Here is a 72,089-nt window from a genome sequence, read left to right on the forward strand (position 1 = left end):
CGGTTAGATGTCTCGCTGCTTGAAGATGAGGTATCTGTTTGTTGGCTGTATGGTTTGTTGCGGCGTAGTTGGGCGTATATGTCCGCCCAGGTGTAAACCTCACCTAGCTTATAATCTAAAGTGTCCCTGCGGAACTTGCAGATTTTTCCTCTCATTGATATCTTTAGTGTGTTTGTCAAGTTGCAACTTGATTTCATCCAATGTTTTAGCTAAGTCCTCTGGGGAAATAGATTGTTCTAACTCTTTTTCAAGTTCATTGATTTCTTTGAACAGGTCAGTGAGTATGCTTGATAACTCTTCCACAATCAACAGGATTAAATCTAGGCTGTATTTGTTCAAGATAGCATTCCATCTTTCTTGAAAGTTCTTGGAATTTTTGCATAAAGAGGGCTTAAGAGAAATCCTGAGTCCACGTGGTATGCGCGACGCGTGGTGGTACTTGATGGGAGTGTTAGCATGGAGTTTCTGGTTTATCTCTCTTTTTGAAAGGTAAAGTAGTTGTTTAACACACTGCTCCTTTGTGCGGTTTGAGGTAGCTTGTGTGAGATCCTCATTGATTAGAGCATAGATCCGTGCGGTTTCATCCTCGCCAAAGGCCAGGGTGCTGGCTCTTTGTTCTGTAGTTTTGGAAATTTCATCATATTGCATGGTGTACCAACAGTGCAAGCCATTAACCGCCTTGAATCCAGTCACTAGAAAACACCCGGTATGTTTTCACTTCTGCACACGTAGTTATTTAATTTGCCACTTTGTTACCCTGACATCATGTACCCGCACGGATTTTCACGACACCCGTTGAGCACGCATCTATTTATTAGCCACATTTAACACCGTTTTGCACGTTGCTGCATGTTCTCGCAAACCGTTTTTTTGTGTGATGATAATTATATATTATGGTGTATATCAACTATGATATTTTTTCCAACAGAGCTCCCCGATAAAGTGCCTCGCCCGAAATGCATCGGAGCGTGTGTTTTTTGTTCCAAATGTGAATTGGATATTATGAAATATTCATCCAACGAATGTCGTATGTAAATGAACTTGTTGAACTCACAAACAACGATTAAACAGTCAAACAAAACCCAACGGAGTCTGTCCGTTGTGACGAACCAAAAGGTGTGCCCAATCCTAGGGACGCACTTACGACGTTTGTGCGCAAATAAGCATTATTCATTGAGCGTATTTGGACGGTTACGCTACCTGGTGGAGCACCCAACCCTAACAAACTTTATCAATCACCCCTATGGAAGGCCCAAGGTACCCCCCTGGGCAGGGCACAGTGTATGTGAAAGGTAGAGCATGTACTGGTGCAGGTGACATGCTCTGGTAGTGAATTACAGCCATTTTCGTTTTTCACTATTGTAACGCTATCTTGCTCCATAGGTTAACATTGGGGATGCTGGCCACAGTGGCTACCAGCATTTCTTCCCATAGGAACAAGATAGGATATAAAAGTCTAGTATCCCTGAACTCAGAATTTAATAACACATCTATTAGGAAATGTTATTTTTAACTCCTGTGCTTGAGAACAGCGCTTTTACAAATTTGCTGTTCTCTTGTCTGACCCTTCTGTGTGCCTTGGCCTGTTTGTGTATTGACTGTCTGGTTTGAGAGTGACAGGGGCTGGGGATTTCCCAGGAGGCTGGCTGAGTCAGCCCTAGGCTGAATGACTGCATTTGCAACTGGAGTGGCGGGAGGAGATAGCACCTGGGCCTGAATAGGGTTGTGCCTGCCTTCCACAATCCTGGCTCCACCTCCTGCTGGGGGGATGACGACCCTGCCCCTCACTCTGAAATGAAAGGAGAAGCCAGGAAAACAAAGTGCTCAAGAAACACCCAGAACTGGTTCAGACCGGGCTCAGGGCCCACTTGCACAAAGAGAACAAAGACTTTTAGGGGTATAAGTACAGGACCCCTGACAACAGAAAATTAGTACATCCTCGATTCTAGAAGAAACCTCTGCCAAGGAGAAATCTGAAACTGAAGAAGGAATATTGTCCAGCTTTTGCTCTGCTGGATTGCCCTGCTGTTGCTTTTCTGCCAAGGAGAGGGGAAGGACTTTGCTTTGTGCTGTGTCCCCTTCCTTGAAGGAATCTCCAAGGGCCTGAGAAGAGCTGGCTCCCTGTTCTGAAGTCCCAGGAACAAAAGGACTTCACCCCCAGCTTCCCCTGAGCTCTACTGAGGGAGTTCTGTCCTTCCTGGAGTGAGTGGCCCATGTTTGGTGCCTCTGGAAGTTGCACCTGTGCTGGGAAGCTGGAAACTAAGATTTGAAAGACTTTGCTACAGAAAAATGATCGCATCGCTCGCTGCAGAACGCATCCCCGACAGAGCGAGTAAATCCCTGCCACTACGAAGGCCGAGATCGTCGCAGCGCCTGAAGCCGCTGTCAGAGCCGTTGCATCCTTTGTTTGCGGGACGCACCCGATCGATGCGGGAAGTCTAACATCGCTGCGAGTGTCGTCGTAGAGCCTGTCATCGCTGGGTAAGATCGCCGCACTGCCTGCTTGTGGACCGCATCACCTCGCTGCGAGAGTCATCGCCGAAGCCATCGCATCAAGGAGCTGCGAGAGAGAAGATCACCGCTGGTCTGTGCATCTTCGCCCCGGAGATCATCGCAACTCAAAAGATCGTCGCATCATGCCTTTGCGAGAACAAACTTCCTACGGAACCTTCGCACCGGAATTCATACAACTGGCCTTCCTCCCCATACAGACCGGATTCGTCGCAACACACCCGCTGCTGCAGCGGGGCTGTCCAAACGCCTCTCCAGGGTCTCAGGGGAAACGCATTGCTTGTTTTTCACCGCACCAGCTTCTGCTTTTGGAACCTTGTCGCAACTAAAGGTACTGTGAGCTAACGTGACGCAACTGTGAACTTTTCACGCAACTGTGGATTATTTTATCGCATCCTAAAGAACTTTATCGCAACCTTAAGAACTCTTTTGAAACCATATTCTTGAACTGTGTATGTTGGATTTTTGTCGTTTTGGTCTTGTGTAGTTTAGATTAAATACCTTTATTTTTCTAGACTGTTGGGAAGTCAGTTTGTGGTGTTTTCACTGTGTTACTGTGAGTGTTGGTACAAATACTTTACACATTGCCTTCTGATTAGCCTTGACTGCTCGTGCCAAGCAACCTAGAGGGTGAGCAGGGGTTATCTCAGAGGGTTTCCCCCTTACCCTGACTAGAAGCAAGGGTCCCTATTTGGACAGTGGTACCTACCTCTGCCAACTAGAGACCCCCAGTTCTAACATTGTTGGTCTGCGGTGGGGATTTGAACTTGTATTTGTACTAGACCCACAGTGTTTGGTGTACATCACTAGTGAGTGCAGACTACTACGCCACTGCATACTACTGTTTTTAATTTTTTGATTCTATTTTTGAGTAACTCTTCAAAGCATTAACCCTGCGAAAGGAAAGGCCCTCAGTGAGGGGGCAGAAGTAGAATTAGAGTTTGTCATTGGAGACTTGTATTCCTACAAAGTTGAGGAACTTAGGAAATTCTGCCACGAGTTTGAGAGCCCCATAAAGACCACCTACAGGAGGGATGAGCTGTGAGAAATCTTGAAGGCCCATTGGGAAGCACAAGAGGGGAAATGATGATGTGGATACAGGGAATGGTTTTCAAGTCACAGATCTGCCTGTGGGCAGGGTGGGCTCAGGAGCTGGAAGTAACCATTCCGGTTGGGGGTCAACCCAAGAAGGGTTAGAGGAGAATCAAAGAGTGAGGGAATATGACTTGGAAGTCATGAAGATAAAAATGAATCAATTGGAAATGGATAAAGAGAGAGAAAAGGCAGCGGAGGAGAGCAAAAATGTGCGCCTTGGTGGAGAAGAAATTTCTTTTGGCTCATGAGTTGAGGATGAGAGAACTGGATCTTAAAGCCAAGGAGGTGGATGCCAGTTCAAATGGTGGCAGTGCGCAGCCAGTGCATGGGGGTAAAGTATACATTCCCAAGGATCTGGTACAGAATTACAATAGGAGTGAGGATATTTATGCCTGGTTTACTTCCAATGAGATTGCATTGAGAATGAATGGTGTGCCTGAACAGCATTGGGGGGCGGGCCTGTGGAAACATTTTGAGGCTTCTGGGAGGAGTGCTCTAAAGCCCTCAGAATTAGCAGGTGCCATGACCTACCCCAATATGAATGAGGCCCTATGTCTCAGGTGTGGACTTACTCCAGAGCAGTACAGACTGCCGTTTAGAAATTCTAAGAAGAAGGATTCTGAGACTTGGATGGAGTGTGTGAATTTGTACTCGTATGCACAGGAAGGTTGGATGAAGGGCAGCAAAGTAACTGATTATAAGGGGTTGTTGCATTTGATTAGTTGGGGGCACTTGAGTAGTCTTTGTGTTCCAGTGCTGCGCCAGCATCTTTTAGACAGCAAGCTGACAGACCCCATTGAGCTTGCTTAGGAGGCGGACTGCTGGATCAGTACCAGAGTCCACAGAGGAATTGTGGGTACCACAGCCAAAGTTGGGCAGGGTCCCCATCAGAACAGTGGGGGGGACAAGGGTAACCAAAAAGAGTCCCCAAAAGGGCCACAAAATAATTCCCAGGAGAAGGAATCCCAACCCCCCAGACCTAGACAGCCATGTCCCCCTAGGGGCAGGCGGGACTACAGAGATCCCAAGGACAACAGAGGTCTACCTACCTGCTTTCACTGCAATGAGGTGGGACATGTTATAAGCCGGTGCCCCAAGAGCCCCCCAGCACCCATTGGTGCTCCAGCCCCAGGGTTAGCAAGTGTAGCTCTGGGAGGGGATTTGGTTTCTAGTGGGGAGGTGGGGCTAGCAGTTATGTCCGTTGTCTCTTTAGGAGACCAAGAGATGGTCCAGGAAACCTTACTGCTCCCTGAACACTAAGAAATATGAGCAGAAGGTGACCGTCATTGGGAGTGAGATAGAGGCTCTGAGAGACACAGGTGCCACCGTGACATCCATGAGGTGTCAGTGGGTGTCTGAAGAACAGTGTATCCCTAATGTACTCCGCCCTGTAGTAGCAGCATACAGTTCAGTACACCTCTGCAAAGTGGCACGTGTTCGCTTTGAGTGGTGGGGAGTCTCTGGTTTTTGGAAGTTGTTGTCAGTGTTGCCTTGGCTGTAGACTGCCTGCTAGGTAATGACCTGGAGAGTTCTCAATGGAAGGATGTGGAACATCGAACTCATTTGGAGATTTTGGGGTTGCCTGCGTGGATCTGTTTGACCACGCGTGCTATGGCAGCCAGTAGGGGTGATTAAGCAGAACTGGAGCCTGACACAGTGGCCCAGAGACCTGCCAGGAGAGGACAGGGAAGAGGGCATGGGAAACGAGCCCCAGCCATTCCCACTGTCCAGGAGGAAGCAGACCCTGAGGTGGATGCCCTGGAACCTACAGGGGAGCAGGTAGCGGAACTGGGTGGCCTACCTGAGCTGACCCATTGGCAGCAAGAAGGTGGGCCCTCCAGGGAGTAATTCTGCCAGGAGCAGAAAGAGTGCCCATCTCTCGTGGGTCTGCGGCAACAGGCTGCAGACCAGGCAGCAGGTGGAGCGGCCAGGGATCACTTCATCTACTGGGAAGATGACTTATTATATAGCGAGCCTAGGTTTGCTGAGCCCGGTGCAGCCTGTGTGCTGGTGGTACCCGCGCGCTTCAGGAACTTCCTACTGGGTATGGCTCATGACGTGCCTCTCGCAGGACATCTGGGGCAAGACAAGACCCTAAACAGGCCTGTCACCCACTTCCACTGGCCCCAGATGAGGAAGCACGTTGGTTCCTTTTGTAGGTCTTGCCAAACATGTCAGACCAGTGGCAAGACTGGAGTGAAGTGCAAGGTACCCCTTTCGAGCGGGTGGGCATCAACATCGTGGGGCCCCTGGACCCCAAGACAGCCTTAGGCAACAGGTTCATCCTGGTCTTGGTGGACCATGCCACCCGGTACCCAGAAGCAGTCCCTCTCAGGACAGTCGCAGCATCCGTGGTGGGCCGTGCATTGATGGGGATCTTTTCCCATGTGGGGTTCCCCCGAGAGGTGGTCTCTTCATCTCTAGGTACATGAAGTCTCTGTGGGAGGAGTGTGGGGTAACTTATAAGTTCACCACTCCTTACCACCTTCAAGGAAATGGGTTGGTTGAAAGGTTCAACCGCACCCTGAAGGGTATGATTATGGGCCTTGAAGAGCCCATGAGACGGAAGTGGGACGTCTTGTTACCATGCCTGTTATTTGCCTACAGGGAGGTGCCTCAGAAGTCCTTAGGGTTCAGTCCCTTGGAACTCCTGTATGGCCACCCTGTTAGAGGACCTCTCGCGCTGGTGAAGGAGGAGTGGGAGAAATCCAGTGGGAAAACACCCCAGGATGTGTTCAGCTATGTGCTGGCCATCCGCAACCAGACACAACGCTTCAGGAAGCTCACTCAAGAGAACCTGGAATCTAACCAGGAAGAAATGAAAAGATGGTACAACCAGAATACCACTCTGGTCTAATTTCAACCTGGGCAGAAAGTGTGGGTGAAGGCCCCAGTGGAGCCTTGTGCCCTCCAAGACAAGTGGACTGGGCCATATGAGGCGGTGGAAAGGAAAAGTGAAGTAACCTACAGCTGGTTAACCTGAGGACCCCCAGGCAGCCCCTGAGGGCCCTGCACGTGAACCGCCTCAAGACACACTTTGAGAGGTCTGAAGTGACAATGCTCATGGCTACAGATGCAGAAGGGGAAGAGGAGAGTGATCCTCTCCCTGACCTCTGGGCAACTAAGGAGCAAGACGGGTCAGTGGATGGTGTGGTCTTCTCGCCCACCCTGACCCCAGAACAGCAGAGGGACTGTCACTAAGTGCTGGGTCAGTTTTCCCCCTGTTCTCCCTGACCCCAGGTATCACCAATTGGTGCGTCCATGATGTGGACACTGGAGATAGTTTTCCTGTGAAACAAACATTTTACAGAGTAGCTGACAAGGTCAGGGCCAGCATCAAGGAAGAGGTTTCCAAGATGTTGGCGCTAGGGGTGATTGAGCCCTCAAGCAGCCCCTGGGCTAGCCCAGTGGTCTTAGTGCCAAAAGCACTGCTGAGCCTGGGGCTACTCCAGAACTCAGGTTTTGCGTGGACTACCGTGGGCTCAATGCGGTCACGAAGACTGACGCACACCCCATCCCCAGAGCTGATGAGCTTGTGGATCAGTTGGGAGCTGCTCAGTACCTCAGTACATTTGATTTGACTTCTGGGTACTGGCAGATTTCCTTAACTGAATGTGGCCAAAGAGAGGTCTGCATTCTAAATGCCAGAGGGGCACTTCCAGTTCTGAGTCATGTCCTTTGGGTTGAAGAATGCCCCAGCCACCTTCCAGCTACCAGTTAACCAGGTACTGACCGGGCTGGAGGAATTCAGTGCTGCATACCTGGATGACATTGCGGTGTTCAGCTCCACGTGGGAGAAACACCTGCAACACATCTGTGAAGTGTTGAAGGCTCTGCAAAGGGCAGGCCTTACTATCAAGGCGAGCAAGTGCCAGATAGGGCAGAGATCGGTGGTGTACTTGGGACACCAGGTGGGGAGCGGCCAGGTGGTGCCCCTACAGGCTAAGATTGATACCATTCTGGCATGGGAGCCCCCAAGACCAAGACAGAGGTGAGAGCCTTTTTAGGTCTCACCAGGTATTACAGACAGTTTGTCAAGGGATATCGCACCATCGTTGCCCCCCTGACAGAATTGACTTCTAAGAAGTTGCCCAAAAGAGTGAACTGGACCGAAGCCTGCCAGACTGCTTTTGATTCCCTGAAGACTGCAATGTGCACAGCACCGGTGCTCAAGACACCTGATTTCTCCAGTGAGTTCATAGTACAGACAGACGCTTCAGAACATGGTGTGGGAGCAGTACTCTCACAAATCACTGAGGAGGGCGGGGACCAGCCTGTGGCTTTCATTAGTAGGAGACTACTCCCCAGGGAACAGAGGTGGAGTGCGATTGAGAGGGAAGCTTTGGCTGTGTTCTGGGCCCTGAAGAAGCTGAGGCCCTACCTGTTTGGGACTCACTTTCGTGTTCAGACCGACCACAGGCCCCTCAGGTGGTTGATGCAGATGAGGGGGAGAACCCAAAACTGTTGAGGTGTTCCATCTCCCTAAAGGGAATGGACTTTACGGTGGAACACCGTCCTGGTACAGAACATGCCAATGCTGATGGTCTGTCCAGATTTTTTCGCCTTAGTGAAGAGAACTCCCAAGAGGGTAGGCAGTTCCCCCCACTTTCAGCTGGAGGGGACACGTGTTAGACCTGGCATCTTTGGCGTGGTTTCCCCTGTCTTTTTGGCCTCTACCAACTGAATTTTTGATGCTGTGCTGGATTTCGTTTTTGCTGGTTTATATGCTTTGGACACTCTGCCACTGCTGATCAGTGCCAGAGTGTAAGTGCTCCCTGTGTAAATTGTTATTATGATTAGATGTACATGATTGGCATATTTGTATCACCATGAAGTCCCTAGTAAAGTGCTCTGGGTGTGCCAGGGCTGGTGATGACAAATGCTACTAGTGGGCCTGCATCACTGATTGTGCCACCCACATGAGTAGCCCTAAAATGGTGTCTCAGGCCTGCCACCGCAGTGCCTGTGTGCAGTCTGTGAACTGTCATGTCCTCCTGGTCAGTGTCTCCACTGACCAGGCCTAACCCTTCCCATTTTTTGCACATTGGTCACCCCTATGGAAGGCCCAAGGTACCCCCTGGGCAGGGTGCAGTGTATGTGAAAGGTAGAGCATGTACTGGTGCAGGTGACATGCTCTGGTAGTGAATTACAGCTATTTTCGTTTTTCACTATTGTAAGGCTATCTTGATCCATAGGTTAACATGGAGGATGCTGGCTACCAGCATTTCTTCCCATAGGAAAAATATAGGATATAAGAGTCTAGTATCCCTGAACTCAGAATTTAATAACACATCTTTTAGGAAAGGTTGTTTTTAAATCCTGTGTTTGAGAACAGCACTTTTAGAAAGTTGCTGTTCTCTTGTCTGACCCTTCTGTGTGCCTTGGACTGTTTGTGTATTGACTGTCTGGTTTGAGAGTGACAGGGGCTGGGATTCCCCAGGAGGCTAGCTGAGTCAGCCCTAGGCTGAATGACTGCATTTGCAACTTGAGTGGTGGGAGGAGATAGCACCTGGGCCTGAATAGGGCTGTGCCTGCCTTCCACAATGCTGGCTCCACCTCCTGCTGGGCGGCTGACGACCGTGCCCCTCACTCTGAAAGGAAAGGAGAAGCCAGGAAAACAAAGTGCTCAAGAAACACCCAGAACTGGTTCAGACTGGGCTCAGGGCCCACTTGCACAAAGAGAACAAAGACTTTTAAGGGTATAAGTACAGGACCCCTGACAACAGAAAATTAGATCATCCTGAATCAAGAAGGAACCTCTGCGAAGGAGAAAGCTGAAACTGAAGAAGGAATATTGTCCAGCTGTAGCTCTGCTGGATGGCCCTGCTGCGCTTTGCTGCCAAGGAGAGGGGAAGGACTTTGCTTTGTGCTGTGTCCCCTTGCTTGAAGCAATCTCCAAGGGCCTGAGAAGAGCTGGCTCCATGTTCTGAAGTCCCAGGATTAAAAGGACTTCACCCCCAGCTTCCACTGAGCTCTACTTAGAGAGTTCTTTCCTTCCTGGAGTGTTTGGCCCATGTGTGGTGCCTCTGGAAGTTGTACCTGTGCTGGGAAGCTGGATACTAAGATTTGAGAGACTTTGCTACAGAAAAGTTATCGCATCGCTCGCTGTGGAGCGCATCCCCGACAGTGCGAGGAAATTCCCGCCGCTACGAAGGCAGAGATCATCGCAGCACCTGTGGCCGCTGTCAGAGCCGTCGCATCCTTCGTTTGCGGGATGCACCTGATCGGTGCGGGAAGTCTAACATCGCTGCGAGTGTCGTCGCAGAGCCTGTCGTCGCTGGGTGAGATCGCCGCACCGCCTACTTGCGGACCGCATCACGTCGCTGCGAGAGTCAGCGCCGAAACCATTGCATCGAGGAGCTGCGAGAGAGAAGATCACGCTGGTCTGTGCATCATCGCCCCGGAGATCGTCGCAACTCCAAAGATCGTGCCTTTGCGAGAACAAACTTCCTACTGAATCTAAGCACCGGAATCCACACAAGTGGCCTTTCTCCCCATACAGACCGGATTTGTGGCAACACGCCCGCTGCTGCAGCGGGGCTGTCGCAAACGCCTCCCCAGGGTCTCAGGAGCAACGCATTGCTTGTTTTCCACAGCACCAGCTTCTGCTTTTGGAACCTTGTTGCAACAAAAGGTACTGTGAGCTAACGTGACGCAACTGTGAACTTTTCACGCAACTGTGGATTGTTTTATCGCAACCTAAAGAACTTTATCGCAACCTTAAGAACTCTTTTGAAACCATATTCTTGAACTGTGTATGTAGGATTTTTGTTGTTTTGGTCTTGTGTAGTTTAGATTAAATACCTTTATTTTGCGAAACTGTTGTGGAGTCAGTTTGTGGTGTTTTCACTGTGTTACTGTGAGTGTTGTTACAAATACTTTTCACATTGCCTTCTGATTAGCCTTGACTGCTCGTGCCAAGTTACCTAGAGGGTGAGCAGGGGTTATCTCAGAGGGTTTCCTCCTTACCCTGACTAGAAGCAAGGGTCCCTATTTGGACAGTGGTACCTACCTCTGCCAACTAGAGACCCCCAGTTCTAACATCTAGCATTTCTCAAAGATGCTCCTGAATTTATGAGGAAAGGAATGATTCACACTCAGTTTATATTGGAAAACTTTCAGAGCATATGTATAAGAACACTGCCCTAAAAGGACACTTGAATCTTTAAGGTAGAGGATGTGGCCTAGCGGACAAAACTGCCGACTTTGGAGCTGGGGACCCAGGTCCTAGTCTGGGCGTCGGCTCAACATCCTGTGGTTTGGGGCAAATCACTTAATGTTTATGTGCCTATCCAAAAAAAGAATGTGTCCTTGTGTAATGTAACTGGTGCTCATATAAAGGGCTTCAATACCTACGGGTTGAGTTCACACTATATGAAAATGAACACAAAAGAGTCAGATCATAGAGATATTATGTATCAGTAGAACACAGACTTCTTTTCTAACTTTAAATATTCTATTTAATAAATGTCCTGTTAAAGAAAGGCAGTCAACTAAAAAAATATGTGTTTACCCTGGGTTCCAGCATGGAGCTTCTTGTTTATGCAGCTGTTCATAATATCCTTGCAAAACTGTATTGAATTTAGTTTGCTGGGGATCAAATGAACACTAATGTTTCTGGTGGATAATATAGATTTGCCTAAATACTCACTTTTCAATACACATTCCCTTGGCCTGCCTTTTTGTCCTTCCCTATAAATGAGGATGAATTTCAGCAATGGCCCGTGGAGGGAGTTTCGGTGGGGGAGGGTCAGGGTGGGGGTGCTAAAAACCGGAGTATGGATAATTCAAGGTAAGTAAACAATTTAATAAATAAAACGAATTTCGTAGCGCACCCTGCATCGCAAAATGTGATGCAGGGTGCACTACGAAATTCGTTTTATTTATTAAATCGCAAATTCGCAAATCTGCAGATCGCGAATTCGCAAAATTTGCCCATGCTTACACATGATACACCTGCCCTTGACTCAATCCTTATCAAGGTATTACATAAAGGCCCTCTAGCCCCAATTCAGATAATAACTGAGATTATCAGCCTTTCCTTAAACACTGGTATGCTCCCAGTAGAACAGCAGAAAAGCAAGTTAGGCTGCTTCTATTTAAATCTAACCAAGATCCTAATGCCCTATCCAAATGTATGCCTATCACACTTCTTCAGCCACGCTTAAGCTTTTTGTTGGCCTTATGACTCTGGGCACTTCACCACTGCTAATCAGTGCTTAAGTTCAGGTGCTTCTTCCCTAAACATGTGCATAGATGGTGAATACCTGATTGACCTATTTAATTTACTTGTACGCCCCTAGTAAGGTGGTATACCATATACCCAGGGCCTGTAAACTAAATGCTTGAAGTGGAATGCATCACTGATTGTGCCACCCACAGAAGTTGCCTTTCAAACCTAGCTAATTTGCCTCTGCAGTGCCTGTGTGTACAGTTTCCTGCCACTTCAACTTGGCATTTAAAATTACTTACGCAAACAATGTGGACGTACCCACTGAATAGTAAAAAGGTTTGGACTCAATGTAATAGTAAACAGTGCAGAGGAACCATTAGGTTTATTTAAAAGACCCCTCACACACCAACCTGGTTGGTGTCATGCTTCAACATTGGGGTCACTGAATGCCCCCCATTGTGCAACAACGCCTGATTACAGCAGAGCTGGTGTTGTGTATTTGTGTGAAGTGATAATGAGCAAATTAAAAATATCTCTAGGGATCCTTGCCAAATGTGTTTATTTGTGGCGGCCAAAGATATGGTTAAATTCCAAAAGCGCAACTAGTATAGTGATTTACTCATAGTTGTCTCTAGTGGGTCTACATGTTTCAGCCCGGAAAAAATATATAGATAGAGTGGCTTTTTGTCAGGACTGTGTAAAAAAGTGAGTGAGTGGCTAAATCAGGCTATGTGAATTGTGAATGTTCAACACACGCGCTAAGGAGTGCTGGAAAAATGAGTGGTGTTGATACTTACGATCCCACTGTTGGAAACCTGTAAGGCAAAAGACAAAATAAGACACATAAAGAAGAGAGAAACAACATAAAATGTAATCTTTTGCGTGATCAAGTGCCTGTAAATGCATCTCAGGTAGGCACAGCAGTGAGTCTATATGGTCTAGCAGCCTGGTGAAAAAAAGTGCTATGGCAATGTATGGCATATGTCAATTACTCGGCTGTGACTGTAAAAGACATTCTCAAAACTACTTGCCAAGCCTTCAAATCACCTTTTATTATATATAGGTTACTCCTAAAGTAGACCCCAGGTAGCCTTAAGGACAGAGTGCTATGTAAGTATGAGGTAGGACAAGTACTTTTATGATTTGCAAGTCCTGTTTGTGATGAACAGCCTATTTCATTTTTTCACTAATGTGAGGCCTACGACTCTCATGAGATAGAATTAGTATTAGAATTTCCTAAATATACTTTTAAGCTGATCAGAGAGTAGTAGCTTTTTCATGTTTCATATGTTTGGAATGGTATTGATGAATCCTACTTACTGGTGAACTTTTATTTAACATTATTGTTTTAGAAATGCCACTTTTAGAAAGTGCATCTAGTATAATGGAGTAACCCAGTGCCCCTCAGAGCCTGTGTGTGGAGAATGTGGAGTAATGTTGGTTCTGTCGGGTAAAAAATGGTGTTCTTACTTAATGAATAATAAACAATAGAGAAAGAAACAATTACTCCAACATTGTGCCATAACAGTCAATGGAGAAGAGAAGAACAAAAGAACACACCGATCATGAATAAATCAAAAGAATGAATTGAAAGATTAGTCACTTTTCTTTCTATTTTACATTTAGTGGTGTAGAAATGACACTGAAAGGCTGTCACGAGCAGTAAACAAAACAATTATTCAGTAAGGAGCAAGTGATGAAGTGACAAGGTGCAAAAAACTGCTAGTTGTGAACAAGATGTATACAGTGTTGTATAAATAGTTAAAACTGTCATTCAAAGGACATCCGTCCCTAGATACATAAATCTCTGGTCCGCTTAGGACTAAATTTGCCTTCCACGTGGAGAGGAGAGAATAGGGTCAGGATTCTGACAAGCATGTCGTTGTTTCGATCCAAATGACACTGAAAGGCTGTCACAAGCAATAGACTAAACAATTATTCAGAACGGCGCAAGTGATGAAGTGACAAGGTGCAAAAAAGTGCTAGTTATGAGCAAGATATATACAGTGTTGTATAAATGGTTAAAAATGGTCATTCAAAGGTCATCCGTCCCTAGATACATAAATCTCTGGTCCGCTTGGGACTTACATTGGCCTTCATCACAATCATAAATTATCCTTGCTATTTACTCATCACCATCAGGAGCCCATGCTTCAGTCAATTCTTTTTAGAATCCAACTGAGAGTGGAGCATTCCTTGAAGACCTTTGCGTTTTTTATTACCTTTATTGGGGCTGTCCTTGTGTTTCTTTTGTCTCCAATACATGTCTGGGGTGGGTGATAGCCACGCTTTGTTCATTACCTCTATCAGCCACAACACAAGAATGATAGCTGTGTCTGAGTACTCATCCACATATATCTGCATTCCGATGGCCTGCTTGGGAGGGATGGAAGGGAGGGGCTAACACTTCACTTGAATAGATAGTGTTCTGTCCCCAAACAAAAGGCTGAAATATCGCTGATTAATATCCTGCAGACAGGACAGGGCTGAAAAGGAAACCTGTGTGCTTCAGATAGCTGCGTTGAAGTCACCCTCACATCTAAGACACTTTTGGGTATAAGTACTGCGTCTCTGACACCCTAAAGTCAGACACTTCTGCATCTAGAACTGAACCCCTGTCAAAAGGGCTGCTGTGCTGCTTAAAGGACTGCAGACTTGACATGCCTGCTTTTCTCTTGTGATACCCTGCTGCCTGCTGCTGTCTGACTCAGCTGAAGAAGGGCTTGACTCCACCTTCGCTAGTAAGTGATCTCCAATGGCTTGTTGGCTTGGCTCCTATTGCTTGAGACTCAGGGGAATCGAAGTCTCTACCCCTGTTCCTGTGCCTGACTCATTGGAAATAGCCAAGATACTTGCAACATGGAGTTTGACACATCTCCTGTCTGTGTATAACATAACCAGGTTGCAAGAGTAAAATTGGTGCATCACATCGAAACCCGTCCTTTAGCTCGAGAGGCCAACGCAACGGACAGTGTATTGCTGTGGTGGCAGCATAGTGAGATCAACTCATCCTCTCGACTCCAGCACCCGTCTTCTGAACTGAGCCATCACCTTCACTGCGTGGAGAAGATCAACACATCTTGCTGCTTGTGACAAGGAAAGGTACTTGTTCAGTAGGCCCTGCATGGGTCTTGTAACCAGCCTACACTTTCATGAGGTCGGCCTGAACTTTGACTTTTCCCATGTCCAGCACAATCCAAAGTAACCTTTTTAGCACTACTTGCTTTACTGCATTTATTCTTTTCAAATTCAATATCTCAACTTCTATAACTTGGATTTTTGGTATTTTGTTTATAATGTAATAGCCTATTTTCATAAACATGTGTGAAGTATTGTTGTGGTGTTTTAATTGTTTTACTGTGTGTGTGTTGCACAAATACATTAAACATTGCCTGTTTAGATAAGCTTGACTACTCTGTGTCAAGCTATAAGACAGTGATCCTAGGTTATCTTTCACTTTGTATATAGCTTATCCTGAATAGAACAGCTTCTCTTTGGACAGGGAGCACCGATATCAATATCTGACAATATCTTAGTAGAAGCAACAAATCAGCTATGGCCACTACTATTTAATGATCTCCACATGCAAGTACAGGAGCCAGACACCTTTTTGTTAAATAAAGGTTGCCCGCTGTTCTCCCGGGGCATTTCACAACATACACCACATAGGGGACTATCCGGGGAAGGCCCAGGTCTCCTCAGCCCCATCGGCACCCTTGCCAGCACCCTTACTGGATGTGGCGGGTGCACTGTTTTCTCCTGAAAACAACAGCTGATAATGGGCCTGTCTACCAGGTGCCATTCATCATCAGGCCTGATTTAAACTCAAACCAATTTATCAGTCTGGGTAATAACTGCTTGTGGAACACCAGGGCTATAACAATCTAATCTCCTCACCAGACTGTTTGCAACATGTTCACACTTTCAAAATAGTTTGCCTTCAAGACATCTGGCAAATAACCTTTAATCCTTGGCTGAATTACACCCAGTTTTAGTCACCACCTTGGAGATCAGACAAGGGGGGCTGCCCTTCCAGAGTCGTTTCAATCTATGTGCAAAATCATCCGGGGCCAACTGCGACTACTCTAGCAAAAATCAACGGTGCGATTATCATATTAAAACTGGAGCGCTATACTAAGTCATGCACTGGCCCAAATTTCTTTCTCAATTTGGTGGTGCTGGCTAATATATACCTAAATCCTATATCTAGCAAAGTAACGTGCTACAATGTGGCATTTAACTGTTATACTCTGCCAATTAAGGCCTGCCATTTAAAATCAATACTTATACTAGCGGGAGATTTCAATGCCAAAATGTTAAACCCAATGGCTGGATACTGAGAATCATTTATGGGAAGTCACTCAGATAACCACAACTCTTCCAAGTTGAAGCAAAAAAAGCTACTATTACATGGGTTTCCATTTTGAAAGCCCTGGGTTTAGGATCACTGAATGGCAGAATGTTATGTGGCCAAGCTACGATTAATAAACACACTTCTCATCAGAGGCTAGCCATGCTTGATTATCTGTGTTCAACTATCCTGCACTTTCAATGATTCAGAAATTTTAAAATTGAACACCAAGTCATCGGCTATCATGCCATTTTGTTGTGTTCTTTCCCTCTGATTGCTGTTCCCCTGCAAAACTAAACTGCATGTGGCCTTCAATCAGAAATGAAAATGGTCAGAAGTCTTCGATGGGATGAAGGGCTTACCGACAGCAAGATGGAAAAATGTACAGTTCTGTTACAATCCTCATTCAAGGTAAATCAACATTTAATTAAAGGCTGATCTACTTCCCTAGTGATCTATTAAAATATCCTGCCTTTCCTTCGTCGGGCGATTGGGAACACCATGTTCATTCTTTCTCTTTTACAAAAAGAAAATTAAATTGAACTATAAGAGCAGTGAACAAGGACAAAGCCAATGTTGCCTAGAAAAAGAAACTTGAGATTGTCCGAAAAAGATGACATTGCTGTCTGTATGAAGTTAAACAGCTGCCTCAAAATGAGTAATTGATTGCTGTGTTTGAAGCAGCAAAATCTAAAAACCCTATGAGATTTTGGCAAATGTTCCATAGATGCTTTCACAGCCACCCATTCTACAAGGGAATTATTTAACATTTTGGTGTGTGGGCGGGGGTCTGTTTAATTGGAATGCTATATTCCTACCCTTATGTACCGCTGTTCGACCCAGTGTCTGCCCAAGATACTCATAGGTCGTGTGTCCCTGAGCCAGATCATAATAATCACAGATGAAAGGGTTGCTGACGCATTGGTCAAGATTTGCCCTCGCAGGCACTCCAGGTCCAAATGGCTTCCTGTCAATTTCTTTATGGCAGCAAATGGAGAATGGGCAAGTCACCTCACTCTTCTTTTCAATGAATGCTTGAGTGGGAACCAAGTCCCAGAAACCTGGATGACATTCTATTATAGTCCCAGTAAATATAAAGGGCTCTTCTGACAGACCAGAAACGTTCATCTCATTACCATACTTGACCTAAAGGGAAGATTTTTTCAATAAATCTTGAATAATGATATTGAGGATTGGACGATCAATATAAAAATGATTCTCCTAATGGTACGGAGGTTAACTTATTCTGTCTAATGGCACAAATAGACCGTTGTATAAAAAAGGGTGCTTGCTCTCTATTTTGTGCATTCATAGACTTTGCTAAAGATTTTGATAAGGTGGACAGAGGGCTGCTTTGGTCTAAATTAGATGAATTGGGCATACCTCGCTGCCTACTGACTGCCATCATACCCCTCTATTCTGACACGTAGGTAAAGGTGAAAGTTTCAAGCAAATTATCAACCTGTCTGAAGATATACATTATTAGCGGACTGAAGGAGGGTTCCATATTGGCTCCCTTACTCTTTAATTTGTACTTAGCAGATATGAATGATCATCTAAGCACAGGTAAAGCTTGCCCTTCTAAAATCGGTGGTACTCGCCTGCACCTCTAGCAGAATGCCAATGAAAGCATTTTGATGGATCAAACTGCAATAGATGAACAAAGATCGCAGCTCAGCCTGGCAGAATAATGTAAAGTCAACAAGTTTATCATCAACACATCAAAAAAGAAGGTCATAGTCTTTGGTAAAGGAAGATTAAATGTGGGGCATGGTTTATAAATCGGCAGATAATTGAAAGAGTTACCTCAATCAAATGTTTAAGGGTATGGCTAAATGGTTGAGGTCATCCGTCCAAATAAATTGAGGAATTAACAATAATGGAAAAAGCTCTAATATTTGCCTTTCATTCTGCAATCTGCAAAGTGATTGATAGTAAATTGATGCTCATCTTGGCATATGGCGCCTTTATTTTTAAAACACGTTTAACATCTTGGCTAGACCTTGCTCAGTGCCATTTCTATAGACATCTTCTTTTCCAACTTCTGCCATGCCGGGGTCAGCTCTAATTCTTCGTGAGTCCATGTTGATTCTCCAGAACTTCTCTTGTTATGCCCAATTTCTCACCATTTGTATTAAAGGGAAATCTGTGAAACTTGGGTCTTTCAGGTATCTTTTTTGGACCATCAAGGAATCAGAAATGCATACTTTTTATCAGGCTACAATTGATTGGCTCACAACTAAAGACCTGATGCAAACCTCAGCTTCACTAAAAAAGTTAGCAAAACAATTCTCAATATAGGCAATGGTATTTTCAGCCCATGATGATTTGGAATCTATTTGTTCCAAACCTTATGCAACATTATTTATTGATCTTTATCAGCCATTAACTTTGTCATCGTAGTTATCTCACCTGTCCAAACTGTTTGTTAGAACTCAACTACTTCACTTTCAACTTGACATGAGCCCATGAAAGCATAACAATATGGATGTTTAGCTAATGATCATGATGTCTTATGCTGGGGCTGTCATTCCTCAATGTAAACTCTCAGCATGTAATTTGTGTGTGCACATATCTCAGTGACACTAATTGTTTTTGGCTAGCACCAATCTTCAGATGGTTGAACATCAGATCTTGCAAAGCAGCGACAGATGAATGCTTAGAGCGGGATTAATGGCAATTATATGCAAGAATTTTCAAATTCATTCAAACTCTCACAATGATGCTCAACGCTCGGTGTCGTTTGGCACAATATGAGTCCAGACATTATTTTGTCTAGCACGGATTTCTTTTACTTATAGTGAAGACTTTAGAGAAGCATCTAATAGGTAAGTCCCAATCTAGGTTTTATAAACACAGTCATTCTCAATATAGTAGTATTTTTAGTCTCTTGTTCTGAGGTTATTGGGGTTAATCCGTACTTCCTCTCTCCTTCTCTTAGGGCTGTCACACTCTTCCCTGTTGTTATCGCAGAGGAGAACAAAGCAAAGGTAAATTTCTTTTTATGAAAAACTATTATAACCTCTTTATATATTTCTTATTTCCTTTCTTTCCTGTCTTCTGCATTGTAGGTCATAAACTTGTTCTATACTTCTTTCTTATCCTGCCTTTTCTGTCTTCTCATCAACTTTGTTTTGTTTGTCCTGCTCATCTTGAGCTCAGTATACCTTCTTTTTGAGGAGATATTCTCTTTAGATCAGTGCATTTTCACAGTTGAAATCAAATTTTTGTGAAAAAATAACACAATAAATTATTACAACTTAAATCCCTGTTATCTGAACATCTCTTCCTTGAGACAGGATTTCCGTTCCCACGGATTTGCTTAGTCCAAGCTTCTTTACGTGCCTTCTCAGTACTCATTACTGTAGGACTTCACCATATAGCATTTATCTAGTTTTCTCCTGTATGCTCTCCTGACTCCCGGGTGCCCTCCCTGTGAAAGCCACACTCCTCCTGGAGTGTAGAAGGCAGTAGTGCAAAACCGGCAGGGCTCCCCACAGTCTGATGCACCACTCTTGCCGACATCCAAGGTCCTGGGTACTTCACCTCCACTTTGAACTGCCAATAGGAACTGTGTCTTTAGTTCTGCTTGTCAAGGGAACTGTGTTAAGAGATTGGAAACAGCCTCCGCTTGTAAATTCGATGACGCATTAACTTCAACTTAGCGAAGTTCGACGGCGACTCAGCTACCCGACTGCATAGGAAAGATTAATGTCTAGTGCCCTCAGCGTCGATGTTTAGTTCCATTCAAAGTACTTTCTCAGTGGGCCCTGCATGGGTCCCATAGCCGGCCAGCCCTCCTCGCGATCAGCCTGAACTTTGGATTATCACAGGTCCCTCGTAACCGCAAGAAATCTTGTGACTGCCAGTGACTTCTATGCACTGTTTTTGCATGTAATCTTTAAAAGCTCATATCTTGACTTCTACTGATTGGTTTTTTGTTGTTATAGTTTTATGTTGCTCAGCTAAATATCCTTTATTTTTCTAAGCCTGTGTGCAGTCTTTTGTGGTGTATTCATTGTGTTACTGTGTGTGTGGTGCACAAATCCTCTTTTGATATACCTGATTGCTCTGTGCCAAGCTACTAGAGGGTGAGCACAGGTTATCTTTTAATGTGTATCTAGCCTACCCTGAGAAGACTGGTGGTTCCTGCCTGGCAATGGTGCATGCCTCAGACAACCAGAAATCACATTTCTTACTCCTCTGTTTTGGGGTTTTGCCATCTTGGCACTTTTAGCACTACAACCAAAGGGCCAGAACTGATGGGGCACTACTTGCAAGGTCAGGACTCACACAGGCTGGGTCCGGGTGCATGTTCAAGATGGAGGGATCCTTTTGTATCCCTGTGGCTCTGAACAGGGGTCTGCAAAGTAGCCCATTGAGTCACTTTGGTAGTGCTGAGTTCAGCTGAAGATGCAGGGCTCATCATCAGGACTTACCTCTAAGGGATCAAGGCAGACTCTATTCAGCAGAACAGTCTTTCTAGGTACAACAAAGCAGCCTTACTGAGGGCACAGCAGGTCACAGCAGCAGGACTTAAGTCCTTGCACAGGTCCAGGGGTGAACTGAAGAGTTGGTGTAGGAGAAGCTCTAGACGGTGACTTTGAAGTGCAAGTGCATGGTATTTCTTGACTACCCTGCCCGGCTCTAAGCTGGCTGCAGAGACATTGCGGAGGTGATAGGTCCTTTGTATGAAGACAGATCACTACCTATTCAGTTACAAATGGAGCTTACTCAGCACCACCCCATGCTGCCAGACACATCTAATCCTTCTATTGTGTGGCTGTCTGGGAGGAATTAACAAACTCTAACTGTCAGAAACACCCAGTCATGTGACCCAAGAAAGGGTGCAGGCACAAAAGGAATAAGGGCAGAAAAATGTAAATGTCCTAAAAGTGGATTGTTCAGAATTATCATTACAATTATTACTTTTCCAATAAAGAGGTTTTTTTTATTACAATTTCATAGACACCAAACATGAACTAGCTACCTGGTGCTAACCAAAGATGGCACTTATTAAATGCAATAGGGAATCCCCAATACTGTCCTATGGGAGGGTAGGCCTCACAGTAGTGTAATATAAATGTGGGTGTTTTTCACTATTAGGACAGGTAAAACTCAAACCTACATGTCCAACCTTTCACTTACATGCAGCCTGTCCTTTGGGCTCCCAAGGGTCTTCTTTAGGGATGACTTATTTGCAATTAAAGAAGAGTTTCAGACTTGGCAATAGGATTATATTTCCAAGTCAAATTGGCAGTTTAAAATTGCATTCAGGCTGCAATGGCATTCCTGGGAATTAGTTAAAAGTGCGACCTAATTGAGTGGCACAGTAAGTGCTGAAGGCCCATTAGCAGCATTTCATTTACAGGCCCGGGGTATATGGTTTACCACTCTATAAGGGACTAACAATTTAACTAATGATTCCAAATAGGTGTAGGCCTTTCAAACCATGTTTAGGGGGTTGATCACACGCACATTAGCACTGATTAGCACTGTGAAGGTGCACAGAGTCCTAAGGCCAACAAAATCAAATTCAACAAAAAGTGGGGGGTAAAAGGCAAACGGTTTAGTGGTGACCCATGTTGGTAGAGTTTTTCTTAATAGAAAGTACTGTCTAATGAAACAATATGGGAATTCAGTAGCTTCACTTTGTAAGCATTTAAGCTTTAAAAAATTGTTGTTCAATGTTCATCCATGTCTTGCCCATTTGAACAAGATATGTAGGGTCTAAAAACAGACAGTGTTTCCCAGGTCCTCACAAACTTATGTTACATACATGAGTCATGACATTTTATCAAAGCCATCCATGTTCATACCATTAGCAACTATGGTGTAATTGAGAGTGGTGTGTGGATTCAGCCAGGCTCAGAGTCATATTAGAATATTGGAAGGCTTAATTTTGTCCTCAATTTAGCAGAGGCCAATTTCCTTTGGAGGAGGAAAGTATGTACTACTCCAAGGGAGATCGAAAAGATGACAAACAGGACTGCCCAAGATGAATACATTTAGTTTTGCAAGAACTTTGATTTCAAATAATTCAAGATATTTCAATAAGTATGACAGCATTCTTTGTCTGTAGCGTTTTACTTTTTAGACACTTTAAGTCAACCAACATACAGTTGTAAAACATGAAGAATAATGGATAGCAGATGTTTACCCTGGCTGTAGGTCAGGGTCTGTTGCAAACTGCTTCTGTGCATGGTTGAAGTCCAGGTTCAGCAAGTGTTATGTGCATGTGACAGATTGAGCACGAAGTCTGTATGCATGCCAGGTCCTGCAGTCAATCTCCACTGCAAATGGTGGAAGGCCATATGCAATGGGGGTTGGTCACCTGAGTGGGTTGTGCATATGGTCTGGAAGAACTTGTGGCCAGCATCTGCTGTGGATGGCTCCAGGCCTGACACTGCAGCCAATCCTAGTGCATGCCGCCAAAACCAGCACGAAAGAGCAGTTGTCTGTCCCTTGTGCGTTACTGTTCCAGACCCTCCAATTAACCTCCAATGCACATATCCAAAGGCTATGTACTGTGAGTGTGGGCCTCCTCTGGGGTTAGCACACTGGCTACTCTTATGGGTTGGATTTAGTATAACAACAAATAAAAACAGAATTTTATTTACCACACAGACTTAAAGTGAAGTTATGGTTGGTTAGCTTTGGTTTTTACACATTAACATATCTTTTTTTGAAAATCTGAAATCCATTCAAAATCCATACTGCGCGCAATTGCCATGAAACTATAACTTATGCCCTAAATGCAAAGCATTGTATTCTCCATGTGCCTGTTTTATGAGGTCGAGTGGAATAGGGGACCCAGGAAGGACTGCTCTTGCAGTCCATGCCACATGGGAATTTATAAAGCAGATTTAGAATTCTAGGCTGGTAAAATCAGGTATGGTGTACAGGAACACTGGCCAATGTATTAATGAGCCCGAGTAGCATACCTCAAAGGAGTTCAACTCCTCCCGACTCATTATCAAGACCTTCATGTTCTGTGTACATTGAGCTAATCTGCAGTGCTAAACTCTCACCTACAATAAAATGAGAAAAGTATTGTTAGTAGACAGCACGTTCGAAAACAAAGAGTTATTCTATGTTGTACTGCATACAGGACATCATAATATTTTAACATCCAAATCGATACGTTCCTGAATTATCACTGTGATCGATGCAGGGTAGGTGTGGCACTTCCCGTTGCCCCCTGGGACCTGGAGTCCCTCCGCAGATCTGGCCGGTTCAAGGCAGTCAGGCAGAAACACAACAGCGCAGCGGCTCCCCAGTCACAGATCCGGGTTGAATCTATCATCCTTATTTAGCTCACTTAGCCATCCCAGCTATATGCAAATCAGTCTTGACCCTGTGCCTCATTTTTTTTTATTTTTTTTAAATATGTTTTTATTGCAGATTCACAAACAAGCATTGAAATGATGTGACCTTCCCAACCTTGAGCATTATAAGGCACAGTTCGGTAACAAATTTGCACACAGCCATTCAGCCCACATCCCGGAGGCCGGGCGGCGTTCGTGCCCAATCCGTTAAAATTGTCAAGGAAACCACCTCATAGAGGCGCCCGGTCCGCAACACAATTTAGTATCTGCTTTTCTTAAACTCCTTACCCCCATCCCAATACTATCACCCGAAAACAGTATACCAGGAGTGGTAAGCAACATCAGTACCGATGTACTTCGCTCCGTTCACACATACCTCTAAGCTTCCTTGTGCTGAATTCCAAGGGCATCCCCACATTCCCCCATGTCGGAGACTAGTTACTGCATGTTTCCTTCCACTAACTATAGCGGGTCCCTAATAACTCCCCCATCCCACCCCCCAACTGCTGCTGATGTGGGCTCCAGTTCTATGTACTCTATCAAATCTGCTCTACCTGAAGGATCCATAAGTTCTTCTCTATGTGTCTCAAGGAACGTCTCGCACCAACCACCTCCTAGTCTTCCTCTGCTGTCAGGTAGTCCCTTAGTGCTTGTACTATCGTCTCCCTGGCCCTCGCCATTTCTAGACAGTTCTCATTCCCTGTGCGAAAGGCCTGCCGTAACCTGATCACCCCTTCACTCCCAGCCCATTTCTGCAGTTCGTTCATCCATCTCCTGGTTGAGGGGCCCTCCCTCGACTTCCAGTGCCAGATGATCTCTCTCTGGGCTAAAATGAGTCCTAAGTTGATGAATTTACTGGTAATTTTCGTCTTGGCCGTATGTGGGAACCAGAGCAGCAGACATGCTGCCATGTCAAACTCCACCTGTCGGTCAGTGACTGTATTGAGAAGCTCCCCCACCTCCGACCAATACGTCCCCAACCTCGGGCAGCTCCGCAGTAGATGGTCCAACTCCACCCCAGGTGCCAAACATCTCGGACACGCTGCATCCTGCACCTGAAAATACCTTTGTATCCTCCCTGGGGTCAGGTAGGCTCTATGTATCACAAAGAAATGCACTTGCTGGAAGCGTGCATTCCTGCACCCCTTCCACGTTCTTCTCAAGATGTGTCCCCATACCGTGTCTAGTATGGGTTTGCCTATGCTCATTTCCCAAGTTTCTTTTAGAGCTGTGAGCGGCTCCAATACCTCGTGCAACATTATATTATGCAGGCAAGTGACAGCCTTAACAGTTCCCGCAGCCATTACAGCATATTGACAAGCCATGGTTGTACAAGGCTCCGTCAACCCCGTCCTCCAGTGCTTCTGGATTGCCGCTGTCACCGCCGCATGTAAGTTGACCCTGTGCCTCATGGAAACAGTCCAGTCCGAACTGCCAAGCCAGGTCTTCCCTGAACTAGAAACAAGCATCCTGGGACCGGTTTCTGGGTAACACCTTTTATCAGCCAGGCTAGCTTAAATCCAGTGGCAAAGTGGGCAATGGACCCACATCTGGGCATACTCTGCCAACTTAGGGTGAATAAAGCAGATGATGGATGGAGCTCTGAAACCTTTAGGACACTCACCCACTGGATTCAAGCTAGCCTGGCTGGAGAAGTGTGACATACCCTGAAACCAGTCCCAGGATGCTTGCTTCCAGTCCAGGGAGGACCTGGCCTGGCAGTTAGGTCTGGACTGTTCCCATGAGGCACAGGGTCAAGACTGATTTGTATATAGCTGTGTCCAAACTGGGGTGGCAGAGTGGGCAAACGAACGATGGATTTAACCCAGACCTTCTGACTGGGGGAGAATGTTTTCATTGTCAGCATTCCATCCATCATTTGTTTGCTGTAACAGTATTCAGAATATCACACTTTATGATCCGTCTGGTGACCCCATTTGAAATATCGCTGGTAGGAATGCATCATTCAAACTATTGTACTGCATCATGTGACCCCACTCTGAATATTACAATAGCTTGTGATAATTCACTCCCTTCTATAGGAGGGGCTCTTCTGTATTTTCAAGTGCGCTCTAAATGGCTTATGCTTTCTGCTACGAAATGTTACAAAGTAAATACCAGTAGTTCTTTGTAGCAGAAATTAAGTTGCAGCTCATTCCTAAAACAACAAAGCACAATTTTCAAAGTGTTATACGGTTCGGAAATTGGGAAACTTGTGTTTTTGCTAATTCCTAAAAAAACTACGCACACTTTTTACAGTGTTATATGGCTAGGAAATTGGGAAACTTGGGTTTTTTGCTCATTCCTAAAACAATTACTCACAATTTTTACAGTGTGTTATCGCTTTGAAATTGGAAACTTGTGTTTTTTGACTGGGTCTTATTTAAAAAAAAATCCGCAGAGGGAACTGCACAAGAACATGAGAACAGACAGTCTCTGGAAGCAATGACTGAAATTGTACTGAATAGCTTAGGGATTTTTATTTGATGAAGAAGAAAATATTGCAAAATGGCTAACGGGCAAACTCCTACACACTCAGCAGGCTCCTAGACCCAGACGAGTCTGAAGTATCAAATCACCTGCTGTCTCACTTTTTTCTTGTCTGCTACTGCTATTGTAAAAGCCAGAAGCTTATTAAAGAGCCAGCTAGGTTTTCCGTTAGGTCACTTGTGCTAAGCTAGAAAATGAGCAACAAGTACAAAATAAATATTTCCACTGAGGCACATATTTCCACTCAGGCATCATAATTAATTATAGTTTTGCACTTGCTGACGTAGTGTGAAACATAAAGGACAATGTATTGGTCACAAAATGTTATTCAGGTTTGGGGATAAAAAACGCGCGTTAATATAATCAAATGTAACATCAAATTCTAATTATCTTGAAAAAAGAAATAATTAAATGTGTTACAAATGATCAATATGATTTTAGAATTTAACAAGGGATCAATATGGTTTACCCATATTTGAAAGACGTAGGAGGCTCTGTTTATTACACTTTGAGGGCAGTGTTGGTTCTATCTATCTATCTATCTATCTATCTATCTATCTATCTATCTATCTATCTATCTATCTATCTATCTATCTATCTATCTATCTATCTATCTATCTATCTATCTATCTATCTATCTATCTATCTATCTATCTATCTATCTATCTATCTATCTATCTATCTATCTATCTACCTATCTACCTATCTACCTATCTACCTATCTATCTATCTATCTATCTATCTATCTATCTATCTATCTATCTATCTATCTATCTATCAGGAAAATCGAGAAAAATCCTTTAATGATTATTTTACTGTTGTATTACATATTACATCTCTAGAACCATGTAACTGTACACATACTAAATGATGGCCTTGTGACACACAACAAGAGAAGCTACATATATATGATGATCTGTCTGAATCCCTGAAGACTGTGGTTTCCTTGTAGAAAGTGACCATTGCTTGCATCTGTTGTAAAGGAATAGTGAAATGAAGACCCATTTACTTGCTACTAATAATGGGACGGGGAGTCTTACCTTGATATGCAATGCTAATATCGCTGAAACCCCCCACACAGCTTATTAAACTAAGGGCTATATTCACAAGAACGTGTGATAATTACTGCAAGAGTAGCTTTGCGCAACTTTCAACATCGCAGCCTATAGCAGGTGCAGAGGTCGCGTGCAACCCCACAAGCACCCCGGATGGCCAGCCTGGGACCTTGGGGACAGGGAAGGGCAAGGACAAGAGGAAGATGAAGACAAAGTTCAGTCCGCAGGCGAACAGGCTCATAGCCATAGAGGTGATGGAACCCCATCAACAACGGTTTGTCACCTGCAATGTGTCATTGAGCACCAAAAATGGAGTATGGTGAGACTTTGTGGACAAGGTGAATACCGTTGGGGAGCACAAGAGGACAATGGATGAGGTCAAGAGCTGATGAAATGACATCAAGAGAAACTCTCTGCCAACCAGAAGGCAGCAACGCAGACTGGAGGTGGGACCCAGTGTCACAGCTCGAGCTGGATGACATGGAGGAGCTAGTGTTGACAGTCATCAGTGTGGAGACTGTGGGCGGAGTCGGGAGATCGGACACTGCTCAAAAGGACACAATACAACCGCAACAGGGTGAGTGACCACGAGGTACTCAGGGGACGGGTGGAGATGGGCACAATGGCACACATGCACAATCAAGCAGAGCACAGTGCACACCCACAATGACTCTAGGTCCTCAGCCCCTCTTAATCAAAAAGAAGATAGCCAAAGGGAGGAAGGAAGGGGCCCCGGGTCCGAACGGAATCTCACCAGCCCTGTTTAAAGCGAAGTGTGGGACTGGGCGGACATCCTGCATATTTTATTTTTGGAAGTCAGGTGGTTAAATAGAATGCCGGAATCATGGAAAGGCTCAACTATAGTTCCAATCCATAAAAAGGTGATACAGCCGAGGCCAATAACTATTGCTTAATAGCTCTAATAGACAAGGAAGCAAAATACTTCTCGGGCACTATAGGAGAGGAGCTGACAAACTGGGCAGAGAGGAATTCTATAATACCACTGAATCAGACCGGCTTCCACAAAATGGCCAGTAAATCCACAAACATCCTCACAATCTCACTAATAATCGATGCAGTCAAAGCCTCAAAAATACCTTTACATTTATGTTATATTGACTTCAGCGCTGCCTTCGATAGCGTAACCATTAAGACAATGGGGTGACCCAGAACGTCAAAGAGACCCGGGTAGTAAATGCTATTCAAAAACAATGGTCTCAGACAATTATTTCTGCTTCAGAGATTATTCACTTAGTCCTGGGGCATGTACAGTTACTCAGCCCAAGTACATTCAATGATAATATGAATACAATCAAAATCGAAATCAAACGAAACAACAGCAATAATTCAGGGCAATTTTAATTCATTGCAATTGTAGCTATCTCAATGCACAGAGAGAAAGATTTGGTTGCCCAAACTAGAATATGTGCACGAAATTGAATATAGCGTGTTAGAATAGAAAGATGTAAAAGAGCATAGAGTGAAAAGTGCTTCAAATAAGAGACATGAACAATTAATTTATATCAAAAACAGTTTTTTCAAGTGGCGTCTATTTGAACCTTTATCCTGGATGTTGTCATAAACTCTTTTCGTGTGCAATATAAATGTGGAAGCATGGTCTCCATAAGAAAGTGTTTTGAAAATATTATACGCCAGGACATTTGAAAAAACTGTTTTTGATATAAATCTTTCTCTCTGTGCATTGAGATAGCTACAATTGCAATGAATTAAAATTGCCCTGAATTATTGCTGTTGTTTCGTTTGATTTCGATTTTGATTGTATTCATATTATCATTGAATGTACTTGGGCTGAGTAATTGTACATGCCCCAGGACTAAGTGAATAATCTCTGAAGCAGAAATAATTGTCTGAGACCATTGTTTTTGAATAGCCTTCGATAACGTAGACTGGGGCAGATTGTGGGGGAAACTGGCATAATGGGGCATACCTCAGCACACTTTAAACATGCTAAAGCTTCAGCACACGGATACCTGGGTGCAGGTGAAATTAGGTGGCGACACTGACATCTCCACAAAGGTTCCGACAACAAAGGGCCTGAAACAGGGCTGTGTGCTTACCCGACCCTGTTTAATCCGTTTATGGCTGACCTTCCAAAGGTGCTCAACACCTGCAACTCCCATTCACCAAGGATTGGAGGGAAAACGTTGTCCAATTTCATGTACGCTGACGACATAGTTTTGCTCATTCATACGGTCTCCAGCGTCTATTGATGGAAATGCAGAACTATGCCTCAAAAAACAACCTAAAAATAAACTTTTGTCAGAACTGGGGTGGGGTGGAGTGCAAAAAAACGATGGATTTAGGCCTAGATCTCTGTACTGGGGTGAATGTATGACATTGTTCTGCATTCTGTCCATCAACTGTTGTTTTTGCATTTGTCATCCCAAGTGGGATGGGTATGCTCACACGTGAGTCCCATGCTCTCCACGCCACTGGGGTCAAGCTATCCTGGCTGAAGACGGCTGATAGCCAGAAACTGGTCCTAGGATGCTTGATTCCGGTCCAGAAAAGACATGGCTTGGCAGTTCGGGCTGGACTGTTCCCATGAGGCACAGGGTCAAGGCTGATTTGCATATGGCCATGTCTGAACTGGGGTCGTGTGGAGTGCAAAAAAACAATGGATTTAGGCCCAGATCTCTATACTAGGGTGAATGTATGACATTTTTCTGCATTCTGTCCATCAACTGTTGTTTTTGCATTAAAAGTAAACTTGAGCAAGACACGGACAAAGTCAATAAACTATAAAAAGAACCTCCAAAAAAGCTGGTTCCTTGGCAGTACAAAACTTGTCCCAGTTCAAAAATACAAGTACCTTGGAGTGTCATTTGACAAGGATGGGACGTTTAGTCATCAGAAAGAGGAAGCTAGAAGTAAAGGTTTGCTGATTGCCTAACAATGAAAAATCTTGCAAGTAAACTGGCGGGGCCTACCCTGACTCCGCTTTTGAAAGTAGTCCGGGCCAAACTACTCCCCTCAATTACCTATGGCAGTGAGGCAATGCTGGAAAGAGATGCAAAAGAGCTGGAAAGCACACAGGTCAAGGGCTATAGAATCTTGTTTAGCCTTCCATCCTACACATCACCTGCTCAAATAGGGCTGGAGTTTGGTCTCCTATGACAAGATCTACCTAGGCATGGTGCGTATATCATATGCTTGCACAGGATCAGAAGTGGCTCTACAAATACGCTAAACTATCTTCTGAGGCAGGACATACAGGACAGGGAACACTCCCAAGACAGAAGCTACCTACAGCTAGCCCTAGAATCTACCCAACTCACAGAACTCTGGAATGCACAAATTGGCTATCCCAATTTAAAAAAACTGGTCTGGAAAACATTAAAACAAATCTCTTTGGTGGAAGACAAAGCAACCTTCTCAAACAGATTGCACGCCTGGATGACCCTTAACTCCTATAAAACATTGCCGCCACAATTGTATTTCAACCAGGGCTACTCGAAGTACATAAAAATGAACTTTCCGAGGCACAGGATTGGAATCCTTCCATGCGCTTAGCATCTTCCACCATGGCAAAGGTCACTAACACAAGAGTTGTGCAGGTTGTGCCACATCAAATGAGGCAACATATTACACATAATCTGCCTATGCAAGTACCTGTGCCAAGCACTGAATCAGCTTCTCAAACAACCCTTCAGACAGAAAGGCATTCGGACCAGGAGACAAGCGGTGTTAGCATGCTTCAATCCAATAAATATACAACTAAATTGTACATTGGTCAATTTCCTTATGCTGGCTGAACAAAAAATGCCCAAGTTAGCGAAAACTGAACAAGGCCTGGGATGTACAATGCTAAAAAGCATATGTTCCTAAACCAGACCACAATAAGAACATACTGCCAGAAGTAAAGGGTTAAACTTTACAACAAGCAGAGATAACGGGACCAAAACAATCATGACAACCTGCAAAGAAACCTATGGCTGGATTAAAATAACACGAATCCACAATTCATAGCAGTAAGACACTCAAAGTCTCTTATTATGCCTATAATTAAATCAGGTTTTAAACTGGTAAAGATGTTCCCAACACTGGGTTTTAGATTTTGTTTTAATTACAGACACACACTGATGAATTCGTGAATTTATTTTTGTATTTTATGTAACAATATTGTAATGGTTTTAAGTAACTATGCAGGAAATAAAGAATCTGGATCTAAATCTAGGTCCTCGCCCTGATCTACAGACTGTCACAAAGTACAATGCCATGCTGTCTGAATGTCAACATGTACCATGTGGCTACATACATGTGGACACATTGTAATACACCATCTCCCATTTACTTCACTGGGGCACTGTCAACACGTCCTGCAGAGCAATCCCAGCCACTATTCACTGGTGACGAAGAGGACAACACCAGCACTGAAACCCAAGCCATCTAATACATCATTGACCTCATCCTCCACTCACCTCCAGGAACAGGGCAGGCCAGCTACATCGAGGAGGCCCCACTGTTAGAAAGGGGGTAGCATGGTGCAGAGCGGGGAGGCCAAACTCCTGAGGACATGTGTGAAGCATTGACGCAGTACACACAGACGAAACCCAAGGCACACCACAAAAAGAGACCACACCAGATTAGGTGAAAAAGAATAACTTTTGCATTGGGTCAAATATGCAATAGTAAACACAGTAGTCACAATGCTGCGCCAACTGGTGCCAGGGCACTATATACAAGGGGATTATTTACAGGGGAAATGGGAAAAAAAAGTTAAGTCCATCAGCGTCACATTTGGCAAATCCATGCAGTGGACACAAATCATGAGGCCTTAGACATAGATGATATTGAGGCCCAGGAGCATTAAGGAACCATTACCATGAAACATGAACCTGTGGCATCTCGTGCATCCTACCTGGCCACATAATCCAGCCAGGACCTGGAAAGGAAACAGGCTTGCAGTCCCTTATGCATAAAGCATTAGCACCAATCATAAACCTGCAGGCATAACCCCTAGCATCAAAGCAGTAGGCTCAGTGACTGTAACATTTCCTATAACCATGGACCTCACATTCGGCATGCCCGTCAGCACATTAGCATTGGTCTAATTTATCAGCTTTCATGCAACATGAGGCAGAACTCCAACGCTGTAGGCCCGCAGGGGTGAGCATCCCTGTAACATGAGGGATGAAACAAACAGTGGTCAGGCGCAAGTCACGAGGCAAGGACCTGTGACCTGTGGCCATGGACGATACTAACAGAACGGTATTAGGACAGGCACCGTCCATAGCTAAATTTTTTAACCCACCCCTTCCCTCCATTTATTAATTGGGGCCCAGATTTTCTGCCCCTTTGCTCTCTCTTTTTTTCCCCGCCTGGCATAAATTGAGTTCTCTAAGTTACAGCTATGCAGTAGCCTGGTTACCCACTGCTGCAACAGAGGTGGTGTTTTATTTTTCCAGGCCGTCGCAATACACAGGCGGAAAACTGCCATTGCTACAAATAGAAAATATTCATAATTGCGACAAGAGGCATCACTTGTGACCCCTAGCATGACCAGTTCTGGGGTTAGTTTAACTTGCAATTTAAGTGTTCTATCCATGAATACCTCCATAGCTTCTAGTATTTGCCGTAAGACTGGGCAAGCCACAAACATATGCATTATATCGCCCTCATTACTATCACACCTGGGGCATGTAATTCCCTGTGTTCCCCCCCATTGAGCTATTTTGGCAGGTGTATAGTACAGCATATACAGAGTTTTATAGTGCTGTGCTTGCAAGGCTGAGGAGCAGAGAATTTCTTAACCATACTTTAGTGATTTCCCAAACACCGCCCGCTCTATCCCCATTCTATTAATCCACTTAAGCTCTACCTTTTCCAAATCGTCATCTCTATTGTTAATCAGCTCTGCATACAGTCTTCCAATTGTACAGCCTTGCCCCTCCTCAATGGCCTGCAGTATTATATTATATGCGAAACCTCTCTCCCCCCCTGTTTTGCCTGCAAGGAAGCTTCTTACTTCTAGATATTTGAAGAAGCTTCTTGAATTCATTCTAAACTTCCCTTGCAATACCGAAAATTGGTAAATACCCTCGGGGCCTATGAGATCCCCTGCCTTCCTACTCCCAAGCCTTACCCACTCCCGAAAAGTGGCGTCTCCAAATATATCCTGTGGTAATGGAGGATTCTTTGCCAATCTGGTGTGGGCATTAAATCTACCCATGCCAAAGCTCTTCTTGAAAGCTTGTCAGATCTTATATGCCGCATCCACTGTCTTAGATTTAGTATCTTTAAAAAAGCGCAGCTCCGTTTGCTTCAATAACACGTTCTTAACATCCTCTCCCAAGACCAATCCATAGATCTCAGTGGAGCCGGTATGGTGTACTGCTTCCATTTCAGCCCCTCCCAAAAGACTTGTCATTTGTTGTAATGCAGCTGCCCAATAATACAACTTAAGGTCCGGCATAGCCCAACCCCCACACTCCCGTGGTAGCGACATAAATCTAAGAGCCCTTCTAGTTTTACCGTGGGACCAGATAAATCGGTTAAACATTTGTTCTATTAGATTAAACCAGTGAACATTGAAATGTAAAGGGATTGTTCTAAATAAATATTAGAACTTTGGGAGCAGATTCATTGTAACAAAATTCACTCGGCCTACTATAGACATATGAATGTTATGTACCCTATCCAGATCTCGTTTGGCCTTGTTTATTATCGGTCTAATGTTAATTTCTACTAACTGATCTAGATCTGCCGTGATGGCCACTCCCAGATACACAACCTCTGTCACCACCCGGGAATCGGTACATTCTGTGCATGCATTACAGATAATTTGAGTTTTGGTTTTGTTCAGTGCGTACCCTGCCACCCTTCCAAACTGATCCGCCTCTAACTCTATTTCCCTGATAGGCTCTATGGGTGTGGGTGTAAGAACTGCGACGTCATCCGCATATTCTAGTGCTTTGCACAGACCCATTTTTGTTGCCAGGGGTTGTATCAGCTCGTTTTGTTCTAGCTTAGCCAATAGTGGGTCAATATACAGCGCGAACAGCAGGGGTCAACACGGGCACCCCTGCCTAGTGCCACACGAAATTACAATGGAGCTTGAGCGTTCCATATTTACTCTTATACGTGCCGTTGGAGCCCTGTACATTGATCGTATTGATTTCAAAAACCTTTCCCCACACCCCGCTTTCCTCAGTACTGCCCACAGGAACTCCCAGGTCACTCGATCGAACGCCTTCTCGGAGTCTAGCAGGAGGACTGCCATAGGTCCCCCTGCCCCCTCTTGTGCTATCCCCTGGGCATCAAAATAAAGTAATAACTTTTCTGATATCTTGTGACGTGCCCCTGTTTGGGATAAACCTGTGCTGATCTTTGCTGACTAGTCCTCCTATCACCCCGATAGTCTAGTAGCCAAGGATTTTGAGAAAATTTTAACGTCTGAATTAATTAAGGTTATATGATGATATGATCCAGGATCGGTTTGTGGCTTTCCCTTCTTAAGGATTAATATTATGTCAGCCCCGGCCCAGCTGACAGGAGTTTATACTCCTTCTTGAGCAGCCAGCATTGTATTCATTAGATCCGTTTTTAAAGACTTAAAAAAAACTTATAAAATTCTCCTGGGATCATATGCGGCCCAGCCGCTTTACCAGATGGCAAACTTAGCATGGCCTCCATAATTTCCTCCTCGTTCAATGGGGCCCCCAGCGCCTCACTGTCAGCCTCAGACAGTACTCTACTTGGTGTTCCCTCAAGATATCCACTTATATTCTCTGGTAATCTTTCCTGTTCCTCTGTGTACAGTGTGAGATAGAATTTCCTAAAGACCTCAGGGATCTCTTTCTCTTCTGTGACTATGTTACCTTCTGTATCTTTTATTACACTGATTTTCCCTCTTGCTTCTCTCTGCCTTGTTCTAACTGCTAGAGTGTGGCCCACCTTTTCATTATATTCGTAGCATCCTTCCCTTCTTTCCTTATAGATTTTAGCTGCCTTCCGTGATAAGCTTTCCTCAGCTGCCGCCTTAGCTAACATTACCTGTAAAACCTGCTGATCCGAATCCTGCCTGTCCCTAATAACCTTGACCAGTTCCTGTTCTGCATATAATACTGCTATCTTTAACTGCTCTGATAATTCCTTTTCTTTTTTCTGCTTTGCCAAGCTGTAGCTCAATGTCTCGCCACGGACCCATGCTTTAAAAGCATCCCATGCATTTCCTATTGCGGTACTACCCCTATCGATATCCCAAAAGTCTCTAATCCATGCATACATACGTTCTACATAGGCTGGATCTACCAAGAGCTCTTTTTTAATTACCAGGCCCTTGCGTGTCTCCTAAAGCCATCTCCAAGGACCGTGAGAACGAGAGGGTTATGGTCGGATACTATACGAGGTAGTCTCTCAATGTGCATTTTGGAGAGTGGAAAACCAGATGCAAAATAATAATCTAATCTGACACAGATTTTATGGGGTGCTGAATAGTAGGTAGGTATATCCAGGTTCAGATGGTTTTAGTTGCCCCCATATATCACTTAATGAGTTATTGCTAGCCATCCTCTGAATTGCCCGGCATACTCTTTTTTTTCTTCCTGAGTAGTGACCATGATTTCCCAAAACCTAGCCCGTCAGCACCGTTTATGTTAAAATCACCTGCTAAGATTATTTTCGGTGCCCATGTTGCCAATTCTATATCCAAAAAGTAAAATACCTCCGGATCATCCTCGGTAGACCCATATACTGGGCCTAATGTGACCCATTCCTCCCCAATCAGACATTCTATCAAGACCCATCTACCCCATTGATCTTCTAGTTTTTTCCTGGTCTGGATATCAAACCTCTTTGTAAGAATGGCAACACCCCTTTTCTTAACTCCTTGTTTAGAGTAGGCTAGTACCCGAAACCCTAATTGCTCCAGCAAAAACAGCTTGTTCCCCTCTATATGAGTCTCCTGAAGGAGAAAAAAATCTGCCCTTGTCTCTTTCAGCAACACCGCCACTTTTTGCCTTTTAATCTGATCATTGAGGCCACATAAATTTAGCTATGTTTGTTTTCGTGGAATGTGTAGATTATATCCTTACATGACCTTTCTTTCATCCTGATCCCTACTCTTCTATCACTCTTTTTTCATCGTTTTTTATATCCCATTTCTATTTTCATAATGCTTGCCTTCTGCATTACTTATTAATTGTTAATAACTGTGAAATGTGTAAGCAAAGTTTGTTTTGTAAATTTACAGATTATCTGTTTGGTTTGCTCCAGGTCCGAATTCAAAGGGAACTGTCCTTCGGGGGAGGAGGTAGGGGGGGGGGGGGGGGGGGGGGGGGAGGAGGGTTGAAAAAGAAAAGAAAAAAAAATAAATAAAAAGAGGCAGGGACCGTCCAGCTAAACATTAGGCAGGGCCATGAAGCCTCACTATGAGCTCAATACCACCTTGTAAGCGTAGAGCAATATGGCAGCCTATGTCACCCCAGACCTAAACCTGTGGGCCTCGGGGCATCATCCGGGGAAGAGGCACAAATTGCCTTCCAAAACAAACATGTCCAGTTTAGGGGGCAGGTTAGTCCTCAGCGTCGCAGCACCTGGGAAGCCCCCCAATCGGTATCTCTCATTATAAGGAAGGTCCATGTGATGTCCGCCCAGAACCAAACACGGGCAGCTGGAGTCCACTCTGGGTCCCTGAGTATCACCAAAAAATGACGTGGCCCACAGAAGAATTCTGGCCCCGGAGCGGGCACCAACAATGTGCCCCGTTGCCCCCTTCCCCACTGGTTCCCCAAAGAGCCCCCACTCACTAGGCTCTAGGGGGTAGGCTGTCGACATCTTCTCACAGGGGACAGGCACCAGTATGTGCCTCGACCATCCCCTGCCTCTCCAGGACCTCCCCAGGCCTCCACTCACTCTTAGTCGGCCTCTGCGTGGAAGGAAGGGGGCTCCCGCTCCACTCGGAGCCCCCACAATGAGGGCTGGACCGTCCTCGGCTTCCCGATTCCTTCCGGGCCTCAGGGTCAATCCGGGCCCGGCCCTCGAGAGGCACACCTGCAATAATTCATTTAAATTAACTTTTTTTTTTAATTTAATAACATTTAATTTACTATTCTAAATCCAGGGGGTGCAAAAGTAGGGTAGGTGTTGGATAGTGTAGGGGTTAAAATTACTATTCTAACTCCAGGGGGGGTGCAAAAGTAGGGTAAGTGTTGGATAGTGTAGGAGTAAAAATTACTATTCTAACTCCAGGGGGGGTGTAATAGTAGGGTAAGTGCTGGATAGTGTATGGGTAAACACTTCTATTCTAACTCAAGGGGGGTGTAATAGTGGGGTAAGTGCTGGATAGTTTAAGGGTTAAAATTACTATTCTAACTCCAGGGGTGTGTAATAGTAGGGTAAGTGCTGGATAGTGTAAGGGTAAAAATTACTATTCTAACTCCAGGGGGGTGTAATAGTAGGGTAAGTGCTGGATAGTGTAGGGGGAAAATTACTATTCTAACTCCAGGGGGGTGTAATTGTAGGTTAAGTGTTGGATAGTGTAGGGGTAAAAACTACTACTCTAACTCCAGGGGGGTGTAATAGTAGGGTAAGTGCTGGATAGTGTTGGGGTAAAAATTACTATTGTAACTCCAGGGGGGTGTAATAGTAGGGTAAGTGCTGAATAGTGTAGAGGTTAAAATTACTATTCTAACTCCAGGGGGGTGTAATAGTAGGGTAAGTGCTGGATAGTGTAGGGGTTAAAATTAATATTCTAACTCCAGGGGGGTGTAAAAGTAGGGTAAGTGTTGGATAGTGTAGGGGTTAAAATTACTATTCTAACTCCAGGGGGTTGTAATAGTAGGGTAAGTGTTGGATAGTGTAGGGGTAAACATTGTGATTCTAACTCTAGGGGGGTGTAATAGTAGGGTAAGTGCTGGATAGTGTAGGGGTAAATATTACTATTCTAACTCCAGGGGGTTTAATTAAAATACATTTAATTTTCATTATTTAATTTAAATAAAATTAAATTAAAATATTCAAATTCATTATAATAAATTAAACTATAATTATTTTAAGAACATTAATTTAAAAATAAATTAATATTATTTTAATTAAATATTTACCCATACTTACGTTGTAATGTCATGCGTTGTAATAGCATCTGCGTTGTAAGGACATGCGTTGTAATGGCATGCGTTGTAATGGATCTTGCGTTGTAAAAGCAGAGTTGTGATGGTATTGCGTTGTAAAAGTTGGGTCGTGATGGTTGTTTCCCCCTGCATTGCGGCCTGCATGGGCCTTCCACCCCGCCACGTGGCGCTGACTGGGGTTGAATATAGTTTCTGGCACAGGCTGCATTGGGCCGGCACAGGCACCCCTCCACGGGCGCGCCGACAGGGATTGGACAGGTTTTGTGGCACACGCTGCATTGCGAATGGCACAGGCACCCCGCCACCGGACGCTGACTGGGGTTAGACAGGGTCTGTGGCACACGCTGCATTGCGGTTGGCATAGGCACCCCACCAAGGGACGGTGACTTTGGGTGCACTGAGTCATTGACACCTTCAGCTGCTGAGCAGGTGGAGTAGCCTGCGAGGATACCCCATCCTGGCGGTCCGGACTGCTCAGGATTTGTGTGCCTTGCTGGACTGCAGTGTAGGCTGAGCCAGTGGGCTGCGCAGGCCAAACGTCACGTGGCCTCACTTCCAGGATCACAGACTTAGCGGCACACTTTGGGCTGAGCGGCTGTGCAGGCTGCGATGTTGCCGGGTGCCATGGATTGTCCTATGCCATGATGTAATCAAATTCCAGCAGCAGACATGAGACCTGGTGGCCAGCGCAGCGTGGATGCATGACGTGGAGAGTGCCAAGTCTGTGGGTCCTGGGCTTGTGGCTTGCAACAGCACATGGTGGGACCTGCAGTCTACATGCCGGTGGCGGAAGGTGAGCAGTGAGGCCCGGTGTGCATGGGCAAGCATGCTCTAATGGGCAGCGGGAGGGGCTGGGATGCCTCTGCCTGGGTTTGCATGGGCGGGCTGGCGATGTTGTCTTGTGCAAGTGTGTGTACTGTGCCAGTCATGTCTCTGGACTCTGTTTCAGATGACAGCTCTGTCTCAGATGTGTGACCGGGTGTACTGCTATACATACCGGCAAGTGGTTGGAGACCACCATGGCATCAGGTAAGCAGTGTGGCCTGGGTGTGAAGGGTTGTCACTCTCTCTCTCTCTCCTCCTCTCCTCTCTTCTTTTCTCTATCTCTCCCCCAATTCTTTTATCGGTCCCTCTCTTCTTCTCCCTCTCTCTCCCCCTCTCCTCTTCTCTCTCTCTCCCCTCTCTTCTTCTCTCTCTCTCACCCTCTCTTCTTCTCTCTCTCTCTCTCTCTATCCCACTCTTCTCTTCTCTCTCTCTCCCCTCTCTATCTCCCTCTCTCTTTCCCCTCTCCTCTTGTCGCTCACTCTCTGCCTTCTCTTCTTCTCTCTCTATCCCCATCTCTTCTCTCTCTCTCCCCTCTCCTCTTCACTCTCTCTCTCTCTCTCCCTTCTTCTCTCTCCCTCTCACTCTCCCCCTCTCTTCTTCTCCCTCTCTCTCTCCCGTCTCTACTCTCTCTACTTTGCTCTCTCCCTGTCTTTTGATGTGCGCAGGACACACCTTCTCATCATGTTTTTTGTCTTGCAGGCTGTGACCGACTGATTGTGTCGAGGGGATCCGCCAAGTGTCGTCATTTAATTTCTGTTAATTTCAATAAAGTTTCATTGTTTTCTGACAAAGTGAATGTGTGGTGCTCATTTCTGTGATGACACATGCATGTCCCCAGTTGTGATTGTGCAACATCATGCGGATTATTTCGGACATGTTTTGGTGTAGCTGATGTGGTATGCTTTGGTTGGGGGGTTCCAGGGACAGGTGGTCCTGGGGGTGGTGTTGGTGGGTGTTGTGGCCCTCTTGGGTGTCAATGCTGCATGTTCAGTTGCTCCATGGCATCTGTTTGTCTTCAGGTGTGGCTGTGGGCTATGCTCCCTTTTGTGGTGCAGGTTGTGGTCCAACTTTACACCAGGTCAGAGCAGGTGTTAATTTCCTGTTGCTAACGTGCCTTATCACATGTTTTGTGTTCTTATCACCGATCTGGCTGGTTGTTGTGAATGTTGAGGTGTGGTGTTGTCGCCGTTTTTTGCATGGGAACGCCTACTCTGCATATCATTAGCAATAGTTGCGGGGGTCTTCTGTGGGTATGGGTTTTGTGGCTACTATCGCAGTAAAACTGATACTGTGGGCTGTTAGCACCAGCTTGTGAATGGTGGGATACATTTATCACAAATTTGGCTGTGATAAAGTGCAGTTCATTTGGCAATAGCTCCTTGTGAATATGCCCCCAAGCCTTTAGACCTTTAAAGAGTGTGGCGAATGCATGCTAAAACATGGCAGGAGCCTTTTGCTATATTCAGAGTGCCATTGACTACAGTGCACTTGTTATACAGTGGACGTGTGTTTTGAGTACCAAATAAGGTCCATCGTTTTGTCACGGAAATTACACTGTTCATCAAAATTGACTAGAGACATCTCGGAATACTGTTTACTAAAATACCTACTCAAGCTCAGCCAGCATCAGCCATCTCTTTTTCAGTCCACAAGTGAGTACTATTCTTCCATAGATACAAGGGCTTTTGAAGATCACTTAAGCCATCTAACACTAAGAGGGTCATTTACAGGAGGACTCTCTTGGGACATTAGAACAAATCAAGATGTCAAATGCACCCTCCTTGTGATGCTTGTGGGTCATTTAAACCGCAACCACCAATCTAACGGCTAAGCTTTCACCATAACAAACTGATTAAGGCCCAGCTAACGCAGGACCATGGACTCCATGACAGAAAAAGCCTTCCCTATTTGTTTTTTTCCTGCTCGAGACTTCCTTGTCTCACAACAGCTATATATCCATGCGACAAATTAGTGTTTCTGATTGACCACTCAGCCTTCTTTCTTTATATTGTAAGCACTCCTGTATCTCAGACTTTTTTTTACCTTCCCTTTTCATTTTATTGTTATTCTTACATATTTCCTTCTCTCGTGTTTCCTTAATTCTCTCCATTCCAGATGGACACATGAATTTTTGTAAGGCACATGGAGATTACGTCATTTGCCCAGAATCACAGGACGTTGAGAGTCACTGACGAAACTCAAACCTGATTCGCCAGATTTGAGGTCGACCGCCCTATCTGGTTGTCCACATCCCCTCCCCTCTCTACTTGGGTTCTGTATTGGTTTTGGAATTTTAGTGGTAGGAGATTATATGTTGGCAGGTGTCTAAATAAAATATTTGAAGTATGTCTGAACTGTTCACCATGCAATTACACTTAGTAGTAAACACACAGTATATGATAATGCATGTGTATATATTTATGCGTGAATGTTGATAAGGCATGTCACACATACATTTGAGTGAGTGTTTTAGGCATGGGTGATATTTTTATCACATTGTGTAATTTTGCATAATTTTAGTAACTTTGAATTTCTCTAAATTAAACTATGATGCCACCTTGCACAATTATGCCCCATTCTTGGCAAAATAGGAGTGTCAGCACACTAGAACAACATAAGCTACCAGAACTTGAACAGCCTTTGTTTGCGACACTTGTATTTTTGCACTATTTTGCACTATTTTTAGGGCAATGTAAAGCCACAGATTTCTGTATCAAATATAGCGAAAAATGCAATTTTTTTCATTTTGCATAATTTTCTCAAATGTTTCAACATCCTGAATTAAAGGAGGAACTTGAGCTTGGCTTCCCAAGATAGGTTCTTCAAGTGTTATAATGTGTAATGCAGTTTATAGTCCACTTGACCTTAAAGTTCACAAAAAGCAAGCACCTCCTGAACAGATTTTTCTCTGAATATTTTCTGCTTGTACATTTTACAAGGGAAATTCTCCAGGTAAGCTTAGGGACCTATACCTGTGTTTTATAAGACCTGGTATTAACCCCAATCCAGAGGCTGTTCATTGCAGTTCAGCTGGCCACTCGCACAGCCCAGTGCCCGCGGGGCTCAACAGAAGGCAATGCATGGTAAAGGTTTTGCTGCCTGTGGGGAGCTAAGCGCATGGCATGGCCATAGAAGAATGGAAAGGAGAGAGCTAAAGAAAACATGAGAGAAGGAATAAAATTGAATGAAAAGAGGTGGTAAAAAAAGACTGATATACAAGAGTGCTTATAATGTAAAGAAAGAAGGCTGAGTGGTCAGGTAGAAACAGTAGTTTGAGGTTGATAAGCATGGAAAAGGGAGAAACACAAGTAGTAGAGAAAGGTTCAGGTGAGAAAACCTCTGAAAATGGATGTGAGAGAAATAGAAAAATAGAGGTGACATAATGAGGCAGTAGTGACAATTGAGATGACATGAAACTGGAAAAGATTTATTATTTAGTAATTTCACTGTTCCTGGCACAAAATGTCCAATATTTACATATTGTATACATGCTAGACTTTGTGACCACCCTGCTTGGCATACTCTAAGCATTTTAAACAATATGATGGCTCAGGCCTAATGTTGCCTTCCTTGGCATTTTGAGGTCATTGTATGTAATGTGGAGTCCACAGCATTAGATATAAATGATTTGAATATTATGTTTATTCCGATATTTGTATGGCGATCTAGAGATACTGTAGTCCTCATTGACAAATCATGGACATGCCAAGTATCACAGAGTCCTTCCATGACATAATAGTAGCCATGTCACATAACAGGAATTCTAGGCATCGTGTTAGTGTTCTTGCCATTATCCCACAAATCCCAGGCACAAAAATGGACATTTCTTGCATGTAGTCATTCCAATGTTTTGAGCTTTTTTTCCCAAAAGGGAACGTTGACTGGTTTCTTCCCTGAGGCTTGCAAGGGAGCCATAGTAAAGCCCTTTCATAAAAAGGGCAAAATGGATCATCTGGCTAATTATCGCCTGATTTCTCTTTTAGACATCCATTCCAAACTCAATGCCTAATCATTGTTAAAACATCTAACAGCCTTGGCCTTTAATACTGGATTGATTACAGTGGAGCAAGGAGGCTTTGGGAGCCGAAGCATTCTACAATAGATCAATGTTTTACGCTGTGGGGAGTCGCAAAGAAGTCAATGGTGTCGGAAGGGGGCCTCTGCTGCTGCTTCTTTGACTTCCAAGCGGATTTGGACAGGGTGGACAGGGGCATGCTTTGGCTTAAACTACGATTCAGAAAAGGGGGCTTAAACTACAGCAGTGGAAGACATCTGGAGCCCTGTTGGGGCTGTTGATAAAGCTCTGTAGTGATAACTGGGGACAGATTGACCTCAATGGCCTCAGGAGCCTGACTAGGAAAATTCGGTTGAGAACAGCTTGCACAAGGGGTTCATCTTAGCACCTCTGCTGTTTAGTCTATTCATTGCAGACCTGCCCCAGACATTACATGATTTGCATAGTTTTACGCCAAAGGTTGGAGGTAGGCATATTAGTTGTCTCATATATGTGGATGATCCGGTGTTGATTTACCTCAAGCCTATAAGGCTGCAACTAAAACTAAATACCCTAAATGCCTATTGTCTTAAAAACAAATGAATGATAACTGTTGACAAGACAAAAACAAGGTTTTTTGCAAGGAGGAAAAGGAAATTTGTGTGGTTCCTAGGTGATGTACGATTAGAGCCGGTTAGGGAGCATAAGTATCTGGGTGTAACCTTTACAGATGATTTGAGGTGGGATAAACAAATGGCTTCCGGGAGACTTGTTCTTTCTACAGCGATGAATGGGGAGAAAAGGATTGAGCGTAAGTTTGGAAGCCATTGCTTTGAGCCATTAAGTAAAGTTGTACAGGGTAAGCTAATTCCGCAGGCCCTTTATGTAGCAGAGAGGATGACTTGGGATAGGCAGGTATCATGGGAAGGTTTAAAAAGTCATTCTCTGAACTTTTCCTGGAAATCCCTATGATTCAAGCTGTAGGGAGGGAGTGAGTTGAGAACTGTAGCCTTGGATGCGCCGGTGGATGCCAGAGCCCTGCATTTCTATTTTTCTCTTAAAGATGGGGTGCCTGGTGACAAAATGTTGGAATTCATTTTACTAGAGATAATGTTAAGTTATGCAGATGAAAAGATCCCTGTGGTAATAATGCTGAAGTAGTTTGGACCAATCAGATAAAAAGTACGCTTGGGCAAACTAGTGAAGAATCTAGCAGGAGAAAGGATTTGCACTATCTTAAAACTATGAGCTCAGTTATTCCTTACTTAAACTCTTAGGCAAGCACAGTTACTTTTAAAGTTTTATGTAGTAGGGAGAACCAGACCCCAGAGGGTATCAGAGCGCTTTACATTTCGGAACATTGTGATACAAGTTACTTCAGAGTATAGTAAGTACAGTAAACAAAACAATGTTGCGGGGATTTATAGGAGGGAGGGGAGGAAGGAGCCATAGCAGGGATACGAGGAGGAACTGTGTCCAATGTCCGACTGGGTAGGTGACGGTCGAGGGGGAAACAAGGGCCAATCTCCTCAATAGCTGTCTAGCAGCTCCACCGGGCATCAGCCGTGTTGCACAGGCCTTAGCGATCAGGGAAACAATTTTGATTTGATATGATTTTAACAGTTATATATCACACTGACTAGACACAGAGGTATCAGAGCGCTTACCAAAGGATCGTTACATTACAAATTACATTAGTTGCAGGAGCATAGTAAGGTACAGTAAACAAAAGCAGAGTTGAGATAATTCGTTGGGAGGGGAGGAAGGAGCCATAGCAAGGAGACGAAGAAGAGCTGTGCCCAATGTCCGGCTGGGTAGATGACGGTCGAGGGGGAAATCAGGGCCTATCTCCTCAATAGCTGTCTAGTAGCTCCACCGGGCATCAGCCATGTTGGTCAGTCTCAGAGTTCAGGAAAATCAATTTAATAGATCCATAGACGGCTAGTGGTGCCACTAGGGGGCAGAGCTAAAAAGGAACAGAGGGTGGAGGGAGTAATCCAGAGAAGGAGCTGGGGCTGCCATTTAGCCTGCAGAGGGAAAGGAGGCAGAGGCAGCCTCCATGTTAAAGTCAGGCACGTCATGTCCAGGTCTCTGTGGGGACCTGTGTAGGCCATGGTGAAGCCCTGCTTGTGCCCACCGTGGATCAGAAGTGGTAGTTGTTAGAGCTTGCAGCGGTTGGAGACAAAGTCAGGGCCCTCACAGGGGCTGCCAGGCAGAGTAGAGGGTGCACTGCAATGAATGGGAGATCGTGGGCAATGGACAATGCCTGACATGGGTAGATCCCACATACCTCAACTCAGCAGCATGGCGGTCATGTGTAACATTCCAACAAGCACCTACGTAATGAAGTTTTTGCGTTTGAGGGTGAGAACTGAACATGGGTGACGCATTAAGGGGTGACAAATAAAAGTTGCTAATAATATGGGATAGTGCCCCTGCAAGTGAGGTAGGAAATACTCAGTGAGCCACACTCTGATTGTGCTTTCTTCATTGAGAAAGGAAAAAAGTTCTCCGATCTGTATTTAAAAAATATGGAAGCCAAACAAGGGAAATGGGTCTGGATTTGATTCATGACCTTAGGGTTCGGGATGTAGCTATTGCAATTGAGCAATATTTGCGTAAAGTTTTAAAGACTCCAGTGAAGTTATCCCTTTTTTAACCGCATCGCTGCGGCGGCTTTTCCCGCTGTGTGCCGCAATTTTTAAAAAGCTGCGTTACATGACGAGCTCAGCTCGTCATCCGCACACGACCAGCGAAGGAGTTAAGATCTTAATATCCTAGGCTGTTATGTATCATTTCTATTAGTAAGGGGATGTTAAGCGCAATGACAGGATCTCCTAATAGGAATATGTTCCAAAACGGGAAGCATGTCCCTAACTGAAGCATGATTCTGAGAGATCATTGGGGTTGTGATAAGCTGCTATGCACATTGCACTTTATACATGCCTATCGAGGTAGAATGAATTTGTTTTCATTGGCAAAACATTTCATTACTCTATCTAAGGTGTTTTAAACATATGTGAGATATTGTTTTGTGTCTTGGAATACAGAAACTGTAATGTTTAAATGCTTGTGTATATTTATTGGAAATAAAGTATTTCGACTTGACATACTGTCCCTCCATGGATTCCTATGTGTATCTGGATCAGCTCTATTTGTGTATATCACTGTTCAAGTTGTAGTAGCATATATGATTGATAAAAATTACAATCTGTTACTTGGATGCCGTATTTTTGTATGTTACCAAAAAAATTAAAACTAGTGTCTTAGTAAAAACACAAAGAAAATAAAGTTTAAAAAAAAATTGTTTGTGTACTTTAAATCAAGCTGGAAGCTTAAAATACATTGTGTTTCAAGAAGCTAATAATTGAGGACAACATTATTGACTTTTCATATTACAACTCCTATTTTTCAGCAATAACACATGCCCAAGTTGAGGAAACCTATTCTTGATGCTACTTACTTGATGGTTTCTGCTATGGTTGTTATTTGTCAGGAGGCATTTCATCGTCATACCAACAAATATGTGTGACATTATCATCCCACTACGCATTATCCTGATGCATTCTTATTCATAATATATTCTTGAAAATCTACTTTAAAGGGGTATGATAGAAACAGAAAAGTGTTAAATATATAATTTGAAAGAACGTTTAAAAGAATTTGCTTTATTGATGCTGAAATTTTAAAACTGCATCATATTACCCAAACTGTGTGTACAGCATGCTGCCTTTTTAAAATATTCCTGTAAATTACACTGAAAATGACTTATAAATGGCATGGCTATTTCACCTTTTTTGCACACTGTTATTGTTGAATGCACTGTTAGGACCTATTTCGTCGGGTTAGTCCCATTCCCCACGTGTGACTATTAGCACGTGTCATAATAATATGAGCAACACTGGCAAATATGCATGTTATTGTTTCTGTTATTGTCCTTGCCCCTGAACTCAGAAAGCTGACAAACAACAGCTAGTAGAAACATGCTTAGAATTTTGGTTGGCTGACCAAATCTCATTATTCCATTAGTGTTTCTAATATAGTTTTAATCTACACTGATTCAATGTGGCTATCATGTTGATTTGCTTGTCTTTTTTTAACATGCTAAAATTGTGACATTTGGAGCAAAGGTACATTAATCAATAAAGCCGGATTCCAATGCCACAGTTTCCTAAGTGTGTACTGCTAGCTGCCACATCGAATGAATTTACGAACCGAAGCTACAAGATTATTTGCAGTATGCTATCTGTGTTCATGTCCCACTCTACTGCGTTGTGAGACAGACCTGATAAGAAAAGGATTTATTTATTGAGCAGTGTCCAGCTGGTGGCAGCAGAATCAATACAGAGAGAAGTAGAGCTCCTACAATATATGGCTTGTGAAGGTCATAAGTGCATGCCAGTGTTTTAGAAACCTTGGGGATGCAAACTAGAACAGGACAAAATGCATTTTAAATTCCTATCTCAGTGCATGAAAAAACTGGCAAATATCGTTTGGGATTATGTGTCATTTCAAAGTGGCTTTGGGCATTGCGTGTTATAATTTTTAAGAAAATTGAGAAGCAAGATAATCCGAGGTTCTTGAAAGGGAAAATATAGAACTAGAAGGGAAATGGGAACGATGCAAAAGGGAAGAATGCAAAAGAATTACCTACAAAATGGTTTGCTTTAGCTAATTGAGGCCCTAATTCGGAGATGCCTCATGTAGTATCCCGGAGAAATGCCACTCCAGGTGATCCTGATGTGCCTGCTGTTCTCAAACCCTGAATTTCCGAGTGGGATTTTAGTGAACCTGGTATTTATAGTGAACCTTGGGGCAGATTTATGAGGCCCTCTCGCCACGTTTACACCGCTGTTGCGTCACGCAAGGCGGCGTTAACGTGGCGCATCCCTACGAGGCATTTACACGTGACGCATCTATGGAGATGCGTCACGGTGTAAGGCCCTGCGCCACATGAAACCTGCGTCAGGTTTCATGTAGGCGTTCCAGTGCAGGGGGGGGGCGTTCCGTCGCAGGAACGCCCCTGGAAAGTGACTCAGTGAAATCTACAAGATTTCACTGAGTCACTTTCTACGTCAATTCCTTACGCCTGCTTTAAGCAGGCGTAAGGGTGATGCACCATGCAATGTAGGGGTGGCCCCTGTGCATTGCAGGAGTCATGTCGCACTTGCAACATGACTCAAGCAATGCGCCGCCCGTACGCTGAAAGATGCGTCACGCATCTTCCCTGCCTTGCACCATGGTGCGCCGCATTATAAATGCGGCGCACCATGGGTGGCGGAGCTGTGGCGCACTGTGGCGCACATTAACTGGCGCATCCATGGGGATGCGCCAGTTAACATAAATCTGCCCCCGGTATTTATAAATGCAGGATGTGGTTCTGCAATCGGTAAAAGTGTTGCCTGGGGTTGCAGTTATCAGCTCCACCTCTCGTACACCAGATGCCTGCGAATTCACTGGGGGAGCATCAAATAATCCCACAGTCAAGTGACAGCTTCCACTCAGCCTTGATACCCTCCACACCCCCCACGCACATCTCTGCGACCCACATGGGAGGTCTAATCCCTTTTACCACTTGCTCAGAACTGGTGGGTGGCGAGAGGATCCGAAAAGGGTCCTTTATTTGGCCCAGGACGGGATTCGAGTGCAGTATTTGTCCCTGCATGATATTCTCAATTATTGACTCATTAATTTGGAATAATTGGATTAAAGTGTGCAGATACCAATTTAAATGAGAATATCCAGCACACCACTATTACCGCACCTAAATATGGGCTGCTTGTAGTGAGCCCCCGAAAAGGGAAAATGCATAGGCCTATGAGGGAATGTATTTATTATGGTAAATTAACTGAATTTTTTGCAAGTGAGTCATCAATATATTTAATGTTCTGAAAATCTATTTTGAAAATATGCAAAACTTTTCACAGATTAAAAAAAAGTAAGATTAGATTTAAATGTGCATTTGACAAATATTAAGATACCATTTTATTGCGGCAGTAAAAACAATCTTTACAATTGCTGCATATGTTTCTGTCTGTACATGAGCAGTCTTAATTTCTGCATTCCCTTCCTCCTCCTTGCGCACATTCTGACGAGTTGAGTCAATGACCCATGAGGGCACCCACACTCTTACTATTTACTTTAAATGTCACACGATCTTCTTCCACATAAGACACTCTCTTCTTTTGCTGGGTACATAAACAAGGCCTTCCATCCGGAATGCCATCTGACTTCCAACTCTGTTTAGTCAGGCAGTGATCAAAGAATGGTCAGGCCAGTCCCAGGTTGCTTTCTTGCGCAGTCTTGTAGGGAAAGAGCGAATAAGAAAAAGTAAGTGTAGAGCACACTGCACAACAAACCCTATATTAATGCTGTTTCGGACCTAATTTTTTAATTGTCTACTGGATCAAAAATGTATTTTATTTATTTAATTTGGCCATTTATATAGCTCAACTGGACTATTTGTTAGAAAGGTGCTTTAAAATACAACTGAGTTTAATAGATTTGGCTTACAAAGGTAAATTAATTTTGAAAGGCATGAACATAATCACAATTCATGCTTCGATCTAAGTCGATAGAATCAGTAGACCATTTCATCTAAAACTTGTCTGAAAAGATCTTGAGCTGCTTAATGTAAATTGAGTGTGAGGGTCAGTATTTTGAGGTTAAAAGGCAGCAAGTTTCAGGCTGCTATGACTTCTAAAGTCCCTTGAGCAGTAGAATAAGATGAGTGGATTGAATAGGTTGGGAGGGGCATTTTCATAACTTCACTTCATAAACTTTATTTCTATTTACAAGAAAATCACAAAAGTTAGAACAACTTACAGAGGTCGAATAAAATATATACAGCACAAAGATATATTTTATTAAAACAATCACCCTGAATTCCATGATAATACAGTAAATAATTTAAAAACGCTAAAATACACTCGGCAAAACTGCCGCCTAGAGAATCCACCTTCTTTGCTTTGTATTACAAAGTGATATCAATACAGTACAGTAAAGTGCATGTTGCTCATTTGATCATATCAAGCTACTGGACAAGGCGTAGACATTTACCTATGCCTCCTTTCATTCCATCAAATCACCCACACCTAACCCAGGAACTTTGAAACAGCAATCACAATGGGCCCGTCCACTGATGTTTTTAAAATCCTAAATGCCTGACAACTAGACTTGGTCCCCATATTTGAACATATGGGTTTCAGCCATTGGGCCTAGGTTTCTGGTACACTGGGCAGGCAAAAAATATATGTCCCAATGATTCTTTCGAATTCTGACAATAGCGCCAGTTGCTAGTTTTCGAGCTACACCATTTGTTAATAAAAACATTCGCAGGGAGCGATCCCACCCTAAAATGGTGAAACAATTTCCTGTCTTTAGTACTGGGTAAGTCCCAATAGCCCTCATATTTGGGTTCATGCTTACAATCAAGGAAGGCTTTAGACAGGGAGGGACTAGTTGAAGCTGCAAAACGGCTATTGATTATCAAGTTCCAATAGGCAGCCTTTAACTCGATTTTTGTTGGAAATATACTTTCGGCAGGGGAGGTCCACAAACGGCTCATCCCCATCACGAAAAGTATATTTTTAACACACCTTAACCACTGGATCTTTCTGGAGACATTAAGGGCCAGATGTAGGTGAAATAGATTTACCGATTTTTAATTACCGAATTTTACCAATTCGGTAATTAAAAATCGGTAAATCTATGGGGTGGATATGTAGGTATTCCAGATGTGCTGGAATACCGAATCGGAAGAATTCGGTATTTACCGAATCGGTAAATACCGATTTTCACAAGGGTGCATGGGGTGTCACTTTGACACCCTCTGGCACCCCCAAAACAGGCTTGGGTGCCATGTGGCAGGCATACATGCCCTAAGGGCAGGTCTGCCTGTCACATGGCATAGGTGTGCATGCACACATGTGCATGCACACCGGAATCGGTATTTTACCATCAAATTGGATTTGATGGTAAAATACCGATTCGGTAAGGCCTCTGGGATTCTCAAGAGTCCCACCTTCATCTGGGTGCGTAAAATTACCGAATTTTTATTTTACCGAATCGGTAAAATTACCGAATCGGTAATTTTACCGATTCGGTAAAATAATGCCCCCTACATACCTGTCACCCATTTACCGATCGGTAACGGCCAAAATCGGCTGTTACCGCTCGGTAAATGGCCTCAAACGGCCACCTGCATCTGGCCCTATGTTCTCTGACTTCCAAGAGAGCCAGAGCATAATGTGAAAACTTGGGTGTCACCCAAAGCTGCCTCCAGTATGCAACTGGTTTAAACTGTGCCACATCCCTGATTGAATGGCATCCCAGGTCTAAGTATAAAGGTAATAGCGGGGTGGACTGAGGGAGGCCAATTATGGACTTCAGAAATTTGATTTGTGCAACCACCAGAGATTCCAAATTGTCATATCCCCAGAGCTCCGCCCCGTAAAAGATCGAGGCGCCAATTTTAGTGTTATAAATTTGTAGCACAGGGGCAATTGGTTTTGTGTGTGATGACCTCTGTTCCTTCAACCGAGCTCCCGAAAGTTAGGCATACTTGGCAGTAAGAAAGTCTGTGTGAGGCTTCCAGCTTAGTTTTTTTCAATTGTCACCCCAAATAAGAAAAAATCTCTGTTTGTTCTAGGTTACCTCCCTTCATTTCGACTCTACCTATAATTTTCTTGGAGTTATGTAGGACCATATATTTTGTTTTGTCCACATTGACAATTAGATCATGTTCCTCACAAAATCCCTCAAATCATGTGAGGGCGCGTTGTAGGCCCTGTCTCGTCTTGGAGAGAATGAGGGTGTGGTCGGCAAACATGAGTAATGGGATCTTTGACCCAACTAAAGACGGAGTCCGTGGGAAGATTCTCAAAATATTGGACTACCCCATTAATAAAAATTGAGGAGAGTGTGGGTGCTAAAATGCACCCCTGTCTCACCCCCTTCTCAACCGGGAACTTTTCAGTGGTGCTTCCACCGCGTCCCATCTCACCTGTACATAATTGTCGGCATGCCACTTGATTAGGAAGGCCAAAATGTCTGGCAGCATGCCTAACTTCAAAAATGTGCGCCACATCTTGGTGCGAGGTACAAGGTCAAATGCCGACTTAAGATCAACGAAGGCTGCATAGATAGTACCTTTCCCTGATATTACAATACGCCAGTATATAAGTTTAAACCGGAGCACCTGATCTACTGTGCTAGTGCAGGGCCGATTTTCATAACTGAATTCACAAATGTTTACACAAGACACCAAATTTTGAATGGATTTTGATACACTCTTGCAGACAAGAATAACACAGCACTGAGTGAAACACTTGATGTTTGTGTGGCTCCTGTTTAAATTACATTTATAAGTCAATCCTTGAGAAACTAGGAAATAGACTGCTGTTTTGTAGAACAAATTGTATTTACCTTGATCAAGGGCCTTGGGCAGCAGGTGTAGCCATTATAAAATATGAGCTAGCCTGTGCCTGCACTTAATCCTCTGATTGAGCATGGGCAGAATGAGCCCAGGACAAGACTGGATATGTGTCAGACATGAGATATGTGGTGAATCAAGATACAATGTAGATTGCACGACCACTAAGTGTGACACAGGCACGGGGGTGCTATGTAATACAGCTTCTCGTTATTCAATAAAAAAAATTGAAAATGTTCAAGGTTTGTTTCCAAAGTATTTTATTCATATTTGAAATCAGATTTCATGAATTTTCACTTGTATTTTCATATTAATATATTTTCAAATCTTCATATAAATCATCATGAATCACATTAATCCTTCCAATGCATTTCGGCCTTGAGCCTTCATTAGGGAAGTTTAAAAAAATAAGTGATATATGTGTAAATCTTGGGTCCTCCTCTATTTTATACAAACATCATGTTATAACAAACAAATAAACATATGCAAAATTCACTGTTGTTAGCAATCATTGTGTCTGATGTAAAGAAAGTCCTAATTCCCATATTATAAAAAAGGCTCTTTATACTAACATTTATACGCTCTACGTGTTGCACAACGGTTGATCACTGCGGGTAACCGTTTGTGTGTTGTTCAAGAAAAAACTCTTTGCAAAGCTTGGCTCACTATATACAACTGAACGTCTCGATGCTAACTTGTGTGAAGATGGTAATATAACTGATACAAACAATGTATCGAGTGACAATTTTACGCGCCAAATCGCTTAGATCTAATAATTTCAGGGAAAACAACTGTCACCGCACAAGAAAGGTGTTGCTAACAAAATATAATTACGGCCCTTACCGTGATTCATTTAATGCATTCTCTCTTCTATCAAAGCTGCCGCCATGACTAACTGAGCGCTTTCGTTGGCGTGTGACGTACATAGGGGATGTGGTTTAGAGGAGCCGCTGCCTGCATTAGATTTAAAGGGACCTCGCGATTGCGTGTATTGTGCTTGCATATTGTTAATAAAGTTAAGTAAACGTGAAAATATATGGAGACGTATCAAATAAATTATCCTATTATAATATGGAATCTAAGCAAACCACAACAAGTAATTACTGCTGTGAAATAACTCACTTAAGCTTAAAGTTAAATACAGTAATCATCATACGTTAAACATTGCACATGAATCGTGAACAGTACATAATTTGTCAGCGAATGACCAGCACTAGGGGTTTATAGTCATATGTCCAATGAAAGTAATTAATCATAAATAACACCTAAATTCTGTTCGTTCATTCATCCCGTTTGGTTTAAGGGTCTGCAAATGATATATCCAGTGATTCTCGCGTCTTAGCAGAGCCTTCTTGTTGTCTCTATCCTCTGATTTCTCCACTACTTCCAGTACACATGTTTTTATTTGATTAATTTGATGATTTGCTTCAATAAAGTGGGTAGCTACTACTGATTTAAGGGCTTTTGTTCTAATGTTACTTTTATGTTCGTTAAGCCCAACTTTCAACTTGCGTTTCGTCTGTCCAATGCATGCTTTGCCACATGGGCATTTAATCATATATATAACATTTGTGGTGTCACAAGTTGCATTCACACGTAGGTTGATTTTATTACCCTTCATAGGGTGGGTGATGCTTTTGCCTTCCAAGATATTATTACAGTTATTACAGTTTCTACATGGAATAGTGCCCTTGTATTTTTTCGTAGTTTCAGTGTTAGGTGTTGCTTGATGATTTCTCCTAATTTTTTTGCCCTGTTGAATGCAAAAATTGGTAAATCTGTAAATATGTTGTTGAAATCGGGTTTTGCCCGTAGTAGACCCCAATGTTTTTTAATGGTGTTCTTAAACTGATAGCTGACTGTGGAGAATGTGCTGACGCAAGTTATTTTAGGTTCTTTGGTTACTTTTTTTGCTGTTAAGAGTGTTTTTCTTTCTTTCATTTGAACTCGTTCCATGGCTGCTGTCAACACAGGCATCCTGGTATCCTCTATCTCTGAATCGCTGTACCATTTTCTGCGATTGCTTCATGAATTCCTCCGGGTCTGAAACAATTTTCTTGACTCGCAATAGTTGCGAGTATGGCAAGTGGTGTTTAAGGAAAGTTGGGTGGAAGCTCTGGTAGGGTTACAAATTGTTACGATCCATTTTTTTGATAAATGAAGTGCTTTCAAATGTATTGTCATTTTTGGTGATGGAGACATCCAGATAATTAATAGTGCTGGCATGGGTTTCAAAGGTGAATTGTATGCGTTTGTCTACTTCATTGAGGTTCTTGATGTTTTCAATGAGGTTCTCCTTGGCTCCTTGCCACAAGACACCGGCAACGTCAGCAAAAAACCTAAGGGTGAAATGGGAGCCGGACCTCTCCCTCTCAACCCAGATTACGCAGGTGCCCATGGCTTGTTTTGGGAAACTGAAAAGTCTACACAAATGTATCCACTTACTACCGAAAGACCGCCGCCAAGTAGTCATAAATGCCAAGGTGACGGCAAGATTGGACTATGCTAATAGCTTACATGTAGGCTTACCTGCCTACCTGATTAAAAGGCTTCAAATAGTCCAAAATGCAGCGGCAAGAATGATAAGGAGAGTCCCCTACAGTCACCACATTTCGCCACACATCAAGGAACTCCATTGGCTGCCTGCGGATAGGAGAATATAATTCAAGGCATTGACTCTTGCTTTCAGTTCTCTCCACAGTAAATGTCCAAGGTATCTGAAGCTGCGTTTGTGCAGCTATAAACAAAATAGGCCTCTCAGATCTAGCACCTTGAACCTTCTGAGCGTTCCGAGGTTCAAGAAAGCACGTTTTGGAGGAAGAACCTTCGTGGCCGTGGCCACAAAGCTTTGGAATGAACTGATAAAGTCTCAGCCTATCTTTAGGAAAGCCTTGAAAATGTGGCTTTTTAGCCTATACCCATATTGACTGGATTACACCTGCCGATCTAGCGGTTTGCACTTTCTGTCTTTCTCTCAGCGCCGGTAGACCTCTGTTTGAGGTTGCTGTTCACTCTTCTTATAAATTCTGTTATTATTATTATTAAAAGCATAAAGCACCACCAGAGGTATCTGTTCATGCTAGATCGAGTCAAATCCACAAATTCGGCTGCCCGTGATCGAGCAAATGTCAGATACAGGAGTCAACCTTGGCTGACTGCTATTTACCTTGTTTGTGTCTTCGTCGAGGATGAGATGTGTGGAGCAGAAAAGGTGATGCGTTGTCGTCGATCCACATGATGCAGGCAATGCATTGGCTCTGAGCTGTCGGAAATGGAGCCATTTCACAGTGCAGTCGGCAATGTGTCATGATCAATCCTCTCAACGGTGGCAGTGCATGTGCAGTTGACGAGATGTGCTGTTCAAACTCCTGTGCATCAACAGCAATACATGTATTCTGCTGGAGCAGCACTTCAGACCCACTTCCAAAGGTCCAGGACTGGGTAAGTACCACTTGGCAGGGCGGACCCACAGATGGCAGAGTCCAAGTGCTGCAGCAGAGTGGTTGCATATTTTTGATGTCCCTGAGACATCAGAATAGGGGGCAAGCCAGCAAGCCATTGGAGTCACTATGGTGTTGGGTTCAAGTGATGTGGGTTCAGTCCTTCTAACTCAGGCAAGTAGGGCAGCAGGCCAGCACAGCAAAAAAGCTGTTATTCCAGAGCAGTAGTCCAGCAGAGTGCCAATCATTCAGCAGCACAGCAGTCCTTCCTGGCAGATTGTCCAGAATTGTATTGAGCTTATAGGGTCAGAAGTCCTTGTCTTATACCCTGTTGTGCCTTTGAATTGAGAGGGACTTCAAAGATGGGCTTTAAAGTGCACAGAGGTCCTCCCTTCATGCCCTGGCTCCAGATTCACTACGTTTGTGTGGAGACTGAACACAGCCTACTCAGGTGTAAGTGTGAGTCTGTGTCCAGCTCCTCCCTCCCATCCCGCCCAGAATGGCCCATCATATCTGTGATGGCCTATCAAGTCACATTTAAGCTCTCTTTGTTTTTGGGTTTGTGGGAATGTACAAAGCCCAAGTGCCACCCACCCCAGACTTATATTGGAGACAGGCTGCAGGCACACAGGGCTTAGAGCTGAAAAATGTAATCTCTCTAAAAGTGGCATTTTTAAAATTATGATAAATTTGACTTTACCATTAAGGAGGATTTATAGGATTTAATATTGTAATTTTATAGGTGCTAAACATGACAGTTCTAACGCCTTCCAACAGGGAATTAGAGCTCATTAGATGTAGAAAGGAATCTCCAATGTTAACCTGTGGGAGGGGTAGACCGCAGAGTGCAGAACAAGAATTTGGGAGTTTCTCACTACCAGGACATGTAACACTTAAAAAGTACATATCCCACCATTTAATTACACAACACCCTACCATATGGGCTACTTAGAGCCTACATTAGGGTGACTTATGTGTTATAAAAGGGGGGATTAAGGCTTGGCAAGCGAGTTTAAATGCCAAGTTGACTTGGGAGTGTAAACTGGTTTTATCGGCATTGCAGTGACAGGCCTGACATACATGTTTAAAGGGCTACTTAAGTCGGTGGGTCAATCAATGATGCAAACCCACTAGTAGTATGTAATATACAAGCGCTGGTCACATGTAGTGCATTTTACTAGGGACTTAAAAGTAAATGGAATATATGTCAATTATGGATAAGCCAGTGTTGCCACATATTGCCAGTGACCCTGCAGAAAGGGCAATTTACAAAAGACAGTGCTTTAATGAGCTTTTAGTGGTTTTCAACAAAGAGAAGTCATGTAGATTTCATTATTAAGATCGCAAATTTTGGTTTTGGCTAAGACTTTCTAACAACCTTTGACACGGTCGACCATGATATCTTGGTCGACCGTGTCAGAGAGGCTGGCATCCAGGGTACTGCCCTGGACTGGGTTCGCTCTTTCCTGACCCATCGCCATCAAGCTGTCAGGCTGTCCCAGTTTTCTGCTTCTCAAGTCGAGTTGACCTGTGGTGTCCCACAAGGCTCTTCCTTATCCCCTCTCCTTTTTAATTTATACCTGGTCCCGTTAATCCGCTCCCTCCGTAGATTTAATGTCTCCGCGTTTAACTACGCGGATGACATTCAACTGGTTTTCACCATTGATTCTGGGGATGAATCCATCTCCACTTTCCAAAACACCCTTTGTTTCATCAGTGATTGGATGGGCACAAACCATCTGAAACTCAACCCCGACAAGACTGAGTTGGTTCTTGTCGGGGGTCCCTCCAATCCCTGGCACTCTTCCATTTGGCCTGCCAGTCTTGGCAGCCCCCCCTGTCCTGTCAACTCAGCAAAAAGTCTGGGAGTTGTCATAAGTAACGACCTTTCTATGACACCCCAGATCAGCGCTGTAGTTTCCTCAAGCCACCTCCAGCTCAGGAAAATACGTAAAATCTCTCGCCTACTTACCACTGATGCCCTTATTTTGGCCCTGCTTGCGTTAGTCATGTCCAGGCTTGACTACGCAAATGCACTATACGTAGGCATTCCTGCATACCAACTCAGGAGACTCCAGCTGATCCAAAATCAGGCTGCTCGCCTGATATACCATCAGCCCAGAGATCAACACGTCCGACCTCTTCTAAAAAGTCTCCACTGGCTTCCGGTTTCTGCCCGCTGTAATTTAAGCTTGGTTGCATCATTTCTAAATCCCTCACTGGCCATAGCCCCCTCTAAATCTCTTCCTTGCTTCATCAGTATGTTCCTTCTCGCACCCTTCGGTCATCTCAAATGGCTCTGCTTTCTGTCCCTAGATTCAAGCGGAAGAAACACGGCGGCCTTAGGTTTTCATTTTTAGCCCCGTCTTTTTGGAACTCCTTACCCCTCTCTCTTAGGTTGTCCTCCCCCTACTCCAGATTCAGATCTTCCCTTAAAACGTACCTCTTCACTGAAGCGTACAATTAGTTGTTATCCTCTGTTATGTCATTGTCTGTCTCTCCTCCCTGCTCCCTCTGTATAGCGCCAAGGAACCTAATGGTGTTAGTGCGCTCAATAAATTAATTTAACATGACATAACATAACATAACATAACAAAAATGTAAGGAAGGGCAAGTCCAACGTGACAGTGTACAGGAGAATTCAGATCACTTGCTGAAGGGTTGTTGTGCAGATTCAAACATATTTTAGGGGTGATGCAGTTGTTAAAGGGTTTTGTTGGGGGCAGAAATGTGATGTGTATTTTTTTTAACACAATATAGTTTTAGATATAGTTGCTTTTTTGTATATGTATTTATGAAACATAGAAGCAGACAATGTTGATATTACATGCATTTCTACCTTTTATAATATAATGATTACGTTGACTGCACTGTGTTTTTTGGGCAGGGTCAACAGTAATTTACAAATGTTTGGTTTGTATCTGAAATTGCATAGGAAAGCTAAAGAACAATCACATTTCCACACGAGAAATGTTGAGTGATTCAAGCAACTAAATCTGTTATATTTCCACATAATGTCTGCGTAGTGGTCAATCAGTCAATCAGTCAAGCCGCCATTGTCGACATGTATGTGAAGATGCAGGTCATGAGCTTGAAATGCAGCAAAGTCAAATGAGCATTCTAATCGTCAAAGGCTGACAATTGGAAAACCACTATGGATGTCATCATGAGAGACCCCTGTGGTGAAATACGCCAACCAATTGAGATTAGGAAAGAGCTTATTTATTTCCATGCATAAATCACCCACAGCATGCTGTGTCCACAACAAGTGCATATTGCCGCTTGATACCTTACCAGTGTCTGCTTCATTCATGAGAGTACGTACAAAAAAATAACAACATCAACATTCCGTGCAGGCATTGTATGAGTTAAACATTGCATGAGATACATCTTTTATATCACATCACCGTTCCCCTTTAAAACAATACAAAATCAGATTTATGACCACATATGTAAATAAAGAACAATAGTACTACAACAACTAACCTTGTTGAAATCATCAAACTATTACAGAACTTTCCTTATCCGTTATCATATCTCATTGCCATTATCATTGTGGCTAATTTCAACATGATCAAGAGCCATAATGCCCAGTTACATTCTTCCCAGTCACATCAGATTGCAACCAATGCGCCCAATCTCTGTCATGCACAACACACTTCTTCTTTTGCATGATGTTAGCTTGTTCTGGTGTAACCTTCACCAGTTGCCTTTTATTCCACCATCCTTTCCCTACCATAGAAGCTTCACATTTGCTAACTTTACTGACGTGTATTGGCATGGAAAACTTAGATTCACATTTAGTTACTGTGAGGGGTTTCTTGATTAAAATCACCAATTGACAAGTCTTTTTTTATCAGAACCATACTTAACGTCAAAATTATGTTTCATGGCTGCATGTTTAATGATCACCTTAGATGATATACCTTCTGTGTACTTGACTTTTCATTTCTGACCATATTTTCTTTACCCTCTCAACCATGACAGAAACAGAAATGTGTGCGCTTCCCTGTCCCTCATTAGAGAGGATGGTGTGACCCATGTGGTACAGTGTGATAAAGTATTGTAATTTCACAACTTCTGTTCGATAAAGTCACAAACATCCCATCATGAAGCAGTGACAGTTTGTATGCCTTCTTTCATAACTTTCTTACCATGCTCCTCTAGACCATTTGTAGTGGGCGAGCATGGCGCAACTTTCAAATGTTTTATGTTTTGCTCCGAAACAAACTGTGTGCCATTGTTGGTGACAATAACGCTAGGGGCTCCTTCTGTTACTAATACCTTGCTGAGAAACATAGGGCGGTGAGCCGGACCACCTCGAGGAATGGATAGGACTCATTAAAATGGCCAACAGATATGCAATCAGTAGGTACAGCAACCCTGTTGGGTCGATGTGACCACAGTGGCACAAGTTTCAGGGCAAGAACCCAGGAGTGGGTCTGAAGGGCTTTTGGTAGCACAGCAGTATCCATGCTTAGACCTGGAGGAGTTAATTCGAAATAGACGGGAAAGAGCTGAGGCACAAGTGCATGTGATAATAGGGGAGGACCATCCACAGTTGGATTACGATATGGATAGTGTTGTAGAAGGGGATATTGTTGACCATGTTGACTGAGAAATGGTCAGCGGCCTTCCTTATATTTGCAAGCATATACTGCGAGAAATACCCTGAAAGGTATGTTTCTCTTTCTAAATACATGGACGTGATCAAGAGAGCTCAGGTGACATATGGGGGCTACGTCTGGTCCCATTATGATGAAGAATTCAGGGCAAGGCTTGCGAGGGACCCAGAGGTGAAGTAGGGAGAAATAGAAGCAGACTTTTATCAGCAGAAAAGTGGGGCAGTTAAGTTTGGGAAAACCCCTTCTACAGCCAGTGGGCTTTCTTTGGTGTACCACCCCTTACAGAGCCACACCACCTGAGGGGGGATATGCAGCCAAAAGCTCAGGGGACTGGCAAGGGGCCTGCTGGGATTTTAACAAAGGATAATGCACAAGTGAGTACTTCAAGTTCAGGGACGAGTGTTCGAAGTGTGCAGGAAAACACCCATTGGTGCAATGTTACGGGGCAGGAATCAACGGACAGGGGCAGCAGTTTAGCCAAGGTGCACAGCATAATGCAGGGGACAGGGGAGGTAGAGGAGCACAAGGCACTATGGGACTATGGAAAAAGGCTTGAACACCCCTTAACCAACAATGACTAGAGCAGTGGTTGGCATATTATCCCTAGCGGGAAGATGCCACAGTATTGAGAGCCAGGTTTAGCAAAGGTGGGCCAAACATTTTAAATCAGTGAATTCACACAAGACAATAGCGTTTTACAAATTGTTTAAAGAAGTTAAAGGGGGGGTTCATGGCAGTCCCAGTCACAGATTGGCCTATGAGGGACTTAATAATTTCATCAATCGGAGTGGTGCACAAGAAAGATCACTGGCAATTTAGATTATGACTACACGTCTCATGGCTGGAAGAGGTTTCAGTTTACTTTTTTTATAGCTGAGTACTTGACATGAGTTTCATATTTGTCAGTAGACTTGGCAAGAGAACTGGTAGAGAGGGTAGGAACTGGAGCCCTGATGGCAAAGTGTGACTTAGAGTCTGCTTTCCATTTACTGCTGGTACACCCCGATGATTTTCAGCTGCTTGGCATACAGTTTAACAGGCAAATATTTTGTAGACAAAGCACTACCAATGGGCTGCTCCATATCCTGTGCATTGTTCGAGCATTTCAGCTCTTTTTTACAATGGTTCTACTCGAGGCAGACAGGCAAAGTGACTGTGACAACTTCTTCCTGGTGGACCAACACAGTTCGACAGACAGTCTGCATTAGCTGACAAGTTTTCAAGAATTCATGGGCAATTGGGGGTGCCCATGGCGCCAGAGAGGACAGAAGGTCCAAGTAAGGTGTTGTTATTTCTGGGTATTGAATTGAACTCGGGGCAATGGAGGAATGCCTACTGATGGAGAAGAAGAAGCATATGATGATGCTGATAGATGACATGCTGCCTAGACGTAAAATGACAGTTAGGGAGGTACATGTGTTGCTAGGACATCTCAGCTTCACATGCAGAGTCGTACGGACAGGAAGGACATTTATTAGGAGGTTGGGAAGGTCATTATCTAGCCTTACATTGCCATATCATCACATGCGTTGGTCCCCAGGAAAGAAAGAAGATTTATGGATATGGCACAAATATCTGGAAGAGTTTAATGACATCCCAATGGCGACTCCCAATGATTGGGAGTGGCATGTACACATATACTCACATGCAGCAGGAGCTAGGGGTTTTGGTTTGTATTGGCAGAGTAGATGATGCACCAAAGAGTGGCCACAACAGTGGAATAATGGGAGGAGGAGTATTGCCTTTTTAGAGTTAATTCCTCTAGCAGTTGCGGTTACAGTGTGGGTGCGGGACTTGGCACACAGGAAGGTTATTTTTAAGGTGGACAACATGGCAGTAATGCAAGTAGTGAACAAGCAATTTGTAAGGGATGCCCAGGTACTTAAGCTAATGCAGGTGTTTGTACTCAGTTGTTTGAAACCCAATTTTTTCTTTTTAAGTTTGACATGTGCCAGAGGTTGAAAATGAAATTGTGGACGCTTTGTTTCATTCACAGTGGGAGAAGTTCCATGGATTAGCCACGGAGTTGTACAATTTCAAGACACTAGTGCCGGCAGGGATGCGGTCCATAGAAGATAAAGGGTTCTCCAACTGGTGGTAGGGTCTTTGGATGTATCCACTCGAAAGATGTATGAACAGGCCTTGTGGGATTTCCTAGAAGGGGAGGCTCAGAGGAGGACAGATAGGTGGGTAAGGGAAGAGGATGATGTACAGTTTATTCTGTCAATGATTGACAGAGGATTGTCAAGTGACACTATTGCAGGTAAGCTGGCACGGATCGCTTTCATGGGGAAGTTGTGGTGGGGGTAGGATTCCTCAGCAAGTAAACTGGGCAGACACATTCTAGAGCGCTGGGACAGAGAGAAGGGGGATAGGCCGTAAGTGAGTAGAAAAGTGTCTAAGGTTTTGTTGTTAGGTCTGATAGACGTCATTCAGTGAATCTGCAGGAATCATGAGGAGAAAGCATTGTTTTACACATTAATGTCTTGAATGCATTTTGGGGTATTTTGGTTTTCAGAATTGCTGGGAAGGAAGGGCGTGCTGGGTGTGCAATGGAGTGAAGTGGATCTGTGGAAAGGGGAGTTTACAGTGAAGGTTAAACAATCCAAAACAGACCAAGGGGAGCTGGAAAGTGCGTAGTGGGGGGAGCCACGGGCGACAGGGAGGTAAGCCCAGTGCATTGGGGTGTACATTGATAGGGTGGTATGCTCCAGGCAGTGGGGTGTTTTTTTGCATGAGCTCAGGCCACATGGTGTCAGCTGCGCAGCTATTGTGGGTAATGCGGAAAGCGATGTTGTTTTAGGGGAGGCCCGGGTTGAATATGGTACACACTCATTTTAGATCGGGGGTAGCAACAGATGCAGCAAAACAGGGCAGGGAGAAGGACAGGATAATACTTTTTGGGGCGATAGACATCTGATTATCTTAAAACATACATTAAGTTGGGGGAGTCAGGGTTGGAGGAAGCATAGTTTTCTATATTAATATATATGTTTCTTCAGGTGTGGTTGCATGGCCACCAATGGCGGAGCTGTCCATCTGGATAGATGGCCATTTGTTAGTTAAATGGGCAGAGTGCCATGAATTGAGCAAAGGGAAATGTTTTAGCCTTACATTGTACACATCGTTGTTTAATGTTTCCTGGATGGGGAAGGGTGGCATGCGATGGCATGAGCTGATTTTGGTTTTAAACTAGTTAATCAGGGGCAACATTTGTCTGGATGTTTTCATTAAACACCTGGGGTAAAATGACTTTGTGCTGTGTAAGGTCTTGGCTCTGTTAAAACAAATGAAAAGGGATCTTTTGAAATTAAAGAGCAGCGGTCAGGGTGTTATATGATTTGATCAGAGTTCATTCTGAGGAGACAGTGGGAGGGGGGGCGGAGAGACCAACAGCAATAGATGAGGCTAGGTGAAAAATCAAGTGATGTGAGACTTTTTGCGATAAGCAAGGTATTGGGAGAGTGGAGCACACAGAATTAAAGTATGCAGCGATATATTTTGTCAGGGATGATGGGGTGCCTTTATCTCACTTCAATATGGAGTTATTTCTGATTCAGATTAAGGAGGTCCTAGATAGGGCATTGGACATAAAAAGGTATCCTATGAAGTCCTAGTTTTGGGGGGTCAGAAAAGTCTGGGGAAGGCAGTGACTTTTCTGAGTGGTGTTTGGTAACTAGTTTAGGCATGTTTACAGGTTAAGTTCAATGTTGGAAACAAGTTACTCCTGAAGCAGGCAATAAGGGGAAGTTAACATAGGAAATGCTTAGTTAGGTAGATGTTTTGGGATGGAGGTAAGAGGTTACAGGGTTACAGTTCAACAGTTAATGGCTGCGTGGGGGTTATGAATAGTTGCAAGGAAGGGAAAAAGGGGAAACCTTAGGGGTGGCAGTAGGAGGCAAGGTAGGGGAACAAATGTATAGCGAGATTTCGTTTTGTATGGCAAAGGCCAAGGGAAATGTTTTGTGAAGTGCACCTGTCTTCAATAAAGCAGCCTTTTTCACACATACAGAGCTTGTTTGTGGTCATTGCTGCGCCCCAACTTTGGCCCAAATGTTCTGATCGGTTGTAGGCAAAAATTCCGATCTTCAATACAAGAATATGTCGCAATTGAAATCTTACACAGTGACAACCACACCAAATATGGCTGCCATTCCCAATGTAATGACAGTACAGTTTGGTGGAGAACGGACAGCACAGTAATGTGGAGTGTGCACGGGATGATATGCCAGTGTGCACGTTCCATGGCCTAAAACCGCAGTGCTCCTTGCATTGTGCTCCACATTCCTGTGAAAGCATATGACCTCCCCGCGATCCTTCGGCTGACTTCGACTGTCTCCGGCTGTCACGGGCAACTTTGAGCATCTTGCCATCCTGTGCATTTCTCACAGCAGTAAGCCAATAGACAAGGGTCCAAAATGCAAAAATTGTGTGGGTGTGCCAGTGGGTGAAGTACAGTCACCACCAAATGTGGTGAAATTAACCAACCAATTGAGATAAGGAAAGAGCTTATTTATTTATATGCATAAATCATACACAGCATGCTGCGTCCAACTAGCTTGGAGAAGTGACAGGCAACTGCTTTTTGCCATTCGAATCATTACCAATGTCCGCTTCACTCACAAGTGAAAATACAAATCTTAACAACATAAACATTCTGTGCAGCCAACATTGCACGTGGTGAACATTGCACAAGATGCATCTCTAACATCAGAGTCATGTAAAAGGAGTGGTACCCCCCTCATGGAATTACAAATGCTAAGCATTCTGGTAACTGACCATAGAGAAAGGCTGGTCGGTTACAGGTTGGACCAATGCGACATCGGGTTATTAATACAGAAATTGATGATACTGTGTCTAATTCAAAATGTACTGCCTCATTTCTGCCCTTTTTTCTCTCCAGGAAGATCGCCAGCTGATGAAAGTTTCGGCCGCAAACACTGGGTCTGTGGTAAATCTGCACACCTTGTGGCTGATACTGGAACTAAAGGCCAACTCTTAATGAGGGTTCATATGAGTGTAATGGCGGGCTCCGCTCGCGTTGCCGTCTTCTCGTGGGTTTGGCTCGTGGGTTCGATCTCTGTCCACCTCACGAGCCAAAGCCCGAGCCTAGTGTGTTTACTTTTAAGTATATGTATACACGTGCCACGGCCCGTGTATACCCTGTTGTGCTTTGAATTACTTCCCTCGCGCATGGACGGCTGAGTCTTTCCGTTTGCCATTGTAACCATCGGCTTCACGGAGACCAGACGTCCATGACGGGTGGAGTCATCTTTGAGAAGAATAAATTCACTTACCTGAATCTACTGCCTCATCTACCTTTATTACATATTTTGGCGACGAGCGGGAGACTCCACCCCACCCACGCTGACCTTTTTTTCCGCCAAATCATTAAATGAACACGACGTTATTCTTAGAAACGTGCTTTCAATTTTAATGTCTAGGAACATGACTGTTCGCGCAGACAAATGCAAGTTTGCAGTTAACAAAATTGATTATCTAGGGCATACAGTATCGGACCAAGGTATCACTCCCAAGTTTTCAGTCATTAGAGCCATTGAAGACGCAAAACCTCCTCCTGATAAGGATGCTTTACGGTCCTTCCTAGGACTTGCAGAATATTATGCAAGGTTTGTCCAGTCGTATTCCCAAATAGTGGAACCTTTGAGAAAGCTTTTGAGGAAAGGGTCTAGTTTCGTTTGGACGCAAGAGTTAGACAAGGTTTTTTGTGAGATCAAGAAGATGATTGTTTCTGCTAAAGCCATACATGCCTTCAGAGAAGATGCCACCTCAGTTATCACTGTAGATGCGAGTATTTCTGGTCTAGGGGCAGTTCTTACACAAAAGGTGAATGGTCAGGAACAAACTGTGGTGTTTGCATCTAGAGCACTCAAAGAGTTCGAACAGAGATACAGCACTATCGAAAGGGAAGCTCTAGCTTGTGCTTGGGCGGTCCACAAGTTTAAAATGTACATTTGGGGTAGAAGATTTGAGTTGGTCACTGATCACAAGCCACTAATTTACATCTTTGATAAATCCAGTTCAACGTCCATGTCAGCTAGACTGATGAGATTAGTCTCGAAATTACAAGAGTTCAATTTTTCTGTTAAGCATATAGTTGGTGGCAAGAATTTTCGGGCTGATTGCCTATCTAGAATGGCTATGGAGAAAGACGATGAGGAGGATTTTCTTGTAGAGGACGTCGAATGTGTTACCTTTGTGGATGCAGTGGATGAAGTTAGTGATGTGATTTCTGAGGGCGATTGGAAGGAAGCCACTGCTTTAGACAATGTGTTGTTAAAAGTGATAGAATTTACCACACGGTGTTGGCCTGAACCGAGAAGTCTGAATGGCGATCTACGCAGTTTTGCTCAAATTTCTGAGGAACTGTCTGTTGAGAACGGTGTAGTACGAAGAGGTGAGAAATGTGTCCCTCCTTTTAAACTGAGGGAGTCTATTATTAATAAGGCTCATCAAGGACATCTGGGGACAACTAAAACCTCTATGCGCATTAAGCAACACTATTGGTGGCCCTCAATTGATGTCCAAGTTAAAAATTTGATTGACTCGTGCCCGGAGTGTTTATTATCCGATAAACATTGGCGCACACTGAAAGTTCCCCTGCATCCCACGGATTTCCCTAACTCTCCCTGGGAGAAAGTTGGGGTAGACTTTTTGGGACCATATTCCATTCTTCAGCAGGAGAATAAGTACATTATTCTTTTGGTGGACTATTTTTCAAAGTGGATGTACTTTGATTTTGTTAAGACTCCTGATACAGATTCCACAATAACCTTTCTCAAGAGGGTGTTTGATTTGGAAGGTTCCCCCAAGTTCGTTGTCACAGATAACGGAACTCATTTTGTTTCGGATAAAATGTCCAAGTTTTTGAAACAATTAGACATCAAACAACTCAAAGTCTCCCTTTATTCACCAGCTTCGAATGGTCTTGTCGAGAGGGGGAATAAAGTGATTAAAGAGGGTGTTCAGACAGCGATTTCTTGTGGTTACAATGTGGTTGATTTTGTAAAGCAAAAAGTATGGCACTATAATACTTCCCCTCATTGCGTGACTGGGGTCTCCCCGTTTTCCTTACTGAGAGGTAGAGAGAATCGTTCTGTCCTATTCCCTTCCTGGCTGCATCAGGACTCCGCTGGTAAAACTATCGATTTGGATTCTGTTAGGAAGTCTGTTCTAGAAAAACAGAGCCAAATGAAATTACAGTTTGATGGTACCTCAGATGGTAAATTGGTGGACCTGCTAGTTGGCGATTGGGTTTTAATCAAGAATCCAGGTAGGGTAGTTAAAGGTCGCTCAAAATCTTTTGCACCCATCCAGGTAATTAAAGTGAGTAAGGGGGCAGCCTTTTTGGGGAAAAAGGGTTGGTGGAACAAACGCCAGCTTGTGAAAGTCTCTGATCACCAAGCAGAAATTATCAAAGGAAAGAAGCATAATGGTAACTCCGGTAATTTGGATTGGAGTTTTTGGATGAGTGCTCCTTCTGTTTCTGGTGTTCCTAACCATTCCTTCCCACAAGCCCCTCAGTCTTCAGAGCAGCCTTCAGGGGAGGTTTCTCTGGATCCTCCAAACGTTGTTGTTACCCAGGATGTCCCTACTCACACAAAAGTTTCTTCTTTCGGCAGACACATCAGGGCTCCTGAGAGATATAACGAGTTCATTAAATTTTAGGCATTTGTGTTACCTGTGTTTAGATCCATTTTATTGCATATGTTTTCTCTTTCCATTTTTATTGACTGTTGTAAGGGGGAAGGTGGTTTAATGGCGGGCTCCGCTCGCGTTGCCGTCTTCTCGTGGGTTTGGCTCGTGGGTTCGATCTCTGTCCACCTCACGAGCCAAAGCCCGAGCCTAGTGTGTTTACTTTTAAGTATATGTATACACGTGCCACGGCCCGTGTATACCCTGTTGTGCTTTGAATTACTTCCCTCGCGCATGGACGGCTGAGTCTTTCCGTTTGCCATTGTAACCATCGGCTTCACGGAGACCAGACGTCCATGACGGGTGGAGTCATCTTTGAGAAGAATAAATTCACTTACCTGAATCTACTGCCTCATCTACCTTTATTACAATGAGATCAAATTAATTTGGCTGTGTGCTGAGGGACAGTGGTTCTGTGGTATGAAGCACAGAAGGACTGAATCACTTAAATCGCTAATATTATCACTGCTCTCTATAGTGAACTAATACTGAGCACTTACAAAAACTATAATCCCCCTAGCTTTTACGAATCTTCGAGAAAACAGGGCAATTTTATCTTAAATCCTTCACTCAAAATTCATAGCATGTACAATATCTGCATCATTTCTTAAGGCTGGAAAGGAAATTGGTTGCACTTTTCATGACTAGGGTCGTTTTGCAGCTAAACACAAAGTATATTTTCATTTACTTACTGTCCTATGCGGTTTCTGTGAAGATTTTCCAAGAAATGTTTTTCCCTTTAAAAGTGTTCTTTGATGTGTTCTAACTTAGACTGCTGCAGGAAAAACCATTAAGTTGTCTTTTATTATTAAGCAACTTCTTCCGATTATGCATTTCTCCCTTTTATTACATGTAGTCATCATTGACTCAGCTAATGTTGCCTATGAAGACATGCCTTCCCTGGAGAGTCTCCTGATTTGCTTTGACAGTTATTCGAATAGTTTTAATTTGCAATATACATTTCCGATATTTAAACAGAATGTGAATTCAGTCAGCCGGGACTTCCTTAATGATATGTTTGTTCCTGCATTTAGCAGGAAATGAAATATATTTATAGTTGTGTCTTTTCTTTTTTTGTTTTCTATATGCTATAACTTGAACCACATAGCTTCTGAATGCTTTGTTATGATGCACACGTGTCTTTTTTATACGTTCAACTTTTTGTAAAAGTTAATTTACTTTACGAACATATTTGATCTTTTCAAAAACTATTTTAAAAAGTTGCATTTCTTCTACTACCAATGACTATTTATTTACATATTTCAATTTATAAGAGATTCATAGCTGAAATGGAAATGTAGGAGTCTTGTGATATTGTCTTTTTAATGAGCCTAAGATCCAGAATTTTCCACTGAGAGCACAGACCGATTTGCGTTTTTGTGCATTACATTAGGGCTCATATAAGTCAGACTGCCACAGGCACCATAAAAAGAACAGGCTCACACTTCATTTGTGTGCCTGCGCACATCAACAATGAGTGCTTGTATGAAAACAGTTTTTTTTAAGGTCTCCCTCTCCCTTTGCCCCCCTTAGGACAAGCTGCTGGTTTTCATCTCTGAAAGAGCACTGCAGCATGGTAACCAGGCCTCAGTGGCAGTGCTCTCACCCAGAATCTGATATATGTGAATTGGCGAATCCAATTGGCAAGGGGGCCTGATTCACAGAACTAACTTAAGACAAAATCCTAAACTTACTACCATTTTGGTATTCACAGAAGGCACTTACTCATTTTGGTATTCACAGTAGGCACTTACTCATTTCGGTATGCACAGAAGTTAGGAGTCCTAACTTTAGGACACCTAAATGCCTACTGTAAATACCGAAAGTCTTAAAGTTAGGATTTTTCTCAATTTAGGAGTAGTAAAGTTAGGACTCCTAACTTTTCACCTTTTGTCAACAAATGTGACTTCTACCCAGAATCAGGTTTAATGTGATCTCCGCCCAGGTGGCTACCTTAAAGGTTACACACCTGGTTGCCCCAGTCTTTGCTGTGCCCTGGCTGACAGCCTGCAGCAGCTGCAGCCAAGACAGTTATGGAACCCCCTGCCAGGGGGTTTGCACCCTCCCAGGACTCAGAAACAAAGCCATGCCTGGGAAAGAGGTGACACCTCCTTCCCTGACAGGATGTCATGTAAAGTGGCAAATCAAGGTGGTGAGCTTTGAAGCTTACACTGGAATCAACCAACCCACTGCCCATAGGCACATTTACTCCCTGGCAGGTGGTAAATTAGGTAGCCAGGAGGTGTACATCCCCAGAAGGCTAGCGACAGACCTAGTCTGGACTACCTGGTCTGTACAGTCAAGGAAGGATTCTGCCATTTTCAAAAAGGTGGCAGAATTGAGGGGTCTGGGTAACAAAGTGGCAAACACCCATGGATATGGTCTCCTCAGGGGTGGATTTGCCACTGGGGCTAGTAGCCTCATTGCTACTTGTACCCACACCCCCAATGCCCCAAAATCTAGGATTTAAGGGCCACCCCTGACACCAGAAACTCAGATCTGAATTGACTTGCAAAAAAGGACAAAGAAGAGACCTGAGTATGGGACTTCATGACCTTCAAAAAGAAACAGTGCAATAACCTGCACATGTGGCAATCAACCTGCAACTGCACAACTGTGACTCGTCCTGGACCAGAGACCAATTCCCAAGAAAAGAGGACCCCCCTGAGAGCCAGAGGCAACTCTAAAAAATCACTTGGACTAGAGGTACTAGTCCCCTGCAGCCCACAGATAAAGCACACGCCTAGAACCAAAGAATCAATGGCCATCGGGCTTGCAGAGAAATTTGCCAAAAATAAATGGTCTAGTGCGTTTTGGGAAAGGTAGTTCTGACCTCCAGTAAGTGTCAAGTGGCTGCCATTTTCCTCCGGCCTCCAGTGCATCAAAGTAACCCAAGACTGAGCTTAGTACTGCCAAGGCTTGTTTCTGGTCAGTCAGGCTACCACTACCTTTGTTTTACACTGTTCCTCGAGGGAATTCCACAACATTGTCAACCCACCATCTCAGTGGCCGTGTTGTGAAGCTTTTTTATCCGTTTCCTCACCAGCACCATCTGATCCTTAAAACCAGCAAACCTGCGGCTCCTTCTTTAGCACCAGTAACTGTCAGGACAACTCTGCACCAGGGCCTCTGCCAACCTGGCACAATTCAACTGACTGTTGTGGCCTGGTCCTGGTACCCACATCATCTTAACCCCAAGTGGTTTCCACTGGACTCGATCTGCAAGTGATCAAATATCACTAGTATTTTCGCAATTGACCTCAATGTTAAAGTTTTGCAGTAGTGAATTGCACTGATTTATTTTTCCTTCAAAATCTATAACTCCAGTTACACTCATCTGACTGTGTTTGTTTTCGTGTCTAAAGTTATTTTAAAATACGGTCTAATTTTACAAATTGGTATCAGATATCTTTCGAATAGTGGCACTTACTTTTCTTCCATGTTGGTAGCATGAAATACTTAACACTTGTTCCTCTAGTAAAGCCTGAGTGCTCTGTGCCACACTACCAGGAATGAGATATGGTTTAATTATTGTGAATCTACATGACTTATTTGGGGCATTGTGAGTGTATTGCATAGTGAAGCCTAACTAGCTTCATTACATAATACTCCACTTTCCTACAGTGCCTAATTACAAAACAAATTAAGGTCTTAACAGTGCAAGCACACATTCAGAGAGGAGATGTCAGACCAGTGCAAGACAACATGGGGATGTCAGAGTAGCAAATTTACATCACTGCTTGATCTTTCATGTCAGGTAGACTTAGTTATATGTGTAGGGAACTGAGACAGCCTTGGCTTGAGGTGTAGTCTGAGAATGCCCCTTAATGCATCAAGAAATGGGGTGGTTGTTGGGGCTATTTGTTACCACTCACAAAGAGAAGCTTAAAGTTAATGTTTGTGAGTAATTTTCTGACTATCTACAGTTGTTCTTCTCCTAAGAGTGTTTGCAACAGAAAT

This window comes from Lissotriton vulgaris, chromosome 8 (genome assembly GCF_964263255.1).
Source record: "Lissotriton vulgaris chromosome 8, aLisVul1.2, whole genome shotgun sequence".
Lineage (NCBI taxonomy): Eukaryota > Metazoa > Chordata > Amphibia > Caudata > Salamandridae > Lissotriton > Lissotriton vulgaris.